Genomic DNA, 60,948 nt, shown 5'->3' with positions numbered 1-60,948 from the left:
GTCTCAGCCTTACAGTGACCTGTCTTGGCACCTCAGCCCCAACTCAACCTGCAGCACAGGTTGCTCTGTCTGTCCCACACCCTTACCCAGCTCCACCAGTGCAATTCAAAGCCAGCTGTTAGAGACAAGGGTCTTTGAGTCAAGAGTCTCTTGGGAAGCCTACATAAGGACACGATGAGAGGGATCTGCACTAGAGAAAGCCCTCAGAGAGGCTGCTATAGCTAGGGTATGAACAAAAGACAAGGTGAGTGATTTAAAATCCACCTTCCCTGGAGGTACTTCTGCCTCCTGCCCAGTGACTGTTTACCTGTCAGGAGCAGGAGAGCCTTGTGGAAGGACTGATGCCAGCACTCCTGCGACCTCCTCTCTCCCATGGCACATGGGTGGCCAAAGCCAAAAGGTTGCACAGATAATAATTTTCCTGTTGTCAGAGGCTAAAATCATCTGTGTCAATATTATAGCAGTAGGTTAACAATGCAGACTGCATCCCCACCCAACCCACGCCGTATCGCAAGACAGGCAGGTCAGCTCCAGCCCAGGTTTCAATTAAAGAGCACACTGCGGTTAAAAGTGGCCCTGCCTGCTTTTCTTTTGGGTTTAAAGTTCCTCCACAATGCAGCTGCTTTTAGTGCAGGTTTATTATTAGTCTCATCTACATTACAACCTCCTCAACTCACTGGAATGACCAGGAAACCCACGGAGAGAGAACGAACAGAGAGCACATGGCAACGCTGCAAAAGGTGCATGGTCATTTGATAAGTGGAGTTTAGTTTTAATTAGCAGTGGTAATGGGGTGTTGTGGTGTAATAAATCTCAGAATAAGAATTAGCCTCCCTGTGGCACCTTGCTGGTCATTTTTGGCAGGAAATGGCAAGACATGAAGGAATATTAAACCTCACGCTTCAGGGCTGGAGCCAAACAGATTCAGAGATGTGGAAGAGACATCTCACACATGCCTTTTTTTACAGGAGAGGTCTTGCATTTTCCTTTGAAAAGAGCAGTGACATCTGTGTTGGCAATGGGTGAAGTATGTATAGTTCAAAGCTGTTGTGAGATGACAGTTCCTAGACCAACACATGCACACACGAACACACACATGTTGTGGGGTGGGAAGGAGCAGTCACGGTGGGTATCCACACACCCTACTAGGAAGATGAGGCAGGCTCACCTTGCCACTGCAGTGCTCTCTCCCTAGTGAGAGGCAGTCAGAAAGAGCTTTAAAGCTGAGCTAGGGAAAGGAAAAGATAAAAACCTTTACACAGTCTTGTGGCCAGAAACTGGCTCCATGACTCTGCTTCGTGGATCAGCAAAGCCCAGCTAGCAGTACAAGCCAACAGGGTAACATCTCTTCAGCACTACCATCAGGTACCTCAAAGAATATTTCTGTTCTGCCTTTTAATTCCCTCTGCAGAAGTTCTGTATGAATGCATGCAGAGGTGTGCTTCTCTTTCATCCGGCCAGCAATCATGTACACCTGGAAGCATGAAGACTTATAGCCCAGTCCAGTTAAGGACGGACTGCTCTTCATGGGAATGCCTGGTCTTTATTTTCCTTTAGCATGCACATTCTCTTCAGCTAATCTGATTTCTTCCAACATTCATTACCTCTTCGCAGAAGAGTTCTCAGGTCATCCTATTCATCGCCAGGATTTTTCCTGTGCTACATTATCCTGCAAGGTTTTGAACTCCTGTAGGGGTGGCTACTCCTTTCCTTGGGAGATCATTACACAGTCTGACAGCCCTTACTAACATTTTCCAGAATTTCACGCTGGCTAAGGAAACTGCAAACATTCAAAGAAAAGCACATTCTACCAATCCCCATGCACACGGATGGCAGAACCAAGGCTCACAACTGGAAAAAAACACACGGGTTGTCCCAGTGCAAGCCATGTGCATCTGCTGCCCATGTGGAGCGCTCCATCCCTTTCAGCCACTGCTCCCCTTCCTGCTTTGGTTCACATGCATGTGGTTTTCAACTGGTGAGATCATCTTTTGAAAAAGCTTTATGTTTGGCTACAAAGAGACCCCAGGGCTGCGTGTGATCCAGGAGAGGCACGGAGACCATGTTAATGAGGCTCACCATTTCCTTCAAAATGGGATGCTCACTGCATGTCACAAACTGCTGGGGGACGAGATTGCTCTCTCCTGCAGAAGAGCCTCTCTACTTCTCCTTGCAGACTGAAGTAGAAAGTGCAAAACTTTCCACAGAAATTCCCGAGGCAGTTCTGGACCACAGGAACCTGCCTGACCTTCTGTGAGATGCTGGGGACTTCAACCCCAGCTGGGGACCAGGCCCTGGGGGAAACTCCAGTGAATTGACCCACTCCAGGCAAGCTCATTTTTTATGAAGATCTTTAGCCCAATACTAAGCACAGTCTAAATACTGAACACATGTAGGACTACGTAAAAATCAATAAAGCAGGAAAAAAAAAATGCCTTCAGCTCTTACAACATCTTTGCAATACACTTTGACCCAGGAAACAGGAGAATGGGATAGAAGAGCTGGCTTTTATCCTACAGAACAGACAGCCTTTCTGCCTGGAACCTGTAGACATTGGCTTGTAGTACTCAGCGCTGCTGCTCTCTCACTGTTGGGAACATTCAGCAGGATGCGTGCAGGAGGAATCAGCTTAGAGCCACCTTCTATCATCAACAGGTCTCTGTAAGTGAGCTGGTCAGAATTACACGGCACATTCATCCAGAGCACACATCTCTGCCATTTAGCCCGTGCACCCTGAACAGCCATATTAGCACACACCTACATAACGGGCTTCATGCAGTTCTGGTTAAAGCCATCAGCAAGGATTGCAGTTGCTCCCGAAGAGTACTGCCCTGTGTGCTCATAGCAGCAAAGCTTTCTCCCTGAGCAAGCTCCTTCCTGGCACTTTACAAGCGCCTCTGCTTGCTGGCAACACCTGGACCACACAAGGTGCCACACTATACTTGTCACTGCCTGATGCCATGAGGGTGCGGGACCAGCTGGCAGCTGCTGCGCACCTCCTCATTCCTCTACCATGGTAAAAGGTGTTTCAGTTTCCCAAGAACATGGGGAACTTCTACCCCGTGGCACAGCTTACGTTAATCATTACTCAGCTGCCGACACCAGCTTAGCTGCATTGACCAAGGATGAGCAGAATTGCTCAGAAACATGCCTATAGCACATGGGGGGCACATGTGAGAAATCACAACATAACGCTGGGATTTTATGTCCCTGTTTAGATACTTTTGAAAATTCTCACCTTCTAATTGCAGCAGTGGCTGAAATCTCAAGACCTCAGAGCAGAGTTTTGTGATTAACTCTACAATTTGGCTAAATCTTGTCTTTATTTTATATTTTAATTTTTTTAAAACTAGCCATGAATAGTCACTTCTAAAAGTGAGCATTTTCAAACTGACTAAATCCCTCCTCCTTTCTTCTCCATTCCTTAATGTTGTCAGAGTTTTGCAGGAAGGTTTAACAGTGTTTACACTCACGAGCTTGAGCTTTACAATTTCATCGGCCTGCAGTAAAGAACAGGAACCACTTGCAGAAGTCCATGACCCTCAAACCAGTGTAACTGATTTCACCTGTCCCAGCTTGAAGGGGTTAAAATATTTAACCACTTTTCATGAAGACAAGTTATTTGTTTGCTTTTTCAAACAGATTGTACAATCCTGTCCAAACAGCTTTGGCCTTTTTAATTGGGACCAGCAGGATGTTGGGCAAGTTCTGCGTGCTCGCAAAGGACCTCTCCTTCAAACATACTTCATAATTCAAACATAACTCCAGCCAAGGCACAAGTTGAACGTCACCCAGGACTAACCATGAAGCCCCAGATCAGGCGGAGACTCTTTTTCCCAGACCCTTTGGGGTTTCCCTGACAGAGGGAGGCTGAACAGCCAAGCTCCAGAAGAGCTGCCCCGCAGCACAACCTGCTGGCATCTCTCAGCCAAGGCAGGACCGCTCTGAATACATTACCCAGCCTAGCAGCAGCACAGAAAAACAAGGTCTGACAACGTGAAACTACAAGGAAGTCGACCCAAAATGCTGTAGTGCAGACCAGCTTTGCCCACGATAACTAGCTATCCAGCAAGACCCAAAAGTCAAAGCAGAGTCCTAACCCTGAACTGCTGAGGCCTTCTAGCAGGTAGGAATTGTTACATCTCTAGGCTTTGCTGTGGTTCAGCCTGGTTTCTTCTCGAAAAGCACAAAGTTACGAGCCCATACTTTGTGCAGGATGAAAGTATCTGCTTTGGAGCTCACGGGTCAACTTCAGTCAAGTGCAACAAAGTTCCACGAGACTTAGAGGCCATGGAAAGGAGACAACTAGAGTTGCCCTGGCCAGGGAAGATGCTGCAATATGCCCTTGCCTTTACTGCATACCAGAGAACCTGCAGTGGAAAAAGCCCTTAGAAATGCTTCAGCAGGGCAGGGCTCAGGTTTCCTTTTTGGATGCCAGAAATGAGCAGCCACTGGACAAATCCAGAGAAACCAATTCCACAATACCTCTGTTTCCAGAGCTCCCTGGGTGTTTTCTGACTCCACACATTAGCTATTTTAAAGGTCATGCTTAAGAGTTCTGCATATGCTCCTCAATTCTCTGGACACCACATGGCACATTGCAAACTCACATTTGCAGTCAAAACGTTCTTCATTCCTATTATTCCTTTAAACGCTTTAATATTCCATTGTTTTCTGTCTGCTGTCTAGAACAACATGCTTCTAATACAGGCAATTAAATAAGAGGGAGGTGGCATTTAGAATTAATCTAATCTAAATTTAATTTCAGGATATTCCTGTGTTTTATTGAGAAAGAGGCCATGCAACAGGTTGAAACCCAATGTGCGTCAGATATGCTATGCTTCACAGCAGCGGAATGTTGGTTTTGGCAGTCCTCTGGCAGATGGCTTCTAGATAACTTGGTAGGACCCCGTCTATTGTTATATTGTGAATTCTGCAAGCAAACTTTCAAACGAGTTGCATTTCCTTGTCTAACCTACCCACAATTAACTATTGCAACACTACACCATGAAATGCAATAGATTTGCCACCATTTACAGGAAAACAAGCGAAGCCATTCTAGGAAGCTTGCTTTAGCCCAAACAGAAACAATGGGTTGGAGGCAGAAATAACCAAGTGAATATTTGCTAGTGGTCATCCTCAACACAAAAAGAGCCAGAAGGGAAGAAATCCTAATTGCTTCCAACTTGCGTATCAAGCCACTGCTACAGAAGAGCCCTTTGGAGGGCTGCACTTTCCACAGTCCCACTGCTCTCCTCCTTCAATGCTCACAAGTAGCTAGATGCAAAACAGAATCAGCAAAGCTGAAAATTTTTACAATTGGATTTCAATGTACAAGCCCAAAACCACACTTTTACTTCCAGAGGCCAAGCTCAAGTCCAGTATTTTTATTCTTTAATGCCTAAACTGAGCTAATTCGAGACAAAACCACTGGGATGCAAAGAAAAACCTACTTGACATTTCTCCATCTGGCACTGCACTTTGAGCACCACTGTGACAGGACAGGGGGTGATGGTTTTAAACTAAAAGAGGGTAGATGCAGACTAGATATAAGGAAGACATTTTTTATAGTGAACGTAGTGAGACACTGGCAGAGGGTGCCCAGAGCGGTGGTAGATGTCCCCTCCCTGGAAACATTCAAGGTCAGGCTGGACGGAGCTCTGAACAACCTGATAGAGCTGACGACATCCCTGCGCATTGCAGAGGCGTTGGACTAAATGACCTTTAAGGGTCCCTTCCGACCCAAGCCATCCTATGATTCTATGGTAAGCATGAAGATACCTACCCTGTGTGCAGAAATAGATTGAGGTAAGACTTGCTCTGGTGCTCAGCCTTACACTAAAAAGCTCAGTTTCTGCTGAGAAAGTAATTCACAACTGGAAGTGCAGTAACTCAAATAAGAACAAAAAAGACAGGCTGTGCCAGTATCTGAAGAGGAGACCTGGATGTAAACATACCAGAGCTGTGGGAACTGCAACAAGCTTCTGATGAGTACTCACCTTCCTGTAAGGACCTGTTAAGAAGCCACAGAGATTTTTATGGTGGTGGTTTCTTTTAGCCGTGATGTAGTTGTAATATTCTCACTGTCTCCATGAGAAACTCCCTAAGACTCTTGTAAATAGAGTTGTAACCCTATTCCAACTCTTGTAATTATATCATACCCTCTTAAATTATCCCCAAAGGGTTTTATTTGTTTTTAATAAACCAATCTTAGAAAGTATCTGTTATTAGAAAACTCTGTCAGAGTTTTGTTTAAGTAATGCCCCCTTCCTTTCCCTTCCCTTCCTACTCCCCTCCAAGAAATCAATATAGGAGTCTAACATTTCTTCAAAAAAGAGAAACCAAAGCAACTTCACAAGATTCTACTCCACTCCACAGAATCTGGTGTCCGACTTTGGGTCTATGAGGAGATACACAGAGACCAAAAGGCCACAGTTAGTGCAAAGTTCATCCAAAAATTTCCCCATTCCTAGGATAAGCAATTACAAGTCTGATGATCATAGTTTGCCTTTGTGGAAAGGCAACTTAAAAAAAATAAAATATATATATATATATAAATATAATACTGCAGACCACTAACAAAACAGCTGCAACAGTGATCCTTTATGCAGAAAGGCACTTCCTACAGCCAGGAATTCACTTACATAGGCAGGGATGAATTACAAGAAGAGCACTATAGCCTAGATTCACCCTATTGAAATACAAGCATTTATCTGAGATGCCTAAATGAGGAGAAAAAGAAGTGAGCTGAATCTGAGGTAACACCCATCTCCTCACTCGGGAGGAGACACCTCTTATCTCAGTATCTGGAGTAGAGCTCAAAGACCACATGCTTAGGTCTGTGGTTAGTGACTCACCTGTAATTAAAGTGAAACCTGAGATCCCTATGTAAAGATAAATCTCTGGACTTTGTGGTTGTAGAGCATCATCTGCCCTGGCATCTGCTAACAGCTGGGAACAGTGGTGCAGAGGCAAACCGTCCCAAGCATCCCTGCGGAGTGCACCCCCCCCGGCACACTGGGGGTCCTTCCCAGCACCCCGCTGCACAGACACTGCACATGGGCAGCTCCTGCAAGATGGCAGAAATCAGGGTTCAGTTCCCTCCTGCTGAGGAGAAATCAATTAAAAATAAACTTAAAATACAATAATATTCAGTCCCTCGCGCTTTTTTTTCCCCCTCCAGGAAACATCGTATGAATTTTGTGGCGTGTGCTTCCCTCCTTCCCAGGAGACAGGCTCCCAACCTCGAGAGGTGCTCTGACCTCCTGGCAAGCAGATGTGGCCCATGTGAAAGCACTGATCCTGACAACCAAGTCCTATCACTTCCAGAGCAATCTCTGCCCTTTCCTCAACATACTTGCTGAAATTTTGTCCTCAAAATTTGTATTGGACAAGATTCAGGAAACCACCTCCCACCCATTTCTTTCAAACAGCCCTTTCCCTCTGCTGCTGCTTGTGCTGTTTTCATAGCACTTTCAGCTTGATGATGAACAAGAAGTCTACAAAGTAACGTCTTCCAAGGTAAAGACTCCCACCAAATTCTAGATAGCCAAAGAATTTGGATAAATAACCAAAACCCGACCGCTCAGACTCTGAGGTTTGCCTATTACCAGCCTCAAGATTATATGCAAGCAGGATTAAAGAAGAGCAAATTAATTTGAAGTGAGAAACAAGTTATTCATCTGGTTAAAAAAACCCCACAATGCATCCTGATCCAGTCTTTTGCTATTGGTATGTACATGTCATTCAAGATGGATTAATCTCTGAAGAATACTTGCCAAAAATCAAGTTTTTTCTTACTCTCTCAGCTGCAGATCTTATGAGATGAGCTGCAACTGCATGTGCAATAAGGTTTCCAAATTGCTAACAGCTCTGAGCTGGTCCTAAATGCAGAGCAAAAACCAAATCAGAGCCTGATGCTCTATGCATGGAAGATAATAAGCAGTGAATGGGTCTGCATACCTGGGAGACTGGCAGCATGCTGCTCTGAAACTACAGAAGCAGCACCCTGGAAGATGATCAGCATCTTCTGTGACATGTCAGTATTGCCAGCGAGGTCTTCAAAGCCCCCACACCTGGAATACTGAAGTAGAGATAATTTGCTTAAGCCCCAAATGCCCACTTGCCTGCTTCTGAACTGGCAGGGGCAGGAATGAAAACAGAAATGCAACAAGATATGCCTGTCCAGGGCCTCGTTTATTCAGTGAATACAAAAATAAGATCATTTAAGTGCAGAGGCACAGTAATCCGCTCCATGGTGAAAAGATATCTTGGGTTAGCAGTAAACAGAGTTTACAATGCCTTGTAAACAGACCTCTTCACAAGCAAGAAGCATATTGAAACATGACACACATTGGATTAAAAGTTCCCTGTTGCAGCAATACTCCACACTTCTCATCTGGCGGTGTCAGAGCACTCTGCAGAAGGTGAGAGCATCCTTTGCTCTGCTTTCAGAAGAGCATGTGTGAAACAAATGAAACACAAGGAACTTGCATTGTAAACAGCTGAAAAAGGGCCACAGCATTTTCCAAGGATGATGGCTTACCCCTTGTTAGGTTTGTTTTGCAATCAAAAATAACGGCCAAAGCTATTGTGTATTACGCATGGAAGTTTTAAAAATGACTTTTTTTTTTAACAGCAACCTGTTGCATCGTTGAATAAAAATTATTATTATTTTTTTAATACAGTACATGGCATTTCTCCTCAATTGCACTAGAAGTAAATTTGGAAGCACTTTCAGTTTGTGTTATAGGCAAATAGGAAAGAAAAACAAGTCCGGCAGGCTTTCAATCTCCTTTCCATCTCTCTGCCCACTGTTTTATCCCCACCCTTTCACATCTCTGAGTCCACATACATTCCATTGATCAGGTAATCCACTTGTGTGTAATCCTTCTTCTTGTAGCTTTCATAGGCCTGCATAAGGAAAAGGACTATAACAGTTATGAAGAAAACCGTACCAACTAAAAGCACAGCAAGAAGAGAACTTTTATCCACCAAGTACTGAGTCAGGGGCTCAGCAGCAATGAGAAGATATTCATTGTCCATGTCCTGAGTTTCTGCAAGGCCTGAAGTTGCTGTTTTGGGTGCATTTGCTGGAGTCGTGGTTGTTGAAAAAATGTGAGACGTTGACTCTATCCCACGCTCAGTTGTAGTTTCTGCTGTAGAGGCAGTAGTCAAAACCATGGCACCTCTTGTAGAGCCCACAAGAGAAGTTGATTTACTCAAGGATGTTGTGACTGTACTTGCTTCTGGCTCTAGATGTAGAAATGTAACGACAGTCAGTGGATTCGCAGAGTGCGAACTCTCCAAGGGGGTGAGTGCTGTGGCACGAGTGGAAGCAGAGGAAGGCACTCCTGCATCCTGCGCCACGAGCGTGGTCAGTGTTGGGCTCAGCGTCTTTGGGCCAGCTCCAACAGTGGTGGGGCTACTAGAGCGGGGAGTGCTGGTGTTCAACTGCTCTCTCTGAGGCATCTGAGTACCTGTTTCAGAAACGACACTGAAGGCAGCAGAAGTAGAAGTGGGGGACAATACTGAGACAGAACTACTATTTCCTGATTCTTCAGTGGTGGTCACGAGCTTGGTGACATGGCTGGAAGTGGAAGCAGGGATGTTCCTAGAAGTGGGAGAAGAGGCAGTGGGTGACATGGCTTCAGCAAGGAGACCAGAACCTCCAGAGACGTTTGAGGCTTTGGCAGTTGTTTCATAAGCTGTAGTGAGGACAGATGCATTTGTAATGTTTGTTGTTATGGCTGTGGCAGTGGTGGTGGTCGCTGTGGGGGTGGTTGCTGAGGGGGTGGTTGCTGACGGGGTGGTAGCATTGCTTGCAATTGGTTTTGTTCTATTTTTTGTTATATCTTCACTGTCAACCTCAAGCAAACGCCTCAAATGAATCTTGCGAGTCAGAGCAGTTGAGGAAAACAGGTTTTCCACGTTGTGTCCATCGACCCGACCATTCACCATCCTCTCCTTTTTCTGCGGATAGCTTTGGTGGTGAAACAGGACTGTTTCCCTTTTCCCACTGACAATTTCTTCAAAAAGACAAAACCAATGAGTTTCATAAGAATAAAACTCTCAAGCTCAGATCTGATCTCATACCCCTAACATGCAAACAAGAACATATATTCTGCAGTACATGTAGTACAACTGGAATAAATCGGTCATGAAGTCAGCAAGAACGTGAAAACTCAGACCCCTGCCTTTACTGCAGATAATCTCTCTGGGGTTTTTTTTGTTTGGTTGGTTGGGTTTTTTTGGTGGGTTTTTTTTTTTTTTTTCCTCCAGCATTTGCCCAATTAGGTGATTAATTCCACAAGAGAGGTAATGAAGTACAGAGCTACAACACAGAAGTACATTATCAACAGAAGCAATATTAGAGATGCCAGCTCCTGAGAAGGCAACTCATGCTTTCAAAGTTACACAGCATCAACGAAGCCTTCATGCTCAGATTCAGAATTTTCACCTCTCAAAACTGAGTGGAAATTTCCACTTACACCTTCATAATTTGGGAGAATTTCCTTCACAACTAGTGATCTAGATTTATAGTGACATAAATCCCATCTGCTTATCGAAGGTCTGGTTGCTGTGTTGCAGAGAAACCTTTGCCAACCCAACAGAACCATGAACAAACTTTATTTTTTTTTAAACTTGGGTAGAGACAACTCTTGAAACATACTTTAGAAGACTGATTCCCCAATTACCAACAAGCTCTGTTTTTTTATCGTGTCACTTGATTAAAATTGAAGACCCTGGCACTGGAAAGTCATCATGAGCAATTGCTGCTAAGGCTGCTCTGATTATAGAAGCAGCCTGCTGCCTCTGGCACAAAACCTTGGCAATCTCAGAAAAAACAATGCCAAGCCATTTTTCTTTCTCTTAAAAAATATAAATACATCTGTTATGCCTTTATTTTCTAAAGGACCAATGTGTGTAGCACAAATGACTTGAATGAATGATGTCTTCAACATGGAGACAAACTGTTTCTCAGTAACAGTTACACAAGTTACTCAAAGGCACATCATGCAGATACAGGCGCCAGAGCCCTTACCAGGCTAGTGAAAGTTTTTCCAATGCAGTGACTTTACCTACAGAATCCTCCTGCTGGCATTTCACAACCCACCTCCCTCAGCTGAAAGCCAGCCAAGGTCTAAATGTAGGTATTTAAAGTAAAAGGGCCATGACCCTGGATTTAGCAGGAGCCTGAAGCATGGCGTTACCTCCAAGCAGATCTCTGATGTCTTGCTCTCTGGCATTCTGGCACACACTCAGCTGGTGACACTGCAAGAGGATGCAGTGATTCCGGTAGGGCACAGCCCTGTTACAGTGATGGTCACCTGGAAACAGCACAGAAAATGGGTCATTACACACGGTATACTGAGCACACTGCTTCATGGCTGTAATCAAAGAGTTTAAAAAAAAAAAAAAAAACCAAACAAAACCCCAAATGATAGCTGGAAGGTCTGGCCTTAAAGGATCCTGACTCAGCTGTAATGAAAGTTACTGGAAGGCTGTTGAAATCAATATAGCAGCTGCAGCCTACCTATGCCTGTCTTCAGACCAGAGACCTTCAAAAGTTCACTTCCTTTCTAAATTATGCTATAATTTTATGTAATATCACAGTAACATGCAATTAATTTCCGGGACACATGTAATGGAAGAAGATAACACAGTGCTCCGTCTGGGATGAAGCAGATGTGTGCCCAACTGACCACCCATCGGGGGATTAAAGGGAACTTAAGTGTGCAGTAGGAGAAATTAATTTCTGTATCTTGTTAAAAGTGTGAGAAAGGGCAAAGAACATGCCTATGTGGTACATACGGCTATATTTAAAGCTCTTATCTACAAAGAGTTACCCTAACTGAGCATGAAGGCTATGGGAAGCTTGAACTTTTCATAAAAAACCTTTACATTACCACAGTTATTAAAAGGGCTTGTGGAAAAATTATGAACTTGGATAAATCCTTGTACCAACAACTGCAGTCTGTTTGGACAGCCTAAAGGAACTAGCAAAGACAGAATTTTACTGACTTTGATAAAGTGTTAAGAAAGGGACCGAAACCATTCAAAGCCTTTAAAAAAAAGGGTACTTAAAAAGCAATACAGTGAAAGCTTCAACAAACACACAGAGCAGGAGATGTAGCAGCAGCAGCCCTTCAAGAAATTAAAATCTACTTCTCAGAAATGAAAGCACGTTTGGATGTGCCCTGATACCCAGTCCCACTCCTTTTCCCTTGTTCAATAAGCCATGCTAGTGGAGAAACACAGTCCATCTACCGCTGTAAATTGTGACATTTCTCAGTTCTTGGGAAGGGGAAAACAAAAAACCAGCAGCATATCTTGCATTGGCTAGGTATCCAAGTCAGCCAGTTAGGAAAGGTCAAGAGACTAACGGGGTCAGCATGGTTCAAGCACTCTGGTTTCTGCTGCCATGGATGGTATCCAGCTGCTCATGACTTCCCTGTCACTCCCCAGGACAACCAGATACCTTTGCAGAGCTGGGCTGATTAGTACTGATTAGCACTCCCTTTGATGCATCCCCAGACTGAGGCTCCAGCTGCTGTGGCCACTGCAAGATACACGCTATCCAGCGGCTCCCTTTTGCTCACTTCCAACAAGGAGACAGAAAAAAAAAAAATTAAAAAATTAAAAAAACCCAGAAAGTGGAAGAAAAACAAAAGCTCTTCAGAGCTGTTTTGAAAGGAAAACATGTAGGCAAACACCAAGGTCTTGCCCTACCAAACTGGTTTATTTAATTTTTAAACCTGCTGTTACTGGAAAGAAATTGCAGCTGCCCAAAAGCAAGCAGAAGCCAGGTAAGCAGATGTATTGTGGCAATAGGGAGCAGGAATACTTGCTCTTGCAGCCATGTCATTTTCCCTTTATTTCCCCCAGAGCATGCAAGATAACCCAGAAGGAAGGACAAGTGGCTCTATCCTCAGTTGGCCAAGATGTTTCCCTCCAACCCTGGACAGGCCACCACAGAAGAAAGCTGGGAGAGGTCTGAATATGGCTGGGGATGCAAAGGGAAGAGCACGAGCTTATTTGATCTCCCAACACAGGTTTGCTGTGCTCACTAGGCATCTGGGAATCCCAGATTGCCAGATCTTTGCTCAGATGGGTGCTTTCTCCATCATGTATATCACTTACCCTAGAGCATCTGGACACTTGATCCCGTTGCATTAGACAACATATGGAGGTTAGTTACTACCCATGCTGTCAGCCCTAGAGAGTTTTGCTGCTTTTATTAGCATATGATTCAAGTGTCAAACTGTCTCATGACATTGGTACAAAGTTTTCTGATAGTTCTCTAACTACATGTCCTGGCCTCTGGGGTGGATATTCGAAGGTGATGCTGGATCAGCTAGACCAGCAACCATTCCCTTTTCTGCAAGGCACATCCAAGATGTGAACGTACGGGCAAAAGCAGTTCTTTTCATGATAGTTGCACTACTTCTCTAAGTTAGTAATGTTATGCCAGCAAGGGTATAAATTACATCTACAGAAGAGATCCTGACCAGCTAGGAATGTAATTTTTGTACTTCTCCAAGCAATGTAGCTATGAAGATGTGTCCCCATGCAACCTTGGCCTGCAAGTTAACACTATAATACCTTAAAAAATAACAACCACTACTCCTTTACTGACAGTTACATACATGTAACTATTCTGACATCTAAGCCTTGGGCCTCACATCTGTAATGAAAGAAAGAACAAAAATAAATATACTTGGGGAAGTTGGGAATGGAGAACGAGAGCAATAAAGCTGATCTTAAAACCTAAAGCCAATAACAAAAAAAAAAAAAAAGGCACTTCAGGTCCTTCTCTCTAGATAATCTCTCTGCACATGGCTATACATTTATTGTCAAGAGCTTGTATCTTTTCCATCTCCTCTGACACCAGGTAGTGCAACACACTGGCCATCGAGTACAAATAGGAACTGAATCGCTTCAGTAAGTTTAATATGGAATGTAAAATCTGAAAAGGTTTATGCTTTTGGGTTTAGTTTTGTGTGGTTTCCTGAAGATGGAACAGGTCACCTAATTCTAGAGACTCAACCCCCTCTGCCCAACAAAGCTAACACCCAGCTGGACTTGCTCTGTACAAAACACATCAGGAAAGACAAGGTGATAGTTATATAAAAAGTGGTTGAAATCAGCAACAAGGTGAAGCATACACTCAGTTCATCTCCCAGCCCGGATCACATACTAACTGAAGTCCTTATGTCCCGCCTCTGGAAGAAGCGCCTTTTCTACCCTTATCAAGTTATCAGGAGGTTAAGATGACACGTGCACAGTGTTTAGAGATTCTCAGGTGGAACCAACATGCAGTGCTATAGACCCAAAGTATCAGCACCATCATGTGAATGTGTCATCTCTCCAGGGTTTACCACCTTAAAAAGCAGAAGCTTAAGTTTTCACAGCTGTGGTGCCTGGGAGACAAACCCACTCATATTTTACCTGCTAAATAAAACGCTTAGTTTATAAAGGTGCTTTCTTTCCACTGTGAAGGGATATATGATGTTTAAAATAAAAGTGTGAAAACATTAAGCCTTAAAAAAGGCGTTTTCATGATGTCAATCTGCTTGTCACCTGAGCCAAGGTCTCACCTTCACCACAGCATCACCAGTTGTTTATAGGTATAGATTTCACATGTGGCTGGATAAGATAGGGTCCTTCATAAGAACAACTCTGAGACTCATTTAGAAGTTTAACACATTTTAAAGACATCTCAGAGGTAAACAGCAGAAGGCTCTTATCTCCCCAGACCTGTTTAACCCTGTGCTTGGTTGCAGGATACAACTGGTTTCTTCTAAGGCAGGAAAAAACTCCACACATAAATGCCAGTGAGCAAAGACTACTCGTTCCAGTGCAGCTGTCTACAACAGCACCGTTCACTTGCAAACATCTGGCAGCATGGAATAATCATTCTTCAAGTCAAGTGACCTAACACTGCACGCTACCAGTGCACACCAAGAGCACATGCATGCTGTTTGTTACGGAAGCTAGAAGGGCCCTGGGAAATTGTTGTTCTGGATTCAATTTAACCAAGGCTGTCAGAAGTTATTTAGCACCACAGGGCTGCTCAGAGAAGCCATAACTGTAAATGCCTGTAAACAACTGGAATTAAGAAGGATAGTTGGCAGGGGAGCAGACGAGACCATTAAGGAACAGAAAACCCAGCCGGAATCCCAGCTAAGGGACAAGAATCTCACCTGAAGCAGCTGGGCCTTGACAAGCCTGCCTGCACTGCTCTTCAGTTGTAAGCCTGTTTATCTGCACTACATGGACTCCTCTCCCTTTCAGGACAGAAAACCTGTGTTCACATATACAGAAGGAAATCAGCAGGAAGAATACAATAGCAGTCCACATCTTCAGGGTTGGTCTTGCAGGGAGGCTTCTCTTCCCAGGAGCAATTCTTTCTTATATCACTTTCAGATTCACTGCAATATACCTATTAACAAAAAAAACAAAAAACAAAAACCAAAAAAAATCATCAATTTATATCACAAGAAGCTTCTACTAAATGCACTCCTATCAGCAGGAATGGGGAAAAAAAAAAGTTCAAAAGGCAAGGAAATATCATTACACACAACATACAGGCAATGATACAGAGGCAGGAAGAGAAAAGACAATTCCCAAATTCACAGAGACGCCCTTTCCTTGGAAAGGGTACTTTGCTCTTCTTCCCTCAGGCCCCAGTGGAGAACAGCCCAAGACAAAAGCCATGTGCACAAAGCCAAACTCAAAGCCCACAGGCCTGTGGCAGCACAGACATGATGCCTTTTGGCTCACTTTGGGACCCTTAATGTTGTTCCCAGGCTCAGCAGAGGGTTTGCACCAGCTGGAGGACACTGGTAATATGGGGAACTATAGTCCTGGCCCTGCCTTTACACCAAGTCAGTCAAAGCCAAGCATCAGCCTTAGTTGATACCTGCTTTGATTTTCCTGCTCACTGCAAAAAGCTAAAAGAAACTTTGATTGAAAACAACCAAAAGCCAATATTTCAGGTCTTCTAAGACATTACACAGACACATCAGCTGTTACTGAAGAAGATTCGCTCACAGTAAGCCTTCATTTCCCCATGTAATTAACAGACAGTGTCTTTTCTTCATTACCAGTGGATAATTTTGAGTTATTAACAAACTAACAAACCAAGACTCTGTCCCAATGAATGGGCTGTCATCCTAGAAGTCACCGGACCAGCTCTTGTTGACTTCAGAGCAGATCATCAGCTTCTACCTGTATTTAATCTCTTACTTCCAAGACTTTTTAAAGCTATATATGAATCTTCCAAACAGTTCAGCCTGAACCAGACCAATTGTAAGTGTCTTCCCTAAGTAGTTTTTAAGGGCAACCCTCTTTCTCATCACTGAAACAAGCTTTAGTCCTCATCCTGCAGTTATGAAGAGAAACATCACAGCCTTTAGAGTGCTGAGATTCAACTCTGCGTGACATCTCAGAGGTATATGTGATGAGTTAAACTGAAGACGCAAAGCAGTTCCCAATGCAGAATGAGCAGCATGTGTGAATGGTATAAATAGCACAGTGAAAAACATCCAACAGTCATCAGTAACGTGCGTAAGACCCTGATTTAGCCATCCATGCAAGAAGTTTTGCTCTGAGCTCTTAAATTCACAAGTGTGGTTGGGACTGGAGTTAACAATCTCAGTATGAGCCTCTTCATCCACAGAGAAAACTCAAGGTAACGTTTATTAGCTTTGACTCCCAGGTTGCAACATTTTGATGCTTCATACCATCAAAGCTTTGTTTGTTTCCTCCTTACTCTGTGTCCTAAAGCCCCGAACAGGGTAACAGAGTTTTAGCCTCAAAAGCACCCTGCCTGAAACAGGGTGAAATATAAACAGCTAACTCAAGCTTCACAGAGGACACATGACATACAGGACCACACTGGAGTCAAAGATGGGGACAAAACTTGGTATTAAAATGCAGTGCTTCAAACTCAGCATCCCTGGGAACCCTACAAGTTCCCTAAGGAATTCAAAGCCTCCTTCCTGCCCTTTTATTTATTCTAGTGAAAAGAGTTATTTTGCATGTTGAAAATAGATGGAGCATTTCTACATCTTCTGCTCTCCCAGATCAGGCACTCCTTAGCTCATGCAGTCCTCTGCAGCTTTCTCCCTGAAATAAGTGTGCATAGCATCACGTTCATTTTGTGCAAAGAGGTTTATCGCTGCAGTTGAAAGTTCATGCCTGGGTCATCCCACCTGGGAGCTGGAAATATTTCTAAGTCTGACCTGACAACAGAAGTCTTGGCTGGGAAAGGCAGCGCACCAGTCCCATCTAGTCCTGCGCACCAGAGGCTGCGCCTGGTGTCCAGCCAGCACCAGCTTGGCCGAGGCGTCTCTCCCATTTCAGGCTGCACACGCGGCGCAGACTGACTTTGCTCTTTCTTTCTCATCACTTGCTCTTCCAAGAGCACCTCTGTGGGAGCTGGAAGAACCAGCGCAGGATTGATGACCCGTGTGATGCACAGCCGCGGCTCCCGCAACGCGGCACGCAGGCGCTGCTTGCTCAGCAAAGCGGCCTCACGTTTTTGGCAGGGAACTGGTAATACAAAATTGTGGTGTTCAGCCAAAACAGCTTCAATACTTCTCCCACTGTTCTGAATTACAAGGCACCTCCACAACTTTACCTTAGCCTTTAGCACTCTCTTGCTGTCACTCTTAGCATATGCTGTAGTTTAATCACTGACAGCTCCACTTGAGGAGACTGGGAGCAAAAGGGTAAGCAAGGGAAGATGTGGAATACTCTGCCCACAAAGATTTTCCTAGAGCAGACAGATCTTTATTGCTGACAGGCAGGAAAAGCTTGCTTTAAATTCCAAATTCTTCAACTTAAATCAAGTGGTTCAGGTTCCCTCACAGATACTGTAGGAACCTCACTAACACGCTCAGAACACTGTCTGTCAACCTACACTCCCACCACGCTATGCAGAAATAAGTGCACTTTTTGTAAAGTTCGCAGGTCACAGGCAGACGTTCAGCAAGCACTATCTGACTCACAAGAAAAAAAACCCAAAACATCATCATTAATTTTAGATTTTAAAGAGAGTCCATCTTATGTTTTCTGTCTCTTTTCAAGGTACAAGGTTTACAAGAAGCAACATTTTATAGCCTAAGAAGTGACCCTGAGAATGAACTGGCTGTGCAATAATGTATGCATTTACTCTTTTAAAGAAAATAGTAAAGAATAACAGCAATGAATACACACACAGGGCACTCCTATTACGGGGGGGGAGGGGGTGGGGTGTTTACTAACTTTACTGATACCTTTGTAGTTACACCAACCAAGCCCCAGACAATAAACATCTTCCACTGCATTTTCAAAATGCAGATATAGCAGCATTTTATCTATGCAGAAATACTGTGATTATTATTACTACAGTAAAAATCTCAGTCTTTTAGGACATATAATCTTAATTAATCTCAACACACCCAAGAACTACTACATATATTTGTAAAATCAAATGTTGATCACACTCAGTGTCTAGAAGTTGTTGCATTAACTCAGCCGTCCGTCCCCTACGCACAGAGATGCTTTGTATCCCCAAGCACATGAACCCACCAGCAGTCCTTCCCACCACTTGACTGCCACTGCTCTGGAGGAAAAGATAATCCCAGTAAATGCCTCCCACCTCTTCCAAAGCACCTGGCAGCCTTTCTGGGTTAGGCCAGCACCTGTTAAGGGGGACACACCGAGCTCAAAGAGGTTTGTCTTCCCTTTCCCTCTCACTAAACACTGTCTCCTCAAGAGCCAACTGACAGTCCCTCCCACAAAGCGCTCAATACAAACTTAAAAGCTTAAAATAATTTTAAATGGACTTTAACCAACTACAAAAATCCCTTTACGAATTGCAGAGCGAGCATGTGAAGTAGACAAACCCTATGCACAGACTGTAAGTACAGCAGACAAGCAAACAGCTCGTTTCCAAGTCCAGCGAGGGGATAACCAGATGCAGTCGTACTTTAATGCAGTCCAGATGATGTCTGGGATGCTGTATTAACTACTGGAGCCTCCAGATAGGGGTTGGGGTTTTTTGGCCTCTCCCACCTTAGCAAAATCCCATACATCCAGAACAAGAGTCACAATAACTTGCAGATCACTTTTCCCAACTTGACAACTGCCTTTTATAATTACAAGCAATAAGCTTTTTTTCTGCCTTCCCACTGCACTTCTAGCCAGTCTCACACAGCTCTATTTGTGCTCAGAGACCCCACTGAGCACCCATCCCACATCTCTACATTCCAGAAAAGCACCAGCTAAAGCTTTTTCTCCAGACTGTGTTGCTTTCCAGAAGAAGCCTCATGTCTCTGGCCGTCAGAGACAACATAAAGGAAGAGATGAACGCTACTGTTCCCATCATAAGTAATTTTGAGAAATCAGGGCAAAATTCACCCTTTGAGCACTACCTTCTCCATCTGTAGAGCATCCCCAAGGAAATCAAAAGTCAAACCAAACCACAAAAGACAGCAACAAATAAAATCTGGGAAAGGACTACACTCTGAAAAGTGCAAAGTTTACTTTTACCATCTGTGCCTATAACTCAGCAGGGAACAAGCACGCTGGAAAACCAGAATAACTGAGTAAACAACTGAATGACTGATGACTTTGCAATGTACACACACATCCAGAGAGCATTGCCTGCTGGGTTTCAGAAGTGTTCCTCCCTTCTTGCTGATCTTCCTGTGCTCAAGCCAAAAAAAAAATTTGAAAGTATTAATTCAAACAACATTGATTGGAGTGATGTTGCAAGTGCAGAGTGAAGCCTTTGGAATATAAAGCCTTTGCCTCCAGGCCCTCCCAGCCAGCCTCAGTTGCTCCCAGTTAAGCAGTTGCAAGGTACATGCAGTGACAGCACCAAGGAGAAATGAGAAATGTAGAACTAGACAAAAGAAACATCGAAAGAGGGAGTGTGTGTGTGTGTTAGAGATCACAGGTACTAAGGGAGCAAAACAAATCATTTAGGGCACCACATGCTCATTTGAGCTGTCATCAAAGAGCCACCAGACACTGCCCCAAAATTCATACTTACAAGTGTGTATGGACCAGGCATGAAATAAGGTCCAAGAGCTGTAAAGAAATATTCTATCCTCAGTATAACGACAAAGCAGGGAAAACAAGGGTGGAATACCTTTTGCAGACAATGATGCTACTCTCCCAACAAATTGAGATGTAAGACCTGGTTTCAACTTGCAATTGCTGCTAAACACTTCATGTGTTGTCAGATCTCAAAACAAGTGCTATATTTCACTCTTCAGAAAAACAGAATTAAACCAGATTTTGTTAAGGGAAGACAAGCACATCTCATTTTGTGTATCGAGGCTAGAACGCAGGAGGCAGGGAATCTGTGCTGCAATCTTGATAAGCATTTGACTCCCCAAGGTTATCTCCAGGTCCGAGGTTGCACACGTGGGTAGGCCTGGGGACAGAAGGGGCAGCACCAGGGCACATGAGGCTGACCCGCTCTCAGCTGAGCATGCCCAGATGAAGTTATATCATTCGCTGAACAGCAGCTTTAGAGCTATTAAGTTCCTTTGGCTCCAAAAGAAAGTTAATGCCAAGTTACAAAGCTGTTTCTACAGAATGTCATGTGCTATCAAAAGTGAAGGATGAACTGAACAAAGACTGTGAAGCCAAGAAGCATTAGAGACTACAGGGGAGGAAATGCATTACTCAGTCCCTGGTCTGGACACAGTTACTTTAACTTCCCAAGATGCCTGCACAGTGTGAAACGTTCACACTTCCTTACAAACCCCAGGATACAATGGTCAAAGGTCTATTTGCTGCCCCAATACAGGCTCTCCATGCCCCCACCATTTCCAGTATTAACAAAATGCTCCTCTGGGAGGATGACTGAGGTGGGACATGCACGGTTCCGTACTCTCAGAGGGAGTTGTGAAGAAAAATGTGCCTAGCAATCACTGAGTCTTATCTCATGGGCACACCATCCAGGCTAGGATGGTGACCAACAAGCTGGAGCTGATAAACACCTGGGGCTGACATGAGGCCAGCAGAGCATTCGAGGCTGATCTGCTGCAACAGTAGGATGCAAGTTACACACGCTCCAAAATGTGATTCAGAGAAGAAATACCACCAGCTTGATCACTTATATTCCTTCTCCTACCACACAACTTCTTCCCAGTGTAACACTGCAGAGTGGGCCATGTATTGCAGAAGAGCTGGCACATCCCCCCACATCAGCAGCCACACTCCTCCCTGCAGGAGGCAGAATAGGGTATTGGATGGACATCGGTTTGGTCTGCTGCTGCCTTTTCTCACGTTTCTCTTGATACATGTCCACAAAATAAAATTTTAAAAAAATCCTACAAAGCCAAAAAGTCCAAACAGACTGCATCACACTGAAATCTGTTAAAAACAACAGCCCAATAAGCAAAGACATTTTAATTAGGCAGCCATAAAGTTATACACCTTCTCCTTCCCTAAATATGAACCACCTCCTTCAGTTTGCAGTGCAGTGCCCACCCATGGCTGAATCTCTCATCAATCTGCACGACACATGCCCCACAGGAAAGGCGACTGCCATGCCTACAGCAGTGTCTACATTTAGGGAATGAGCCAAAAGATTCCAAGCACTGCAGACAAAGTCAAAAGAACAGAGACAGCATCCTTGCTTAGCGCACCCAACACACCCTCTAGATTTTCATTTCACCAACTTAGACAGGAGTTACTAAGCCAGAGAGCAAGGAACAATCTAATGTCACTGAGCAGAGAGCCTCTAAGAAGGCTGCTGCATCTTCTGGAAGACTGGTGTGGAAACGGTGCTTTTAAAAAGAAGTTTTCCGCTGTTAAAGTATTTCTCCAGCTGCCACATATTACTCTCTGCAAGAAAAATCCCTTCTTCTGCTTATAAACGGCCAAACATAATATATCAGGACTTTCAAGATGCTCTGCATGAATAGAACAAACACCTTAAAGTCTCTTTCAAAGAGGTGGAATGCCAAGTTTTGCTGAGAAACTGCTATCACACTTGGACTTGGCCGACACATGAAACTTTCATAAGTATAAAGCACTTTAGGCTCCATGCTGACAAAGGCATGCGATGCTACACAGGGCCAAGGCTGTGCAACGCTCACGAGGAACAGCATCTCTGCAAGGTCAACATCACCACACTCCCACAAAAGGAACGGAAAGCCATTTCCATGCAAGGCGTGGATTAACTGCAGGCTCTGAACAGCAGACCTAATTCACGTAGATATTAAAGTGCTGTATCCTTCAGGTTCAAGATTTTCAGCAACTTGCCCAATCTTCCTTTCCCCACCAGGAACCCAGAGAGGAAGGAGGTTTTAGTGGTTAGAGCCCATGTCTGAGAGTGCCACAACCTGAGCTTTGGCTCCTTCCCCGCTTTCCAGCTGCCTGTGGAAGTGATGCAAGGCTACAGATTCCCAATCATGGGCACCTTTAGTCGCAGTAGGTTTTGTGGGTGGGGTTTTTTTGGTTAGTTTTCTTTAGAATATTACCAGCTTTACCCATTTCCATCTTCCTGTGCCTCAGTTCCCCACCCATACTCCTCTCTCAGGGCACAAGGCAGACAGCTTATGCCTTTGTTACCCCACTAAGGAGGACAGCCCACACTGGCACCACTGAGGCTTCATGGCCATCACACTCTGCCTCTGACAAAACAAGTGTTAAAGCCTAAAACCCCAAAACCAGCATCAACCATCCATCATACTTTCTCACCCATATTAGCACCATGTTCTGCAGTTCAGATGGTGAGAAGTACTACTTAGCAGGACACTTTTCCTGGGAAAAATGACCAGACAGCTACTTCATTTATGAAAATGCGGCTTGTTCTGGAATATCTGAAACAATCCAGTTTTAATATAAAGAAAAATGAACTGCCAAAGGCTAACTGCATAAAGCTGTGACTGGACAATAAATCTGTCAACAAAAATACCTCCAAGCAATAAAAATGTGCACTAAGGCTCAATTGCAACCTTCCTGGTCCGATCCACACCCAAAGCAGCTCGCAAATTTTCAGACAAGCTGTTGTCTCATGGGAACAGGAGATCATATGCAGGGCATTGCATACTATGTCTTCTAATTTACACAGTTTTCAACAAGACCCTCAAAGGAACCATCCCTGTGGGCTCCCACATGAACTCTGCAGCCATTGAGTTAATAGAGAGCAAAGGAGATCAAGAAGGGTAAAAAGTAAGCTCCTGATTTTGGTTTCTCTAAGTGCCTGCAGAAGCATGGGTGCTTCGTGCTGGCTGAGAGGTGGCATTAGAAGCTAGAACCAGCACAGTGTACAAGTACAGGAATAAATTGTGTCTGAGGTGCCATTAAATTCAAAATTGCCAAGTCTGGAGCTAAAACAAACTTAAACAAGCAGCGACTTCAGCCTGAAGGTACAATTAACCAAGTGTTACTTTTGGAGCAAATAAAACTGCAATGCGTTAAAGTCTGGTCACCCACCCACCACCTGCCCTGCAGAATTTTACCACAATCGGCAATTTCCTGGCAGTATAGGTCAAGTTAAATTCCACTGACGCTGATAGTTTCAATGCTACCTTTCACTCGGGTATTTTTGAAAAATCATTGTGCTCCTCTATAGGTTCATGTAGCTGTAACACTAATTTTAGGTGTATAGAAGCAAAGGGTACGTCTCTATCCAGAACACAAGGTTCTGCGAGTTTGCTCAGGAATTTAAGACTCTGAATGGTTTTCAGCAAGGTTATATAGAGCAGCAATAGCACCCTGTGTTACAAAAACATCACGCAATACTGTGGATTGCTCAGAAATGGAGAATAAAGTTCATACAGCCTGGAAACAGCCAAAACATGGTCCCAGTGCAACAGCTGAAGGGGAACTTCAGCTCAGTGCTAAAAGAACTGGAAAAAAGGAAAGTATTTTTGGCTACTTCTCCTGTCTGCAAGGAAGCAGGATCTCTGTGCATGTCCTGAAATACGGAGAATAAAAATAAATAAATAAATAACAAAAGATACGTGCCTCCACCTCCAGTTATCCTCATGAGCAAAACAAACTGAAGGCTCCTAGATTATAGGAGATGTCTTCTTTTTAAGGTAACAACTGGCTAAAAAACAAAGGTAGCTTTATATGGAAGGTCTGCCAGGTGATATGCAGCAGAAAGACATTCCAGCTTATCACAATGCAATATGATACTGGAGAGCTTTTAATCATATACATGTTAACACAAATCAAAAGATTCTTCCCAAACTCTTGAAGCCAGGAAGACATTTATAGCAAACCAAATGAAGGTTGCTAGCACATGCCTCCCTGCTTTGTGATTTTGACAGCTTGAAAGATGTGGAAATCACAGGGCAGGGTGGGTGGGGAAGCTTAGCCAAGTCTATTTTTTCCAAACAAAGAGAGAATCAAATGCAGTGGCAGCTCTCCTCACCCTTGCTGGCCCTCCCTGTGGTAAGTTCTTCATAGCCAGTAAGGCTTCAAGTCATGCATTAATTTGAATTTAAACCTATGGGTCATCAGAACCTAGAGGAAAAACACCCTTCCCTCTCCTCACTCTCATGGATGTCCATGACTGCCAAGGCAGCATCTGTAGAAGAGCTTCAATCCAGCTCTTGGGTCTCTTGTCTCCTACATAGCAACAGGGCAACAGCCCTGCTCTCCTACCTCGTTCTGGCTTCCCTCTTTTCCGTTTCAGATTAAATCATTTAAGTTTTGAGTCCAGATGCTAACTGATCAATAGGTCAAAGTAAAATAAACTTTATACCTTACTCATGGAATACATAACCTTATTGATGGAAGGGAGATGCATGGGCAGTAGCAGGTGGTTCTGAGCTCGATAGGGAAGGTCTGTCTATCTATCTCTCTGCTGCTGACGCTGCTAACAAGGGTTTCACAACTGTTTCACAGGGTTACCTGAATGCCATGGGCATCTACACACAGTCAGCAGAGCAGCTCACCAAGAGATATTACAACTACCACAAACATCAGTTTAACTTATACCAAAGACATGCAAGTGAAAAGCTATGTGTTCTCCCATAATTGCTCTTGTGTTCTATATTTTACTGGACAGATGGGGTCCAAATACAGATATTTTCTGAAGCACTCTTGCATGCCTCTGTGCTTAACTCAGTCTTCAATTTTTGCTCAGCAGTACAAGGACAGAATATGAAAAAAAAAAAAAAAAAGGTTGAAACCTCTCTCTCAACTTGCAACACCTGAACTTCAAACAAAAGCAAGAGGTTATTCTTACTCCTCCAGACATTGTGACCTAAAAGCTGCAGCACAGACTGAACCCATTAGAAACTTCTGGCTACTGATTTTATGCCAAAGATGCTCTGATACTCCAACAAGGGGAACAGTGAACTAGAAAAGCCAAAATACCCACAAGATCAGCCCACCCTGGTCCAAAGATGAGCTCAGCATACACTATCTAGGTCAAGAGACAGCCTGGGGGAGGTTGTCCAAGCACGGACAACAAAAACAAGGATAAGGACAAACATGTGAAAGCCACATTACAAGTAGTAACTCTTACTGCTCGCTTCAATACACTGAATGGCATTTTGAAGGCTTGGGGTCCAGTGTAATCCAATCCAAACCTGTCTGATATCATCAGACTGCAGCAGAACACCATTACAGGTCAGGAGTCAACAGGTGGAACAGGCTGTGACTGAATGAAATCAAATAGAAAACAAAAGACATGCCAAGAATTAAATAATTCACAATTAAATTAACATGCACATCCTGCCTACCAACCCCCTTTCTCCTCCAGTTCCAGTTTGCTGCTAGAGTCTCTGCAAGCCTGGAATGAGAAAAGGCTCTAAGTGCAGAAGAGTGAGGACCCAGTTGGCCAGCACCAAGGTACAACAGTTCTTCAGCCTCATCCTTTAAAGCAAGTTTAGGATCCTCAGAACTAGACATCAGACAAACAAGTCCAACCTGCAGGCTGGAGAGTCCCATCGGCTGGTTGTAAGGGCCTCCCACCCTTAAACCCACACCCACCCTCTCAGCTGCTCTTGCTCCTGATGGAGACTGTTCAGCTACTCACCAAGCAGCAGTAAATCACACCAGTAAACTGCATCAGTTTAGAGCCAGGTACACGAGGTGAACTGGCACCAATTCTGCTTCCCTTAAAAATTGCCATTTGTAGTAAACCAAGAACTGCCCCATAAGCAGCAGTCACCTGTACAGAAGGACAGGAATCTCAGAGAGACAGAATACATGCTCCAGCTTGATAACTGTCAGCTACTGGAAAGTGTATTTGCTTCTTAAAATCATCCAGGAACCTGAAAGTTTCCAAAGGAGATCAGAGAAAACTCCAGTCACCTTTTAAATGACTGCATAGGTCAGAGGACCAGCAGTCTCCTCTTCATGTTTCCTCTCTATTCTGGGTTGGTTTAGTGGAGAACCAGCATCTTCTCAGGACTTGAGGGAGAAGGGTCCTTTGTGGAAGGCTGTGGCTATCTCAGCAAGAAGCTGGAAGAGCTACTTCCCAGGTTGTTTCTGGTAAATCTAATGCCAATGCTCACTTCCAAAAGGTCAAAAATTAATGAGGCAGAGAAAGTTAGTTCCCCTAGCCTTAAAGCATGGCTGGGCACAAGGTGCCCTGGCAAGGCAATATGAAGGGAGATTGCAAGTGATGCCAGGTTTTCAACTTCTTCAATAACAACCAGTGGGCATCAGGCTTCAGCAGTGTGAAGCCACCAACTTTCAAACATAAACAAACAAGAAAAATAATATTTCCACTGGATGTTGGCCAACAACCCTCAACTCTTCCAGCTCCTCTGCAATTCCAAAGTTTACTTTTGGTTTGTTTTTGTAATTTTTTTTTTTGTTTGTTTGGGGTTGTTTTTTGGTTTGGTTTTGGGTTTTTTTACAAACTCTTGAAGCACCTTTTTAAAAGAGGTACTTCGGCATTTCACCCAGAAATCTGTCCTTAGGTTTATAAGGCAAAGCCAACAGAGCAAATCTCAATCTAGCAAGGATTAAGTTTTACAAAACCTGTCACAGTACTAAACAAAGGGGGAAAAGGCTTGGCACGCTCCACTTTATGGGACTCAGCTCCAACCAGGACACCAAGGCAGTACCTCTCTGAGACCAGCTGTGATCAAGTTGCATCTTGTTAATTAACACAGTTAGCCTGAACCTAAAGCTAGCAATAAGATTTAGTTGTTGTCAACAAAGCACTCGCACAATCTGTTTCTTGGCTACAGAACATTTATGTATTTAGCAAAAGCATGAGATAACCTGAAAACAAAGCTCCAAGCCTGATGACATTGTATCAGACACCTTTCCATCAGCAGGAAGTACATAAATTATTATCCTCATGTCAGTAACCATGAGGACTTTAGAAGGCAGAGTGCAGACAACACTCAAGTGAACCACTGTGAAGAAGGGTTCTCCATCAGAAGAGGCTCTGCTCCAGGTCCAGGGTCCTAGTTGAGAGCAATGATGCCAGAGACATGCAGGAAACATGAGCTTCAGCAGGGCAAGGAGACACCATCTCCCCTACCAGCTGCATCTCTAACAACGCACCCACAGGAGGGTTTAACAAACTATTACAACAGCTCACACTTTAAACTCACTAATTTTCCTGAGAGCCTGGCTGTAACTGAACAGTCAAGTACTTTTAGTGGATCTTCATGAGTTTCATTTGCAAGTGTGAAGAAATTAAACGCTTCCTCTGCCCTAGAAAGCAGCAATTCTGCCTCCACCAGCTTCCCAGCAAAATCCAGCTTCTGTCTTAGCATTCACCTTCTTGGGCATCTGAGCCACTTTACAGGAGGGCACTTTCAATTCAGTTGCCTGACACTGTATCATGAGGTAAATCTGCCCCAGAAGATAATGGAGCAGAAAAAGTGCCCTGCAGTGAGGATTAGATGTTCACAGCATGAGCTGGGGTTTCTGGGGGTTGTTTTTGGTTTGGGGTTTCTGGGGGTTTTTTATGACAGCCATCTGAAAAGGAATTATGTGTTAAATCTTGCTTAGAAAATCCTCTAGCACTGATAAGACCAAAATAGAAAACTCTCTCTTCCCATCTATTAACGTCTACATCAAACAATCTCTAACCACTTAAACTGCATGCCCACCATTTCAGGCTTTGCTTTTTAAAGGTGCTACACATTTCCTTTACTTCTCTCTGGAAATAGCCTTCCTGGAGACAAGAGAAAAATACTGAAATAAATTTGCGCAAGTATTTTATTTATAAATTCTCTCCTTCATCCAGACATCCTTTACACAGATGAATCGCCATATGAAACCCAGTGTTATGACTGTATGTTCACTGGATGGCATTCACTGTTATCTTGCTCAGAAGTAACTGTAAATGTGAAGGCTTGAGCGTGCTGTGGGTTATACTTAATGGATCCCGATTTTGGAGCACATATTTTAACTCCAGAAGGAACTCCAGCAGGTATAATCTTACTGATTTCAATATGGGGACAAATTTGTTTGCAGAACAAGATGTGCAATAACTTAAGAGCTCATTTAGCAGAAGGGTTTGCAGTTTTCGGTCAACTCCCAGGGGACAGATTGCCCTCTCCACAGTTTGCATTACATCTGTTTCCACTTTCAGAGGGGTCAAAGACCAAGTGAAGAACATACCACCCAGAAAGAACTGCTCCTTAATATTGCCAAAACCTGCAGGGAATAAAGACAAAAAAAGCAACCAAAACCCACAAAAGCCCACCTCAACAGCATTTTCTGGTTATATGTTATTATAAAACTCTCTTTCATTCAGATATTGCTTATGAGGATGGGTCATCAGCACCAGAACTCCACTTCTGCTACAGCTGTTGATTCACTGAATATATTTCCTTGCATCAACACATACCAGTTTCTAGAGATTGTAAGATTTTCAAGGCCTACAAATCCTTGCTCCCTTGGCAATGAACAGAAAAGTAACAAATGGAAATTTATGAATGTACCAGATCCAGTCAAAAGCTGTTTGCTAAATAGAGAACAAACCCAATTTTCAAGCTTTTCCTTTTCAAGTGAGCTGGTCACAACAGCCATCTGCATTACTACTGCTCTGTCCAGGCCACATGCTTCTCCAACTCGAGCAGCAAATGCCCCTGAAGAACATTATCAGCTGTTTCCATATATCTATATATCTGTCTTAAGCACCAACCCTCGAAGCACACAAAGCACGTGAGTAACTTTATACATGAGAGTAAGTCTAGCAGAACTAGTGGAACCTGTGACCTGAACAAAATTCATGTAACCACTGGCAGGCTCATGACACTGCATTCCCTGCCGACTTCACTGCCCAAATGTGCTCACTAGAGCCAGGTATACCCCAGACGTTATCAGTGACGCATTTCAGCCACAGCACACATCTACTCCAGCCACCTCAGAGATGGTCACTATAGCCAGAACACATGGATCTTGCCGTATCTACAAAGCAAATACAAACTGTTGGCCACCCCTCAAAAACCACCATCAAAGATATAATTGTTCTTGATGTCAATTCTCAGCTTGCTTCATGGCTTCAGGAAGAGTCAACACAGCTTTCGTAGCAGGGAAATACCTTTCCTATATAAAATTTGTATAATGTATTTTGATGAGGGACCATTTCAAAGTTCTAATGCAAACTAAGATGCTGTTGGCTACAAAGAAAGGCTTTTGCACAGACTGATAATTGATTAGAATAGGAAACAAAGAGCAGAAAGAAGCCGTAGGTTTTCATGAGGACAAGTGGCCACCAGTGACGTTCCAAGATCTGTGCTGGGACTTCTGCTATTCAATGAACACAAAAGATCTAAAGAGAAAGGGAATAGTGGGAGGATACTGGCTTCTAACTAAACTGCCAGAGGGTCTCATGATACCAGGTATCAAGGGATGACGTCTCTATCCATCACTATCCTATCACTGTTGAAGACAATACTGTATTAGGCAGACCTCTACCTCATGTAGATAGTCTCATGCACTTAAGGTCTGCTAATACAATAAGCTGACTGATGGACAAGTCTTACAGCTCTTACTCACCATTGCACCATTTTTAATAAAGGCCCAGAAGCAGTGGTGTGGACATACAGTTCAGATGACAAAGGCCAGAAACTCTTCTAGCGTTCTGGGAACCTACACAGAATGCAGACTAAGCTTATTTTGTACCAGGTAGCTTGGCCAGAGTTGACTTCCACTTAAGACATTAAAGAAGCTCTCCGCACAATCTTCACAGAATCACAGAATGGTTGAAGTTGGGAGGGACCTCTGGTGGTCATCTGCTCCAATCCCCCTCTCAAGCAGGGCCACCTATGGCCGGTTGCCCAGTACCATGTCCAGATGGTTTTTGAGTTATCTCCAAGGACGGGACTCCACAACCTTCCTGGGCAACATGTGCCAAGGCTCAGTCACACTCACAGTGACAAAGTGTTTCCTAATGTTCAGATGGAACCTCTGATGTTTCCGTTTGTGCCCATTGCCTCTGGTCCTGTCACTGGGCACCACTGAAAAAAGCACTCTCCCTTCAGAGTATACATTGGTAAGATCCCCCTGAGCCTTCTCTTCTCCAGGCTGAGCAGTCCCAGCTCTCTCAATGTTCCCTCACAGGAGAGTTCCCCAGAACAGAAGTCACAACACCAATTCAAGAACAGAAGCCTCCTACAAATGTAGAAGCGAAGGACAGTTCATAGGGACTGCACTAATGGCCACGTGATATGGCTTAGTGCACTGTCAGGAAGAACTGTTTGCCTTCAAGGGCGTATGTTCCACCTCACACTTAGGTGAGGGGTGGTCTTCAGCCATAGCGCTTAACTTCTTGTTCCTAAAGGAGCCCTGCATAGCAGTACCATGTGGAGACAATGCAGGAGCTGCTGCTCTTGCAAACGAGGCCATTTCCAGGCATAGAATGCATCTGAGATACATCAGGCTTAGCAGTTCTACATCGGCCTAAGGAAATATTGTAAAGACACTATATCGTCTGTATGATGAGCCAAGGAAGATACCGTGACTATCTCACAAAAGCCTTGCTATAAAAAGGAACTGGAAAGATTGAATAGGTTTTGCACATTTTTTAAAGCTGTAGACAGTCAAGATTCATTAACAAAAAAGACTAATGACAAAGAAACGCGCGAGGAGGGAACACGTTTGCTGTTTTCAAAGCTGGTCTCAAGCTTTCACACTCAGACCAGCTGGTCATGCCTACGGTCCCAGCACTTTCCATCATCCTCACAAATGAGGTATTTTCCAAACAGAATTTTTTTTAAAAATTAGACTTGGGTATAGAATGTTTCCTTTCAAAGGGAAGCACACTGCTCCTTTTTTAAGCCTTATCAGGTCAAAGAGTGTCAGAAACCCACATGAAGATTCACAGAAGTTGCTGTGAAATCCTAGTGACAGCATCATCTTTCCAGATCAGTTAGGATGCAAAGAGCTTTAGAAATGGGAAGAAATTATAACTTAAAAGAAAACTGGTCTCAGCAGCAAAAAACCCTTGATCAACACCGCTGAGAAGGTCAGAAAAAAAATGTTGATAGCAATACTTATTATTAAGTTAACAATTAGACTAGAATCCATTTACTGTGGGTAGAGATCTAGGGAGTAAATGATCTTTGCTTGGTCGTGGAGAATTTTAACTTATCACTGGGCATTTCTCACCCATCGGAAACTCCCATCCTTAACCCCCTTAAATAAGCCAATCTCCTGTTTATCTTATGGCAAAAAAACCCCAGAGAACTTCTTTTCTACCAAGCTCTCCTTTTTTTATTAGATACAGGAACTTTAAGTCCAGAGGCTACTGCCAGCAAAAAGACACACCGATGATGTAAAATTTCATCAAAAGGATGGTGATGCAAAGGAGCTCTGCTGACACAGATACACCAGCCCCATCTTTGTAACACAGGTCAGCCCACAGTATGACAGGGCACCAGTTTGAAAGAGCAGAGCACAGGTAAGTTAGACCAACCTTCCCTTATCTCACAGAGTAGAAAAAGAGGTGTGAGAAGACTGACCCATTTGTGTATAGCTGTAGGTCAGAGCTGGAAATGAAAACTGAGTCTCCTGAAATCCAGCTTAGTGCATGAGCTACAAGGCAGTTTACTTTTCCTTCAAAAGCATGTATTTAGTAAGAGTGTCATTAAAAGCATTTCAGAAACATCCAGAAATACCTGCTGTGGGGCTTGTCTTTTCTGAAGGAGAGGGGGAAGAGGAGTGTTCTTATAACATAAATCACACACAAATAAAAAATAATGAATAGCAACATTCAGGGCATGATGTACATTGAGAAATGAGGAAGCAAAGAGGTAGCACAAACGTGTTGAAGTAGCCTCCTCTTCAACTAATGGCTTGTTTGATCTTAAACGGATCCCAAGTATTTCCCTTCAATCAGTTTGCATTCATAACACTTCTACCTTTATTCCCCATTCTTCAATTTATTTCCAGTCCATGAATAGGGATTAATTTTGCCCTCACCCATCCATACATGCTCAGTTCCTAATGACTTCTATAAAATTTCCATTTACTAATGGGCTTGTTTCACAGCAGTTTCAAATCTGTCCAGAGGGAGCAAACAAAAAATAAAATAATTTTGAGTGTAGAAACTTACCAGGCAAATACTTCTAACTGCTTTCTTGCTGTCAGGAAGTAATGTGCCTTTAGGGGATGCAAAAGCCAGTGAAAGCTTGGATACAGTAGGACTACAGCTGAAAGCATAGGAAAAAAAAAAAAAAAGGGTGTAAAATATTATTGTATGCAACCAGAGAGCCACTTCTCTGAGACTGTCAAAGCATTTTCACAAAGAGATGGAAGAGTGGAAAGGTTTATCCTGCTTTTTAATACAGAGGAGCCAAACAAAGAAAGATAGAGAAAACGACTCAGCAAAAGAACATGCTTAATCCTATTAAAATTAATGAGATTTCATCCTGGTCTCCACACACAAGTTGTATTGGGAGTTTAACTTAAGTGGATTTAAACCCAGATTTAGTTAAAGTGCTGCAAAGTCTCCCCAAGCCAAACAAATATAAATCCAACACAAATATACACGCAAAATTCAATGCAAATTTCATCAAATCATCATCCCCCCCTCCTCTTTTTTTTTTTTTATAAGCCAAATCTAAAACCAGTGCACCTTCTCTCTCTGAAGTACACGCTCAAGTGCTTTGCTGAGCTACTGCATAAGCAGTTCTCCAGGCATAGCACAAGTCAGCTGGAGCTCAGGGAGGGCAATCCCAACGCCCTCCTGGACAGGCGGAGGCACGAGGCACATTTTTAGCAGAAGTAGTGATAGTTGTGAAGAGGACTTGTTGAAAGACTCAATAAGTGAAAAAAACCCAGGCCCTTGTACGCAGTCAACCTGCCCTTCCCTCTCTGGGTATTTAGGGAATAACGGGGTAGCTGTGCGGGCTTGGACACTCCATAGCCACATCTGCAGAGCACAATTTAGTGTCCTTTAGGGGACACAGCTCAACTGAGACTCCCCAAGCAAAGGCGACAGGAGTTGTGGTGACGTACAGCGATAATCTGGGCATGCAACCCTCACTGACTGCAGAGACCTAACTGCCCGCTGGGATGGAGGGAGGACCCGGCCTGTCCCTCCGCAGGTGCTGGATGTACAGAGGGACTGCAGGTCCTGCCACATGCACCAGGGGACAGGCTGGCTGACTGCAAATAAACAAGCACCATAGCTCTGGCTCTCTGCCCTCTGTCCCTTTCTTCATAACACATTGTCCTACAAGAAAAAACAAACAAAGAAACAAGCGCCCAATGTGCTTTCCAAATGGTTGACAAGTTATCACGTGAACTGGGAGGAAAGGATGCTCACACACTGTCATTCCAGAGGTCTCACATTCTGCAAATTGCATTCCAAGACGAGCTCTCCCACCACGGCAACACAGCCACTGGGGATTTTGTTTCAGTCCCACCCTGTCCGATGACACTGCAAGCACCGACTTGGTGTCAGTGCAGCAACATCCCACCTCCCACCCCTGAAACCCAAGATCTGACCTTGAGGTCAAGCCCACAATGGCAAATTAAAACAAAGCCAGCAAAGGCGGTGGAAGACTGTCAGAAGTTTTGGCACTTATGCTGATCAACATTCAAAATTGCCCAGAGGAAACCTCATTTCAGTGATAATCACAGTAACGGCACAGCAGAGCCATCACCTAAATGCAGTGTTTCCATGAATGCACCTAAAGAACCAAAGCAACAAGGAAGCCAGATAGCACAAGAGCAAGCAGCCAAGTGCTGCTCTACACACCAGCAAGGCAGGTGTGTGGTTCCACTGAGCATTAAAACCCACTTCTGCCATTCTTGTCAGCTGCTTTTGTTGATAAGTTGTTCACAGAAACATGCAGCAATGTCCACGAAGACATTCCTTCAAGAAGAGGGTCCCTGTACCAAGCCAGAGATACACTGTCCTTTCCTGGATGAACTGATGTACCACAGACACCCTGAGCATCTTACCCACATGGCGACCTCCTTGGATTGCCAACAGTCAAAAGCTGGAGGAGCTGCAAACAACATTTCCAAAGTGCACAGCCAGCTCCTGCCTGCATTCATTTCCAGCATCGCCACTGTCCCTACAGCGCCAGCAGCATCCTCATACCCTGGCTGCCAACTCAAAAGCCCCACTGACTCCTGCAAGTCTAAGTTGTAGAAAGGGAACCATAGCTTCAGTCCAAAGGAGCAGAACTGACAGAAGGAATGAACATGTTAAGTGCTTGCTACAATCTAGAAAGAAAGGGTTCAATCACAGTTTACTTCACAGGACTTCTTGGCTTCCCAGTTGACAAACTCAGTAGCCCTATGGAAGTCCTTCCCAGACCCAAACAGGCTGGGTATCATGGACAGGTGGGGTATGATGAAGGGTTACACCTGTACGACAGGCTGGAAACAGGAAAGGGAAGCAAATTTGCTGAGCCAGAGCACGCAGTGTCGGGTGGCATCCAGCAACAGCACACGCAGCAGGGATATTGCCCTCCCAGCCCTTTGAAGGGTAGGAGGAAAAAAGCCACAAAGATCACCTAGTCTGACTCTTAGTGCAGCATAAGCCAGGGAGTTTCATCCAGCAATTAGTGTGCCAGGAGGGAGGGGAGGGCAGAAGGGTATCTCATCCACTGCACAAGTCAACTTTGTACCAGCTCTGTGTTCATAGGAATGCACACCTCCTTCAGAAAGGCATCTGATCCCAATTTAAACACTTCAAAGGAAAAACGGCCAGCTAGTGTGGATCATCACTGCTCTGCAAGGGAGCCGTAGCAATGCACAGCAGCTGAAAATCTACACCTACTTACGCAGTGAATTGAGTGTAATGCTACCATATGCTACCATGTTCTTTCTCTGTCTTTCCCAGTGTGTAATTGCTCTTGCTATTAGAAGTTTGCATCAAACACAATGCAACAGTGAAAGGGCAAAGATAAATCTAAACTAGACACCAGTAGTGCCTGAACACGCTTATATGTGGGGTCCAGTGATGAGAGCAGAAACAGGTCGGAGCAGATGGATCTGAGCGCAGCTGTTCAGCACATGCACACAGGCAGCGAGGATCACCATATGGAGACGAGGGCTGCGAGGAACTGCATGTGCATGACGCCCAGCCGTCCACGCGACCGCTCCGAGCCGTGAGCCCAGCATCCCTCAGAACACACACATCAGCCCCAATGAAGCAGGCGCCGTGATACACCTGGTTTGTGGGTACGCAGCAGAGCAACAAGTTCATTCCTCCTACATCCCCCTTTAATTTTTCACTGCAAATATGCTGGTATAAACTTTTGGTGGACCTGCTTTATGGTGCTTTCAGTTTATAAAACTGAGTTCAAACGTGGATGATGACACACAGAACACATACTCAGTTAATACTGTGCCAGAGCATGGGGACACATCAGCAGAGCTGTATACTAAAAGCTTCATGGAAAAAAACTTTATCCGTGCCTTTCAAAAAAACCAAAAAGAGGCAAGAAACTCTACCCAAACAAATCAGTTCTTCACAGTTTCTTCAAGTAAAATTTTGGATGCATGTCTATACACATGCACTGCTTTAAACATCTCCATTCCTTAATGTTCCTGCAACATTTTCCCTTAAAAATTTAGTCAGTCACATACAACTGAAAAATCAGCTACTCCATTTAAAAGCTGCTACATTAACCTAACTCTGTAATCCAGGGTATGCAGCCAGACATTCTAAATCCATTATCAGGCCTTCAGCATGGATGTTTTTCACCACTGAAGCTTGAAATTTCGCTTGCAAATTACTCCCATTGCCTTTGAAAAGTCTGTGCCAGAAGAATTCCCTTAGAAGGCAGAGGCTGCAGGTTGCATGGATGTGCCAATTAGAATTTCAATAGCAAATAACCAGATGCAAAGTCTGTTTTCTGGCAGATGGGTTTATAAACTCAGCAGAGAATTTGCAATTAAAACAAAAAATAAAGATGTCTGCACCAATGTGTTAAAAGGCATGTGATCTGAAATTTCCTCCAGAAAAGTACTAAAACAATACATGTGTGTATACATACATTATATAAACTAGAACCACACAGCAACAGTGCACAGCAAGTGCATTAATCTACTACAGACACGAAAGCTAATAAAAATGGATAGATTCCTTCTAAACTCTCCATTACCATGTAACGCACTGTATTAACATATATAGTAGTGGATGATTATGGTAGGCAATTAAGATTAATACAGAAATTGAGAGAGACACACTGCATCAACATGTATCTTACAGCCTACTTTTCAAAGCTACTGATCAGCCACCAACCCTCTGAGGTCTAAAGGGCACCAAATGCTCACTATCAGCAAATTTGCCTCATCAGTAAGGCTGTAACTTAGCTCAAGGCGGGGAGGATTAGTATTTCTATGGGTTTGTTCCTCCAGTAAGCAGTCAGTAAACTCACTTTATCAGGAAACAGGAGTTCTGTTGCATGACCGAGCCTGGCAGGGATTCAGTCAGTTAACGTGTAGGAGGACATCAAGGCACCTTACTTGACAGGATCCTGAGACAGGATTTTGTCTTCACCAATCCTAAAAGACAAAGTTTGGCAGACAGCAGAGGGGAAAGTTAAGGGATTCACTGAACAAGACCCACTGTGATAGGATAACCCCACAGGATGCCGTGTGTGAGACCCCGGTGGAAGAACAGGACTTATTCTTCTCAGCATTTATTGGATTCCAGCTGACACCCCGCTAACGTTGCCCAGGGGACAGTTAAACCTACTGAAAACCACAGAATCACAGAATCGTCTAGGTTTGAAAAGACCTTGAAGCTCCTCCAGTCCACCATCAACCCAACATTGACAGTTCCCAACCCCACCAGATCCCTCAGCGCTGGGTCAGCCCGACTCTTCAACCTTTACTTAAGGCATCATAAGATGAAAAAGATTTCAGTACACTATACAAAACAGGATTCCGTTTACAAAGGTAATCCCAACGGTACACACTCGACATTATTTACTCATACACAAGGAATTTTTACGTGTCGGCGATGCTACGTCTGAGAGTGACCTGCCAGACACCATATTTTAGAAGTCGTCCGTCGGGCCTAAAACTGTTACACGTCAGGCAGTGAATGATTTGCTGAGTCAATCAGCTCTCCTCCCCACAACCAGCCTGAGTTTCCTCGGCTCCCCGAGCCCAGAAGCCCGCTCCGAGCACACGCCGGCTGCGCTGCCGCGGAGCAGCGGGGGAGCGCGGAGCCGTCACTTCCACGGGGGTTGCAACTGATTTGCAAATGCGTTTGCAACTTCTGGGACAAATTCATTTGCAACTTCTGTGGCAGTTTCTGGGCTGCCGAGCCCCTGCTCACCACCCCCCACCCCCCAGCCGCGGCCACCCGTCCCACCCGCGACCCGTCCCGGTTCAAACCGCCCCCCCCGGCCCGGAGCACGGCGTGTCCCCGCTCCCCCAGGCCCAGGACGAGCCCGCACTCACGACGTGGCGGAGCCGGGCGGAGGGCACGGTCGCAGGGCAGCGCGGCGGCGGAAGAGGCGCTTCCCCCGGCGGAGGCGGCCGCACGCCCGGCGCTGGCGCGGCCCCCGCGGGGAAGGAGGGGCGGGAGGGGCGCCGGGCCCAGCGCCCCGCCACATGCCCCGGCCGCGCCCCGCCCCAGACACGCCCCCTACGCCTATCATTGGTCCTTCGCGTATATCCCCGCCTATTGGCACGCCCACTTTCCCATCTGGCCACGCCCCCTCCTCCCGCGCCGGGGGCGGGGCGTCCTCGTGCGCAGGCGGCGCTTCGCACCCCGGAAACGCCCAGGCGCGGGGAAGTGACGTCTGCGGGGGGCGGGGCCTGCGCCGGCCTTGGGGCGCCGGTGGCGTCCTGCGGCCCGGCTGCTGCCGCCGCCTCCTGCCGCCCGCCTCCTGCCGCCCGCCTCCGCGGTGCCACGGCCGGGCCGGCGGGAGTGCGAGCTCGGCACCAGCCCTTCCCGTGGCCGACCCTGCGGGCCCCCGCCTGCCCCAGCCGCGGCCCGGGCGGCCCGCGCCGCCAGCGGCTCCTCAGGGAGAGCTTGGCCGCCTTCGCTGCGGGCCCGCCGGCCCCTCAGGTGGCCCCGGTTGGTGTGACGTGCAGGTTCCCCGAAGCGTGCAGCACGGCTTAAGATCCCTGGGGTTTAGAGTGTAGGATACGCCGATGAGAAGCGATAGTAAGGTGAGGTATTTCCCTTCTGAATTTTCAGGAGCTCCAGCGTCCACCGTCTTCTGCAAGTTGTGGCGCAGCAGCAGGGCTGTCTCGGGGAAAGCTCAGTTTAACACCGGCGCGTGGTGCCCGTGTTTTCTCCAAGCAAACGTCACGGGATTTTTTGCAATGAGTAGAGGAGCAACGGGCTGGATTAGTTGGGTCCAAACTTTAATAATCGCCACCAAGGAGGAAGAATTAGGAAAAAGTACAGGCTAACAGCTTCTTGCTACCCTGGACCATGAAAAGCACAGATCACCATACTTGGCATAACCTTTCTCTCTTAACTATGCAAGTCTCTGGTTTATTAGACATGGTAGCCCACTGGCAACAGCATTTTTTAAGTAAGCAGAGAATGCTGCTGGGTTAAATATTTAAAGAGCAGAAATTGGCTCCTTGTTGCTTATTTTGCTATTTTTAGTGCTGCTGCCTATGCCAAAAGTTTGCACATCAGCAGCCTGCAGCTGCTTGGGGCAAACCCTGGCAGCAATGGGTGTTGAAGCTTTTATAAAGCTCATTATATGCATGTATATACAGACACATATAATACACCTATCTGAGACACATTTGGAAGTGTGGAGCCAGCTCCATGAGATGGCGGGAGGTACAGGACTTCCTTTAAGCCATGGGTGCCCATTTCAGAGCAAGCATGCCACCTCCTGAATTCAGTTCCTTTGGGTTATTTCCAGATAGCCCAAACAAGAGTCACCCCAAAAAGGTGGAGAAAACGGCATTGTGCACACGCAGGCACAGCCCGTGTTGTGGGGTGCGTGGTGACTGTGGCATTGAACAGGTGAAAAAGGAGCCTTTGCTACCTCAGATCACGGAAGGGATTTCAACTGCTGCTGCTAATGTGGCCGTAGATGAAAGTGATGCTGAAATCATTCACACATCCCAGTGTAATTTTAGAACACGCGAATTTGCTTTTCAAAATGATCAGTGAGTAAGAGGAGTTGATACTCTGGTCCATCAGTTAATTAAAAGTAGACAAAATGCAGAGCTGGCCAGCACTCCATGTTAAGGACTCAATTTAAAGGATGTCTGTCTGTATATAGTGTATAGATACATCATCGTTCGTGTAGGATACTGACATCTACTGAAATATTCCCTCCTCTCCTTTCCAGAGAAGGAGGAAGCGAGAAGAAAGCTCTGCGGTTTAAGAGAATTAGAAGAGACAGCTGGAGGGAGGAGGACTGTCTGCTCTAGAACAGATCATCTGGCAGGACCTAGCACAGCAATGGAGGAAATAATATGAAGCTGTCGAAGCAAAGTAGGAGGGCACATGGCCCTTAGGTTTGGTGTAGTGGGGAACAAGCATGTTTCTTGGAAAAAAACAGCCTCAGGAGAAAAAAAAAAAAGCACATGGAGAAGCCCACATGTGGAACAGGAAAATACAGGCACTGAAAAAAAGCTGTGATCATGCAAACAAAGAGAATGGGATGTCATGAATGTGCCCTCACTCACCTCTCTCCTCATGGAGAATGATAGTCAGTCAGGCTCTTTCCTTAGAACCCCAGAGGACATAATTTTGAACTGTAGAGATCTTTGCTACTTTACGTGTCCTGTGTGAAAAGCTAAGCCATGCTTGCAATAACAGGTTTTCACAGAATAAAAATAAGGGCTAAGCCACAACTGAACTTTCAGTTGGTTTGTATTTATTTCAGATTGTCAGGAGAGCAGAGATTATGGGATGTAATGAAATGCTATCAAAGGGGTTTGGGCTGGAGGTGCAAGAAAGGAGATTTTAGCGTATTAGTTTAAACAGAAATGGCTTCAATATAGCCAAGCTATGTCCCAGACATTAACCCTGTGTACCAGACATTGACCCATTCAGGGATTTTGCACTGACTGAGCTAGAGACTAAAAGGCAAGTCTGTGCTGAAGAAATAACACATTTCTCTTTTAAGAACAGATGGTGATTGGGATAGGGGATATTAGCTTTTCTGGACAATTCAAATAAATTTACCCAGTTGATGCAATGCAAAGAATAGTCACACGTCTCCTGTTATGTGTAAGAAAAGGTGGAACTACATCCCTCAAAACACGTGAAAGGTTGAACCTCCCTGCCCTGCGTTGTAATGGCCCTTTTCATCCAGTGCCAAGAGAGGTTCCCCCTCCAACTCTGCGTGTGATAGGTACAAGCTCCTATAACAGAGTATTAATTTGGTGTGGGCCAGATTCAGCTCTGGTGTAACTCCAGTCTAATTAAGCCACGAAGCTATTTAGCATGATATCATTTTTTTCCGTAACCATCTTTTCACAGAGGACATGCCTCTGCCAACTCAGGCTGCGATTAGGGAAGACTCTGGATAGAACTGTTGACAATATGTTTGCAGAGTACTAAATACCATTGAATATGATCTGTAAATATTTACACTTGGAGGAAGAGATTTGCTCTTTGCATAGTTTGCATGCTGGCATCTGCTGGGCTGAATAAATTACTAATAAAAATCACATTGTGAAAAAAGTAGTCCATGTTGATTCTTTGGAGCTGTTTTACTAAAGACAATGGTGTCTTAAGGAAATACATCCCTTGGAAATTACATTCTCTCCAAAATTTCAGTGCTGGAATAGGCACTGTTGCTCTGGGAAACTGAGGCACACATGCTGCAGGAGTGCAGGTTGTCCTAGCGAGGAACTCTAGGCTGACACAAGGGGCATATTAGTTGGGGAAGGAGAGTCCTTCTTCTCTAGCAGGAGTGGTACCTGCAGCCAGCTGTACAATGGCTCTTTGGCATGACAGTCTTGAAGGGATTTGGCCACAGTTCCTTTCTGGTCTTGCATCTTTCCCAGCCCTCCAACCAAATCATGAGTCTGGCCGGCTCTTGCAATCCTGAGTCTTTTCTGAGCGTTCTACGTTTCTTAGGCAAGATACTGCATGAGATTCCTCGCTATCATTTTTAAATGGCTTTGGTGTATGTGAGGAGACATCTGGAAATGTGAAACAAATGCCCCTAAATGTGGAAACATGGATAAGCATATCTCAGTTTCAGTGAGCTGAACTCCTCATATTTGAGTGCAAGTGTTCCCATCCACTGACAGTAGTCACTTCAAAGTCAAATTCCATAATTAAAATTCTAAATGCTCTTCATAAACTCATTTTAAAGCCAAGATTCTCATGTAATATAATAATTGTAGCAATGTGCACCAAATTAAAGAACTGGTCACAGGGAAAAACCATCGGATTGACTGGATTTTGAGTTATTATAAAGAATTAAATACCTGCAAACAGCTTTATCAGCTGAATTTATCTTCTGTGTGCATCCACAGAACATTACAACCACAAATATAACATCACTGAGGACCCATCGAGATGCTCCACTTATGTTCAGGCTCCTAGTGCTGTCCCACTGGCATCATGTTACTGCAGCTTCATCATGAAAAATGGGTATCATGCTCTGACAGAAATCCTGCCTCCCTGACGCCATGGAAATCTCTGAAGGACAAGTTAAACCTACATTAACTCCTCACAGCTAAGAAGCAGCAGAAAAATATTTCTGGCAGTGCATTATCAGATGTGTATTGTACCTGATACCACGGCACAATGTGTTGCCACAGCCTGTATTTAACTATCTTTCTCCTTACTGGTTAGCACTGCAGCTGCTTGCCAGGCTGTCATCCCTGATGGAGTGGAAAAGCAAGCACAGGCTGAGAGTGGAGGTAACCCGGGACCAAAGAGAGTCACAGCCTGTGCAAGAGGTGCAAGGGCAGAAAGGGGATGCTGGCAAACTGTTAAAATTGCCTTTGGGCCGTGGCACCAGACAGAAATCTGCTCTCGAGAAGTTTCTAACCACAGCCCCACCACGTTACCCTGCGACCACACTGCAACCTGGAAAATCTCTTGCCTGGGTACAAACACGTGGTGGCAGATGTTGTGCTGTGTGAAGACCAGGTGGGAGTGCTGCTGTAGCTCATCCCTGGGCTGCAGCTGGCAGCTACACCCCACTGCTGTGGCCTGGGATACGCTCCAGTAGGCAACAGTGCCATCGGATGCCATAGGGGTATATAATAAATCCACAGCAGGAGCTTACACACAATATAAATTCATGCCAATTCCCAAGGGTCCAAATTCGAGCTTCTTGGCTGTTCTAGCATTTGGATTTCTCATGATGCAGCAACTCCAACATCACCACAAAGGGGGACCGTATGGTATTTTCTACTTCTGGTTGGAAATGTTCTTGCTGAACAGACATGGAACGTGTCTGATGGGTACTGTACAGTCACACACAAGAGCTGGTCCTCACTCCTTAGGCACTATCCTGAAGAAGAGCAGACAGGCTTTATCTTCGCTAATGAGAGTGGAAAAGGAGAGGGGGCATGTTTCCAGTGTGTTAACTGATGAATTTTTCCTAAGGGAAAGCAAAACATATTTTGGCTGGTCAATACAACCTGCCTTGTCCACATAGATAGTTTAAGCACGTCTCTCCTTCTGGCACAGGTGTGGCCATACAGGGAAGTAGAAGGGTTGGGAGAGAGACAGATCATAAGTGCCATGCCAGGAATATAGCTAAATTCTCATGAGAGTTACTGTTGACCTGGTTTCTGCTCTGCTGTGTTTAACTCACCCAGAAGGATTTCTGAGTTGCACCAGAATGCTTTGCACTGGCTGCTTCCCTTTTTGAAGGACAGCCCAAGCTGATGCAAAGGATGTATTTGGAAACAAGAGGCAATCCCTTCACAAAGTAAAGCTGGAAAAGCAACATAAGTAAGAATCCAAACAGTGGAAAAAGTGGGTTGCTGAGTGGGGTGGCAGAGGACAGTGAACTGCCATTCAGAGAAAAAAAAAAAAAAAAGTAATGGGAGTAGTTGCCAAATCCCATCTTTGCCTAGAGCTGTGCTGGAAGGATTTTTAACTTGAGAGATTAAGAGTGCTTAAAAATAATAACCTGGAATTTAAGCCTGTATCCTTTATGCTGAAAGCAAGGTTTGTCCTGCTTGAGGAGATCAGCCACAATAGAATGAAGCTCAAGTGCAGTCAAATAGGTGCAGACTTTGCACCGCACCTCATAGTGAGTGCAACATATTCAAGACAAATACAGGGCTTCCTGCTTCAGTCCTTCTCCCTCCCTCCTCACACCACAGACCAGGACCTTGATGCTATGCCAAGAACACCTGAAGATTACGTGCAGCTGAAGCTGGAGCTGACCAAGAACTCTGCAAACGCTGCTGTTGAGTTTTTGCTTTTTCCAGCCTGTGTGTGGGCAATGGATTTGCCAATGAATTTTGCATTGTTTTCTCTCTCCTCCCTGCCTTACCGGTAGCATACATCAAACCATCAGCCTTATGGCCTTAGGCACAGAAGGAAGAGGCTGTAGCTACTTGCATAACTCAAAGAAACAAAGATTGTGACAGGAATGCGTGGCAGTGTTGCTGTCAGCCTCGTATCTGGTGGCATTTCTGCAAGACACCATTCTGCCCACCACCTTTCACTGGCTTATAGGTTCAGTATGAAAATGTGAGGTGAACAGCAACCTGCACAAATGAATTCAGCAGGGAGCAGATGTGGGTTTGGTTTGTTGTACTAGAAAACCAAAAAAAAAAAAAGCTAGCTATTTTCAAATAAAGCCTTTTGACTGTATTCAGCTGAGTTCTGAGGCATAGAAAGAGGCACTGTATTATTAACAAACCACCACAGTCTGTACTTGTAGATTTAAAAAAAAAAAAAAAAAAATCAACCCAAACAAATCGCACAGCAGCCTAAACAGTGAAAGCACTGATGGAAGAGCAGGGCGACTGCTCTAATGATACAGCATGCATAGGAACACCTACATCTTTTGAACCAGGGGCCCATGCAGTGTCTGCAGGAGCTGGAACACAGCAATGCCTGGTGCCATTCCCCTCCTGAGATCAGGTGCAGCCAGGGCAAGAGAAGGCAGTTAACCAGTAACATACTTTCTGGTGCTTAGTTTCCTACATAGCAATCTGTTTAACATTAACTGAGCTTATTATGGATTTTTTCCCCTTCCATATTGCAGCCAAGGGATTCAGAAACTTCCCTGGGGCTGGCAGGGCCAAAGGGCAGCAGGAGGCAGCAGACACAGGGCGGGATGCTCCAGGTGCCATGTGAGAGTTTCCTCCGCAGCCTGCCCAGGACACTGGGTGTGGGTTTCCCAGCCTCTACCCGTGACACCGCAGGACTGCCAAAAGTCTCAAAGAAGAAGTGTGGTGGTGGAAGGAGATTGCCTGAACACCAGTGGGGAGTTGGACTGACTGGAAGCAGGCTAGACAAGGAGGTGCATGCACACCTCCAGGGGTGGCTTAGGGACTGACTCCCCTTTTCAGAGCTTGCAAGGAAGCAGAGAAGGGTTAAAGCTTCTTCTCCTCACTGCTTTTTCTGCTCGATTAACCTATTGCCACCCTGTCAGCCAAAATGAATGTCTTTGATACGAGCCCACCCTCATGTCACGTTGGCAACAGAGCTGAAGTTGCTCTGTCAAGCTCCAAGACCAGCACCCAGCCAGATCCTTGAAGGCTTGCTTTGACCTTCGCTTCTGGGCTTGACCCCATCCCAGAAGCAGAGCCAGCCATGTTCCATTCATGCACATGCCACCCCACACTCCACAGGCATGCTCAGCCGCGGGCTACGGCCTTTGCCTTCACACCAGCATCCTCTGGAGGGGAACATGCCCCACCCTGACAGTAAAGCTGCAGCACCCCGTGTGCTCCGGGCTGGGGCTGAGCCTCCCGAACACATGCACAGACACGGGCGGGAAGGTGTGCACTGGATGCAGGTGGAAATGAGTAGCACAGGGGGCAGAGAAGGACTCTGCATCACCACCACCTCCTCCTGCTGCACCAGGTCTCCTGCACATCTCAGCAAAGCAGCTGTCGGAGGGACAGCTTAACGCGGGAGCATGCTGACAGCACAGCCTTGCTCACTGCTCCAAAAACTGCCTCACATTTCTGAGACAAGCTGGGATCTTTTGTACGTGTCCTGCCCCTGCTCCGCAACACGGCTGCACAGCGACGTGCGTTTCATACTGCAGCCTGGGCTGTGGGCCAGGTTCCCCAGCCTGCTGGTGCCATGGCAAACGGACCTCCTGTGATATCCACACCTCCCAAAGACCACTTCACACAAACAGTGCAGAACAACTGACTGTCACCAACTGTCTGTTGCCTTTCCTCCAGCTCTAGTACATCCTTCTGCCCCTTTCCTCCACGGAACTTCAGAACTAGCAGAGTGCTTTTCAATGGACTTCAAAGTGCTCTTCAAAGTACTTGTACAGCTGCACTATGATCTCTGATCATAGCAGTGTCTCTTCTGCCTCTTTCAGACTGGCGGGTGTGCACTGCCTCCATCCTTACAACTGGGTCATTTAACTCTGAAACCTAATGATAATCACTTTAAAATGTCAGTCGTTTAGAGGTGGCACCCAGCTGCTCAAACCTGAAAAGACACTACTTAGACAGTGGTGGGAAAAATGGAAGTGTGTCCAAAAACTATACACACAAGAATACATCTGTGTCCCTAAATCAACAGTGAACAGGTATTTCCTTTCTTTGGTTTCACATGCTTTATTTTCATTAAGATGATGGACTGAATATGAATGCATAAGCACAGCCTAGCACAACAGCAAAGTACAAGTGTGCAAATGTCCATATTAATGGGGCAAAATATCTGTTGCCCTTTATATACAGCCTAAGTGTTGCTTTCTAAATGGTACTAAAATAAACCTTCTTATACTAGAAAACACTCCTACATACACCTTCACTATACCAGAGATCACCATCTGTCAGCATCCGTGTTCAGGACTTCAGAGGATCACCTTCAAAACAGAAGATGACTGCTTGGCAAATATTGACTCGTGCCAACCCATGGAGTTCTGCTTGTCCACAGGGCAAATAACAGCCTCTAGCTTGTGTATGTGCAGAAACCAGATCATCAGCAGTCTCACCCTGATCATCTTTTTCATGTGGCCCTCCTGTCTCTGAGCTCTTTCTGTTCGTAGCCAAGTTTAAAGCACACTTGCAATAGCAAATGGCAAAGTTGGGCTGCAAATGTAGAACTAAGACCCTCCAGGCAGACCAGCCTGGAAGGGGAGGCATGTTGTGGTAATGTAGATCAGTGCTCCCCAACCCTTTTTTGATTGCATACCCTTATCCGTAACAAAATTTTGAGCACATATCCCCAGTGGATTTATTTATTTATACATTGTATACACGTACTACTGAAGTTATAGTATTTTCTTCCTGTACCTCAGTGGATTGTCTTGTGCACCCCATGGGGTGCATGCACCCCACTTTGGAGACCGCTGATCTAGCCAACAGCTAAACCCTCCTGCTTGTTGCTCTGGGCTGACCTCTTTTGTAATCTCTATTTCCTAAATCAGAAGTGTGAAAACTCCTTTGGTCCAGGCTTGCTCTTCAGCAATGCCAATTACCTTGCTCAAAGGGTATTTTCTAGAGGAGAGAGGGAAACAACTAAAGGGAGAAGTAAGAGAGTTCCATTATGGGAGGGGAGGGGGAATAAGAGTTTAAACAGGAGCTGTTGAATGAGTGCCTAAGAAATATTCTTACATCAAAATCCACCAAGTCTGATGGATACATTGTGGTACTCTGAGTAAATCTGGTTTTTTGTAAGGAAGAGGATAGAGAGAGAAGAAAAGGATGCAAATAATAGTCACACTGTATTGGTTGACAACCATGCCTAAGGGCAGCACAATGCTTCCAGGTAGTTCAACTCCTGCAAAAATCCTTACAGGCTACAAGGGAGTATCCACCACCGTCAGTCATATGGCATGGGCTGGATTACTTGGCCATGGGCCCATTCCATCAAAGTACTTTTTAATACAACTGTGTGGAAGGACAAACACCGAGAAATAAAAGAGTTTCGTCCCAAGCTGACAAGAGGTGTTGTGGAGGAGAGAGAAGCACAGGCTGTGACTTGGATAGGTACATGGTGAATGTGATAAAATACAGGCTGAACACTGACATATGGAGCCTTGCAAAAGAGGTAGCGAAAACAACTAATACAGCTTTGGGGTGAGTTAAGAGGAGCTCTCTATTGGTATAGAGGAAAAACTCTGTTTTATCAGGTACTAAGCATTAGCTTTGGGCTGGCAGAAGCCAAGTAGATTGATCACTCTTGAGGGAAGAGGAGACAGGACACAAAGCCGATAATTCAAACAACGCTTCTTTTCTTGCCTTTTACGCTCATGTAAAAGTTACAACGAAGTAACTGGTCTCTATTTCCCTAGCTCCTTTCTTTTGGGATAATAACCCAGTTCAGCAGCTGTTAGGTCCCTCAGGCCAGTAGCCTTAGACAAACATTTCATGCCAAGAGAGAAAGAGCAGCAGGTGAGGAAGGAGCAGGTGGCTTGGAAGCTCATATCAAAGATCTATGGATCCTGAAGAGCTGTATATAGGGGGAACGTAGGAAAAGAAACCTGGGAAATATTCAGGGCTGGCAACTGGCAATCAGAGAGAGTCGTGAGTCATATCTGTATGTTAGGTACGTCTTTGGTACTTTACAAGTATTCCATCAACAGAGGTAAGAGAGGACGCAACATCCCTCACATTGCAAAAGCATATTTAAAAATGCATAATCATATCAAGAAAGAAAAACCCTTAAACAAATACACTTGCAGGCTTTTTTTTTTTTTTTTTTGTCGGTATGAAGCAATATGGCCACGTGCCACTTCTCTGCTTGTTTGGTCATCAGAAAGAACCAAGTTTCTTCACTCCCATCCAGAGAAAATATTCACAGCTGTTGGCATAAAACACAATGCAAAGAAGCCACTGACGCTGCAGGAGGTCCCTAGTTCCCCTTGATGTGGGGCTGGCACCATGCTATTTGAGTTCATAAGGTACTGGGTGCAGTCCTTCTGAACCCTGAGTGGTTGTACAACGCATTGAGCAACAGCGTGACACGCTGGAACAATCTGTCATGGGAGCTGACAGAGGGAGATACACAGCCCTCTGTACATTAATGACTAAGGGTGGCAGTTGTTTTTCACTACATCACTCAAGCCACGTCAGACCTTCAGCAGACCAAGTAAGTCCACACAGTTACCCAAAATGCTAGATAAAACCCTCTAGATTTTTAGTAGATCACAAACCCTTTTTAGTAGTTTTTAACTTATCTACAGTAACATATAATCTCTGGTTTAACAGACTAGAGAGCAGAAGCAGAAGTGAAAGCTGGTGTTCCTGCAGGAGAGGGCTAGTAGCCTTCAAAGAAATAATTACATTTCAGAGATCAATTCCATGGATTGCAGCCATGGCTCACAGCCTTCCCTTTGAAAGGGCTGAACCTCAAAAAGACCCAGGGAAGATGCTTACTGGGTATCTTCCACAAAGAAAGGTATTGATCAGGTCTTGAGCTTACTGCAGTGATGCACCTCCCCTTCGGTGTTTGCAGGAGCAGCAGGTGGGCTTCAGAGGTTCTCTCAGTGCAGAAACTCAACCAGCTGCTGAAAACTGATCTGGGAAGTGGTCTGGTTTGTACTCACGGCACTAGTTCAGGAGCTGCCAGGAGTAGCTCCACAGTTGCCTACCCATGGAGTATCAAATGGGTCAGTTATAAGCATTAGGCACCTCAGGAGGCTGCTGCCTGCTCTCAGTCTCCAGAAAAATCATCTGCTGACATCACTGCAAAACATGGGATTATTCAACATCCTTCCTGACTTCTGCTAGCTTGATATTGACTGCTTGCTAGGTGCCAGGAGACATTACTCATCACATGAGAATTAAAATTGTTATTGGCCATAATTTTCACAGCTGGGCTTTCAAACTGGTTTCATTTTGCCAAGGGTTTGTGTTTTCCAGCTGCTTTTTTCTTTTTGGTTCACGTTAAGTTTCATTTGAGCTGGTTGTCAACTGCATGTGCAGAGGGCTACTCTCTGGGTGTGGAAATGCATGTGTGCCATCAGAGCTTGTCCCTCTGGGCATACTGGTAGTGTTGCTTCTCACATATCTCCATTTTGCCTGCATATGCATTGCTGCAGGTCACATATCCAGTAAGAACAATCACATACACATACCATTTATTCCCAGCCCAGGAGGTGGGCTGCAGTCTTATAGCTGGCGATAGAACTCAGAGACAAGAAGGCCTTGAGATCATGGGCTCCCAGGACAGTTTGGGGGAGCTGAGAGGAGAGGCAACACTGACTGTAAAAGTGTGTCAGGAGGGCATTCAGTGGAGCTGTGGCTGGTTGGACCAAGCTCCTGCCAGCAAGATGCAGGAAGACAGAGCACAGTTGCATTAGCAGTGGTCCAAGGATTTGTTCAGGACAAGGGGGGAGGCTCCTAGGCCAGATCTGTGGGTAAGAAGATGGGCTGATCTTCTGAAGGGAAAGGAGCCCTGACATTTTACCCCCACTGAGAACCTGCACTCACTGCACGGTTGCCTCTACTAGCACTGAAACACATCTGAACAATGTGACCAGAGAACGGGAGACTGAGCTTATCAGGGCATATCCTGCATCTTAAGTATATTACCATGGCAAGAATATTTAGACCATGAATGTTGATCTTAGCCTCTCCCTGCATCTTGCACCCATGGTAAAGCAGCCACAGACCTAATACAGAAGAGATTCCCACTCCAAGCACTTCTTTTTAATCCTCAACTACATATTTGTTGCTCTGCCTTTCCCACAAAGTCAAGTTTATAGTCCTACCCATCAGTAGAGCTGGGGCCCATGGGGCACAAAGGTTGTGTTCTCTGAGTTCCTACAAGCCAAGACAGTAAGGAGGAAGGATCTTGGCAGTACCCCCACCAAGGAAGAGGAGGCATGAAGCCTATATCCATTATGAGACAGAAGGGAATCCCACAAGATGCCTGTTGCTCCAGGGGTCACCAGAACCAGCCCTCCTGCCTATCTTTTCTTCTGCCTCACCCCAGCACTGCTAGGATAAATTCAAACCTCAGGGGAAAACAGCATTTGTTTCTGTATTGAACTGTCTCTAGGGATTGCTGCTGATTTTGTGTTCTTACACAGCTCTCTGTCATTAATCAAGATCACCCTCATCAGAGCAGCCAGGAGCCCGTAGGAGGAGGAATTGCAGGAGAGGAACCTTTGGAAATTAACTCAGATGCTTTGGGCCTGGTTTATCTGAAGCATTGTCAACTCTGGCTCTTTTGCAGTCATGCAACGGGGCTTTGGGGCTAATAGTGATTTAGATACCTGATCTTTCACCTGCTAGCAATACCACAGATTTATAATCAATCCTTAGGATTAGAGAAAAAAGTCTGAGAACAAGTGCACCCTGTAAGCCTACAGTAACCAACAGAGCTATGTTTTTATGGGGAAAAAAAACCCTTAATATTTCAGAATGCCTAACACTGAACTAGCACGTATGATGCTTATGATCACTTTCCAGTCCAGCTTCACTCCCCCTTGAGGCATCTGAAGCTTAAAGTCACTTCTTGAATCTCCAGCCAAACTCTCACCAGGCTAGAAGAACACCTCCTTCCAACCTAGTTGTCCCACCACCACTGCCTAAGGGCACCAGTCCTTCTTCACCATCCAGCGCCAGCTGAGCTAAACCTTTTGTTGCTCTCTCTGCATCCAACATCTTTTGCAGGTTGAGCAGAACAGAGTGAATTAATCTGTAATCAACCCCCTCTTGGTCATTCAAGATCTTTATTAGAAAAAAATCATAGCCACCCCACTCCTTGGAAATTCTTGTGCTCACAGTGTTATAGCAGGGCTAAAAGCCCCAAATCCAACAATGCTGCACAAATTTTTTTGTGCTCTCAGACAGAATTAGTCTGTCCTTGCAGCTTGTGTCCTGATGGCTCTGATGGTCCCCGAGACCGCTTCAGCCCACGGTGCCCCTGGGGTCCAGGCTGTGTGCTCTCGATTTGCTGAGGGGACCTACACCCTTGCTGAAAGCTGGCAGGAGAAGTGACCATTTTGCCACCCGAGAGGACAGCCCTCCCCATGGGTTTTGTTTCTGACTCCTGCAGAAGTCAGTATGTATTTAAACAAAACCTGGTGCTTCTTTTTGCAGCTGTTTCTTCCTGACACTGGCAATCTTCATGCACGGCCATGCATTTCAGATGTGTAATGCAGCATGTCTGTATGCCCTAGAGTTTGCTGGTTCCTGCCAATGTCAGTCCATATGGGGTTATTCAAGTGTAAGAGAGTCCAAGATTTGACCCCTAGCCTACGAACATTTCTGCTTCCAAGTGAACTTTTCAAGTATTTCTTCTGATTTGGGGGTGACAGATGGCCTGCCCCCATGCACTGACTCCCCAGGCATCTAAGGAAACGTTAGCACGTAGATGAGGTTCAGAACTCACCCTTGTAAACCAGCTGAGTCAGCGTCAGTGCAATAAAATCACATTCCAGCTCAGCTAGCAAGGTCTCTCCCTCAGGGCTGAACCACGGTGGCTGCCAAAGGAAAACAGAAGGGCTTGAAGGGCTCCAACAACACTGTCAAACTTCAGAGCAAGGGCATGGGCAGATCAGTGGGCATCCTGACTTCACCCTTTGCCAACCAACCTCTTCCCTCTTTGCTGTTGACTAATAGAGATTTAGCTTCAGCTGGCTATACAAGGTCAGAGATTCCTGTATTTCCCTGATCTCGAGCCTGCAGAGTTCCCTCAGGTTTCATCATTTGCTAGTGCAACCAGTGCCCTTAGTACCATGTTACAGATAATGACACTCCCTCTTAAGCTGGAATTTTTCATTAATGGCAATAGCCACAATAATAAACAGCTTTCTGAACAGCTTGGGTTGCAGCATGAGCTGCTGGGGTTATGAAGGACAACTGGCTGCTGGAAATCTCTACCTAAACAGAGAGGTACCTCAGGGGGGGGAATCATATGCAAAGTAACATGGAGATTTTTTTTACTGCAGACTGTTCTGTATTCACACATGAGATCTCGGTGGAAAATTAGCTCCCTCCTCCCTAGAAAACAACGTGGACCTCCAAACCAGCATCATACGCTCATTTTATAATTACTACAGTCAGTAGCAAAATGTCTTCTCTCCCCTTTAAATGCAGTCGCTGGCTGGGACATAATGAATAAAACCTTAGCTGGTGTTTATACAGACTAAAAATGATGTAGCGAATTCACTTCTTACACTGGAGTTTGCAGGCCAGGTGTCGGTCTGTGTCAGTCTGAGACTGATGCATTGCTGCAGGACCCCACTGGCAGAACTGTGAGCCCTGTCGCTGAAGGAGTCCGACCTCTCCACTGCACACCACCGTGGGTTTGTACAGCTCGACCTACCAGGCAGCTGCAAATAAAGCCTGGGCTGTGCTGCGGGCAGGAAGAGCCCAGCTGCCTCCATCGGCAGTGCTGGGGCAGGACAGGTGAGCGCGGGGTCTGCCCAGACCTCAGCCAAAGTAGGAGCGGGGAAATCTCTGCCAGGAGCGCACGGCAGAGGAGATGAATGAGTCTGCAGGATTTTAGAGACTGTTAGATGTAAATGAGAGGCAGAAGGAGAAAAATGCCAAGCCTTGCATAACAGTGGTGGCTCGCTAACTGCTGGAGAAGAGATTTCCGGGAGGATGTACTAAGCTTTTCTTTCCTGGGGTCGGAGAGAGACAGAGGGTGTTTCTGTCCAACAAAACCCTATCAAGGCAGCGCTGGCTTGGCTGCAAACCGAAAAGAAAGGATAAGGCAGGAGAGGGCGCCACTGGTTTGCTGGCATCTCCCACCTCACCTGGCAGGCTTTGCTGATCCCTGCTGACATAGGTCCAGTCCAAAACGGATTGAACTGTTCCCACCAAGCGCAGCGGACTCCGGATCAAGTGGGATGGACAGCAGAGAGGTCTGAGCGAGACATGCTGAAGCTTCCCTTCAAGGAGGGGCAGACGGGGTGGTAACATCCCCTGTGGGCTGTTACCCCAAGGATGCATTTCTCCTGATGCACACCCCAATACCAGACTGGCTTCATCTCAGAGCCATCACAGAAAAGATGCTCATGGGCCGTGCAGCGTGGAGCAGCTGTGGCTCTGCGGGTCTCCCGGTGGGTTGGGTCACTGCCTGCTCGCTGCTGGGTCACACACGGTCCCCTCTGCCATCCCTCTCTCTCTGCTGTGCAGAGGAATGGCTGCAGGAAGCAAGCCACAGCCTGGGCGTGAAGGGAGCGAGGTGGCGGGATGGTGGGCAGACACATGGAGGCTGCGGGCGCCTTTGTGCTGCTCGCGTTGGGGCAGCTTGGCTCAGAGCTCCGTGGCGCTGATGCAGGTCCCCCGCGTTACGGGCAGGGCAGGAGGAGGGCAGGGTGCCGGGGTGTCTGCGGCGTGTCCTCAGGGTCACGGCTGTGCCCAGCAGAGCAGGAGAAGCAGTGGAGGCTGCCCCTGGGGAGGGAGAGAAGCACAGCGGGGTGGGAAGCCCTCGTTTGCAAATAGAATGTACAACTGCTTTTCCTTACTTGGTGTACAGTGAAGAGCTCACTGACCCCAAAACACACTGGATGAACTGATGTGTTGGTGAACAGCAGCAAACGGGAATATTTGGGAGCACGAACTAGAGTGATTTGGAAGGGGAGGGCACTGCAAGTGAACCCTGAGTCTCCTTGTAAAGCATCACAGACTGTTTTTGAGAGCCTGCACTCATGTAAACACACAGCTGGAGGGTAGTGCTGCAGGGGGGTGGAAGGAAGGGATGGGGTCCAACAGGGAGCTACGCCTGGTGACTGGGGCTGAGGATGGCACAAAGCCCAGCAACCAACCAAGCCAAAGGAGTAAAATAGGAAAAGGTCTGTAATGGCACAAGAGAAAATTCTCCTGAGTCCTCAGGGATTTTCCTGCTCCCTGAAGCAAGGCAGAGGGCCTGGCAGAGACCTTGGGATCACAGAACCATCTACATTGGAAAAGCCCTTGAAGCTCCTCCAGTGCCACCATGACCCTCACTCTGACCGTTCCCAACTCCACCAGATCCCTCAGCGCTGGCTCAGCCCGACTCTTCAACCCCTCCAGGGATCCCGGGGACTCCCCCCCTGCCCTGGGCAGCCCATTCCAACGCCCAACAGCCCCTTCTGCACAGAAATCCTTCCTCAGAGCCAGCCTGACCCTGCCCTGGGCAGCTTGAGGCCATTCCCTCGGGGCCTGGCGCTGGGGCCTTGGCTCCAGAGACTCATCCCCCCTCTCTGCACCCTCCTGGCAGGGAGTTGTAGAGGGCCAGGAGGTCTCCCTCAGCCTCCTCTTCTCCAGACTAAACCCCCCAGTTCCCTCAGGTCAGGCAGAGCTCTGGAGAAGACTGAAGGTTCCAGCTACTGCAGGGGACTCTGGGGGAGAGAACAGAGAGGGTGTCTTCTCAGGAACCATGCCTCCAGCTGCCCACTTCTCCTCACCCACTGCAGGCTGCTGGTGGTCCTCACCATATGCAGGGCACCCAGGGGCCATCCTCAAAGGATGGTTTCTTTGACTTGTGCTCAGAACCAGCCTGGCTCTCCAGGGGCCTCTTAGAGCAGAGGATGACTTCAGGTGAGAAAAAGCAGTGGCAACAACATGGCTGTTTCAGAAGGGATATCCATCCCTGGTGTTGCTTCCCCCCAGCAGGAAATGCACCAGCATCTCCCAGCTCCTCTCTGCTGTCTCTCCTCAATACTTGCAAGTGTTGTATCCTTTTGATGCTGCAAATTTTTTTCCTTGCTTCTTGATACCCTCACCTCTTTTCCTCCTACTGACCATTCTTCCAAGAGTGAGGGCATCCAGGCAGTGCCTGGATGTGCCCCAACCAACACGTGCTCTGCCAGATCACTGGCGCAACAGTGGGGCAGGAGGTCCGGCGGCACAGGGGTTTTGCTCTGGCTGTCTGGGTCTCTCCCCTCCATCTTCTCCCATGAAATAATCAGTGGATTTTAGCCTTGCAGGCATGCAGAGGGGGTCCAGCTGCTCTTGTGCAGGCAGTAGTATCCTCTAAGCTGCCGAGGACTAGCTGTCTGAAGGAATAATTTCCAGGGACACATTCAGAATTTCAGAATTGGAGGGTAAAATTGAAAGAAAAAGCAAGGAGAGAAAAAGCAAAGAGGTGCAGCTTATTCCAGCAACATTTAACACAGAGGCCAAGGTCTCATTGTTGGTACCTCCCAGTATTTTAGGGAGAGGAGGGATTGTTTTCCAGAGGCCCTGACTTTAAAAAAACCACAAATTTAGAAATAGTCATCTTTGTGGAGGAGAGAGGAGCACAGGTGAATGCCACTCTGTGTCTCAAACTGAATTTCCACAGGTTGGCTGAGGAGATGGGTAGCAGGTAATAACATGGACAGAAAAAGTGCATTTTTCAGCATCAGGTCACAGCAGCAATGAGATTCAGTGGGATTGGATCTGCCTTGCTGGCCTGGCAACCAGCCAGCCTGGGATAAGGCAAGAGGGGTCACAGTTTCACAGCGCTGGTAGCTTTTATTTTGTCTAGCTTTTATTTTTGTCTAGCAGTTGCAAGACTAGAGAGGAGCATCTGCCTGGATGCCTCTATCTCTTTCCCGCTATGCCACGAAGTTACCAAAATGAGCTCATTCAAAGGAAGCGGGAGGACACAGAGTCTGCTACCAAACCACTACATGTTCACTAACATGTTAGAGCACAGTTTGCAGCCTTCAGCCATTCTGTGCCCACTGCCGTGAAATCAGTGGTTCAGACGGCATGAAAGAAATTAGCAGAGATAACTAACCTCTGCTTCCTCTGATACAAAAGCTCAGAGGGCTCAGATGAAGGCAAGAGGTGGCAGATTTGAAATGTTTAGGAGGAGGCAGCTTTTCAGGTGATGTGTGAAATGATGATTTCATTCACATCAACAGATGCAGAACTGCCCACAGCAGGATGTAGTGGATGCTGGATGGGGAAGACCAGACAGGTTCAGGAAAGACAAGTCCACCAGGACACAGAAGCTGTACTTGGCTCAGATAGTGCCTAAACATTGGTGGAGGCTGTGAAAACACTCAGAGGTTTGACTGGTGCTCTGTTCTTAGGCTCCTCCTCAGGTGCCTGTGACTGCCGCTGCCAGACACCGAGGAGGAAGGAGGCGACTTGGAGGCACTCACTGTACTGACTCTTGTGAAGAGTCCCTGCTCATTTGCAGCTCTGTGTCAGGACCCTGAGGACATCCATAGGCCTTAATTAACCCAACCAGCCTCACCAGGGACCCCCACCCACAACCTCTGTTTGTGGGCCCCTTTGAAGTTTTTGCGTTTAGGGTAAGAGATAAATTTGGTAAGAGATAAATCCCCTTGCGTTCTAGCTGGTCCTCAGAGATCAGAGCGGCTAGGGGCGGCTGGACTTAGGTATGAAAGTTGAGACCGTGACTGTAAGTCAGACCCAGCCCAAACAGCCCATACACTGTAAGTCTGGTTGCATTCAAGAGAAGCCGTTGGATTCACGAATAGTCTGGTTCATTTTCATGCAACATTTACAGATTCTTTAAGATTGCCTATGATAAATGCACAAACTGCATGTTGGCTCTATAGCACTATACAAAAAAAAAAAGAAGGATTGCATTCACACACACACACACAGAGTTCCCGGGGGTACACTCGGTGTAGCCATGGGAATCTTAACCAAAAGGCATCCTGCTGGGGGAACGAGAGCACAAACCCATCGATCTGTCCCTCCATTTTCGTGTCAGATTATCGTCCCTCCAAGTTAGGTACAAACTTGGGATACTATTTATTGTAGTAGGTATGTTGAGCGGGTGGGACTGTAGTCAAATCATTATTCTATCATTAATACATAATTAGTTTCACGGTGCCATGGGGTATGGCTTTTTTTTGTGGGGGAAAAAAGAGGGAGGACGGGAAGCAAGGTCGACTTGGTACGGTGGGTGCAGCTGGATTGTGTAGGAAGAAAGGGAGGATGAGGCACAGAGTTGGCAGTTTGCTACAAAAAATCATATTTCAAGGGAATCAAGCAGAACGAGAGATAAGTCTGTCCTTGAAGGGAAAGAATGGGACCGCGCGGCCTGCGCCCCGCCTCGCATTCTCTCTTGGCACCACATCAAACACAAATCACTGGACCACTGTCTGGTGCTGTGTTTATTCTGGGCACTCAATGTCAAGGAAAATGTGTTAAATGTGTGTTTCACAGATTTCTCACTGTTTTGCTCTTTTGCCTTCCTCACGCTTCCAACAGCCAATTTTCCAATACCTGACTTCCAATACCTAACAGAAGTTCATCCCCAGCCCTACAGTTCTCCCCTGATATATGTTGTAGGCATACCTGCTCCCACACCTCTTGCTGGGCTGTTTGCATTTCCTGGCTTGACCTTAGACCTGACTTGCATCCTTACTTCTACTTGACTGTCACAAGATCGTTGATGGGACCCGTTGCCTAATTGCCATCCCTGCGCCCCTCACGCAGCTCAGGTGCTGTGGGACTGTGCGCCGCCGGTGAGGGTGCTGCAGCCCTGTGTTTTGGGACTTAAAACTGACTGCAATGCAGGTATTATAAGCTGGTGCCAGAGGACCAGTTCCTGTGTCCTCTCTCAGCTTGACTGGAGGAGGGCTTGCAGCAAGGCCGTGTTACTGGAGTGGGCAGAAGACTGTAAAGCAACCAGCGAGTGTCAGACTCGCACCATAAAGCACAGGACACAAAGCAAAGCCAGGGTGGTTTATGAGGACAACAGGCCTCTGAGGAGGAGGAGAGCCCCAAAGCTGAGTCTACAGCAAGAGTCGGAAACGAGATACTCAACAGGAGAAGGAGCGGGCACTGGGGGCCCACACTAGGTCTGTGTTGGTTAGGGACACGTCACAAAAGCTGGGTTGCTTTAGTTAGATCGTTCAGCCAGGCCAGGAGGATGAAACTGCGTATGTCCTGGAGGGATAGTGGTTACCAGAAGCAGCAAACTGCTTTTTGTTTTGAGGTCAGGTGTCAGCTTCATCCACAGATGCTGTTTTATCATCAGAAGGTTTTAGACTGGCCTTGGAGCTTCTAATCTTGCCCGAGGTATCTGCTGCACGCAGGTGGGCTGATGGAACTGCGCAGCTTGGGGGTGTTCCAGCTGCCTCCTTGAGCTTCACCAGGGCCTCGCTGAGTCTGGCAGCCTCAGACCCCTGCCTGGGAGCAATCGCCACTTCCACAAACTCCAGTTTAACCACCTCATCCAAGGAGACCTGGCAGACCGTGAGGGAGGCCAGCTGGTGGTGGCCTCAAGCTCTTCCTTACCTGCCTGTCCACTGCACTGCATTCACTTCTCTCCTCACTGCATTATTTCAGTTACAAGTAATTCATGGTTCTGATGAGCGATTGATGAGCTGCTTTGACTTTTCTCCATACCATCCTGGGGCCTCTGCCCATGCTTCCCTGGTGCCTTTTTGGGAGGCATCAATCAGCTGCATGGACATCCTCACCCTCAGGTGAAACACTGTTTTTATCTCGCACCAGCACTGATTGCTGTTGTGCAATGCAGTCCTGGAGCTTGTCTTTTCTGCCTGAGCTGCACAAAATGCCAGGTTCACTGAGTGCCTCAGATCTCCTTCTCAGGTATTAACGCCTCTCCCCTGTTTCTGTCTCCTGTTGCTTGCAGATACCGAGGGAACCACTGATGGAATTTCCTCCAGGTCTCGTCTACTTCTTCTAAGGAGTTCCAGACTTGCTGTAGCTTTTTGTCATTTGCCTGCCAGGATTTCTCCTCATCTTTTTGTTCCCTCTATGGATTATGGAAACATATCAGTGTTTCAGGGCTCTGCAAGAACTCTGCTTTTCCATGTCCCATTTTCCTGCGTAGCAAAAAGGAGTGGCTCCATGCCCAGGTGTACAGCCCCCCATGCAGCGTGGACATCTCCTCATTCCTTGGCCATGCTTTCTCCCTTGCTGAGAGCAGAGCTGCTGCTACCCCAGCGGAGTAAAACTCCCTGTCAGCTCACCAGGTTGAGCAATCTCTGTGAAACCAGCCAGGCTGAGTGGGAAACACCAAGCTGGGGGCAGTGCTGGATGCTGCAAACACGGGGGAAATTTGTCTGCCTCTTTTTAAATTGGTAGCACTAGGCTGTCCCAGTTTGACAGATTTCTGCTAACCCCTACTGTCACCTTTCCAGTATAATAAGCTTAAAACCCTTCTTATTCTTGTCTGAGAGTCCCTAGCCTCGTTCCTCCTCACCTGTTGTGCCCCAATTAGCTGCACTAACGGTAAAGTGAATGCTACAGAGGGAGACTGTGCACCCACTTGTCCACCCCTGGTACACCCCGTGCCAGGGTGTGCCACCAGTGGAGGTGGACGTCTTCTCCTGCTTGTTTGACATCTTCACCGAAGAGTTTTGGAAATCCGAACACGTTATTTACCCTCCTGAGCAGAGACAGGAGCACTTGGAAAAGCCAAGGCCTTTCCACCTAAACACCAACAGAAGGCACAACAAGCTGAGCATGGGATACACGTGGTAGGCTTGGGTTAATCAGAGCAGAAAAGGCTCTGCAAACTGCAGGGCATGGATTGCCACAGAGTGGGGAAGTGCTTTTCAGGGAGGAGCAAACTGCTCCAGATGGAAGCAAAGGTTCCACATAAGGGAACTGGAGCTGGGAAGAGAACACTGGTCCCTGGCTCCATGGGGAGTCCCAGTGCTTCGTGACCTTATAAAGGGCCACCAAGTCTGCAGCTGCAGGACTTTGTGTTGCACAAAGTTTAAAGCACCCGTTCATAACGTATAAAGGAAGGGAGAATTAGACCCATATTCTTTTCCACGTACTGGTCAGTCCTCAGCAGCAGGTGGCTGCACATCAAGACTGCAGCAATGTAATTGAGCTGAAGTGCTGCAGGAGGCTTTGCCTGATACTCTGAGTACTCTGCCACACCACTTACCTTGGGGAAAAGTGTTAAGAGGTAGGGGCCACCCACAATCAATTCTTTCCACATAAGCAGTGATTACCTGCTAGCATAGAGAAGGTATGTGTATAGAACTGTGGCCTAGGAAAAGGTAATTCGGACCATTTAGATTTCTGCTCTTTATATTGACAGGTTGACAGAAGAAGAACAGCAGACGTGATGGGCGTTCTCCACAAGCCTGGGGTCAGCCCCATAGCAGGCCAGGATTGATGCTGCCCCATTTGCACTGCAGCAAACAGATGCTTTTCCCTGTCGTTCCCTTCCAGGCTCCAGATCTGCTTCAGCTTCTCTGCTGCTTTAAATTAAAAGCAGAATAATATGCAAAAAGCAATGCCACTATACAATATTTTCTAGCAGCTGGCACAGCAAACAGAAGCACAATAAGAGCTCAGGAAAAAGAATCGCTTGGCAAAGCATTGCACGGTCAGGAAACCTCAGCTCATCAGAGGTGAAATTGCCTGTGCTCTCCCTGAAAATGATTCCTTGTTTGTAATCTCTGTGAGATTTGAACTTTAGTCCTTGATCAGAGACTAGGGAGGACAGGATGGGTGGGGGAAACTCCTTTAGCAAGAGGAGAAAATTTTTTTTTCCCTGCCTCTTCTTACCAGGGCTGTGGGTTCTGGTCCTGCCTCCACCACTGTTTTGCAGTGTTGCCCCATGCAAGG

The 60,948-nt window shown here is 46.0% G+C and overlaps 1 protein-coding gene and 1 long non-coding RNA gene across 4 annotated transcripts; one reads left to right on the top strand and one right to left on the bottom strand.

The window, feature by feature from the left end:
• Nucleotides 1-8,183: 8,183 nt before the first annotated feature.
• Nucleotides 8,184-37,990, bottom strand: C14H11orf24 (chromosome 14 C11orf24 homolog). 3 transcript variants are annotated; one of them, XM_074918083.1, is made up of 6 exons: nucleotides 37,828-37,990; nucleotides 36,795-37,113; nucleotides 32,507-32,603; nucleotides 15,207-15,445; nucleotides 11,214-11,330; nucleotides 8,184-10,028 (listed from the first exon to the last, which is right to left on the bottom strand). In XM_074918083.1, exons 4-6 carry the CDS (start codon nucleotides 15,361-15,363, stop codon nucleotides 8,833-8,835), a joined length of 1,470 nt encoding a protein of 489 aa, XP_074774184.1. In that variant the 5' UTR covers nucleotides 15,364-15,445; nucleotides 32,507-32,603; nucleotides 36,795-37,113; nucleotides 37,828-37,990; the 3' UTR covers nucleotides 8,184-8,832. The 3 variants fall into 3 exon arrangements, with proteins under 3 accessions (XP_074774184.1, XP_074774183.1, XP_074774185.1); XM_074918082.1 differs by having other exon boundaries at nucleotides 36,795-36,921; XM_074918084.1 differs by lacking the exons at nucleotides 32,507-32,603; nucleotides 36,795-37,113.
• Nucleotides 37,991-38,188: 198 nt separating this feature from the next.
• LOC141965905 (uncharacterized) lies at nucleotides 38,189-40,208 on the top strand. The gene is made up of 2 exons (XR_012634524.1): nucleotides 38,189-38,544; nucleotides 39,696-40,208. It is a non-coding gene; the product is annotated as an uncharacterized LOC141965905 (long non-coding RNA).
• Nucleotides 40,209-60,948: the final 20,740 nt, after the last annotated feature.

Source organism: Athene noctua, chromosome 14 (genome assembly GCF_965140245.1).
Source record: "Athene noctua chromosome 14, bAthNoc1.hap1.1, whole genome shotgun sequence".
NCBI classification, from domain to species: Eukaryota; Metazoa; Chordata; class Aves; order Strigiformes; family Strigidae; genus Athene; species Athene noctua.
Note: the sequence above shows the minus strand (reverse complement) of the source record. Positions and strands in the feature narration are given on the sequence as shown.

Coding starts and splice junctions, on each gene's coding strand:
- C14H11orf24 (XM_074918083.1), bottom strand. CDS start 15,363: ATGTGGACTGCTATTGTATTCTTCCTGCTGATTTCCTTCTGTATATGT. Junction 11,331..15,206: donor TCAAGGCCCAGCTGCTTCAG/GTGAGATTCTTG, acceptor TGCTGTTTCCAG/GTGACCATCACTGTAACAGG. Junction 10,029..11,213: donor CATCAGAGATCTGCTTGGAG/GTAACGCCATGC, acceptor GTCTTTTTGAAG/AAATTGTCAGTGGGAAAAGG.